Below are 70,244 nucleotides of genomic sequence, written 5' to 3' on the forward strand. Positions count from 1 at the left end.
CTGTTCTACCAGCTTCAACACGCACTACACTGGAAGAGAGTGATGAACTGGAAAGTGCTATGGAAGATATTTCTGTTCTACCAGCTTCATCACGCACTACACTGGAAGAGAGTGATGAATTGGAAAGTGCTATGGAAGATATTTCTGTTCTACCAGCTTCAACACACACTACACTGGAAGAGAGTGATAAACTGGAAATTGCTACGGAAGATATTTCTATTCTACCAGCTTCAACACGCACTACACTGGAAGAGAGTGATGAACTGGAAAGTGCTATGGAAGATATTTCTGTTCTACCAGCTTCAACACGCACTACACTGGAAGAGAGTGATGAACTGGAAAGTGCTACGGAAGATATTTCTGTTCTAACAGCTTCAACAAGCACCACACTGGAAGAGAGTGATGAAATGGAAAGTGCTACGGAAGATATTTCTGTTCTACCAGCTTCAACACGCACTACACTGGAAGAGAGTGATGAACTGGAAAGTGCTACGGAAGATATTTCTGTTCTACCAGCTTCAACACGCACTACATTGGAAGAGAGTGAAAAACTGAAATGTGCTCTGGAAGATATGCCTGCTCTAACAGCTTCAACACACACTACATTGGAAGAGAGTGAAAAACTGAAATGTGCTCTGGAACATATGCCTGCTCTAAGAGCTCCAACATGTAGTACACTGGAAGAGAGTGAGAAAAGTACTCCAGAAGCTGTATCTGTTCCACATTCAACATGCAGTACATTTGAAGAAAGTGACAAACTGGAAAACACCCCAGAAGATATGTCTGTCCAACCCATTTCACCATCCAGCAAACTGGAAAAGGAAGTGGGAAGTACTCCAGGAGATACACCTTTTCGTTCTGTCTCGGCATCCAGTAAATTGGAAGACAGTCACAATGGCGACAAGTCAGAAGTCACTGCAGAAGGTCCTCTGGCAGAAGAGGAAGCTGTGGCCATACATTCTGCACAAATTGAATCCAACGGTTCCAACAACATATCAGTTTCTACCCAGCTCCCAGCTATAGGAGACGTAACTTGCCTAAAACTGGAGTTCAAGTCCACTCAGACTCAGACAAGCGAGACCGCTAAAATGAATATGATGCATATAATAAATAAACTACATATGATTAGAGTCACACTGAAAGAAATTAATGAGATTCTCCTAGAAATATTTCCAAAAGAAAGAAGGAAAATCACACTTGCACCATTACAACACCAGCAAAAACAACAGAATTCAGGAAAACAAATGACACATTTGGAAAAAGAGATGGAATTATCATCAAACACTTCCACGGAGACTTCCAAAAAACCCGTTCCCAGTAATGCAATCCAACAGTCCGATATACCACAGCAACAGGCGAATCTGACAATTAAGTCTCCACAGAAAAATGCGCACCAAATAGAAGATTCCAAGAACATGGAACCTTCTTGTGTGAACACACCACAGCAGGTAGATACTTCTATAGTAAACGCCCCAGAGGAACTGGAAGCTTCTCTGCAGAAAGCAACCATGGTTTCTGAAGGCCCTTGAAATGAACCATCACTAAACTCTAACGTTTAGGAAGTAATTTCAAATAATCTGTAGTCCCGAGCCCAAGCATTTGGAAACATCTTCAAACATCGCAGACAAGGACTCCCGCCAGTTCCACGATACAGTCCTCCTCAACACATACTGACTAGCAACAACTGAAAGCTTTCCCCAGGAACATACAACAGAACACAGTTCCAGTAATCGAAAACCCAATTAAAAGTGCACACACTGCAACAGCCTAACTATTTGTAAAGAAGAGGGCATGTCTAAACATAGTAACCACAAATATACCAGTGAAATAGATGAGGGTAAGTTTAACAATCAATGACTTGAGATCTGTTTGAGCTGATCCATTGACATGGTTACAGTTTACTGCCCCACAGTGTATTATTGTTTCATATAAGACGGGCTTCATTACTGCCAAATACATAGATATATCGATAATTTGGAATGTTATGTCAAAATTGCATGAAGTATGTTGCTAATAATTAATCAAAAGTTGTGTAGTGAAGGCAAGTGATGTTTTCTATATTAGTTAATATTTGTTGTAACAGTTAGCTGTTTATAATACTGTATTATATTCATAATAAAATTTAATATTATGAAACAAAACAAAAATGGTAGTTCATGTTACATACAAAATTGTAACTACGTGCTTGTTCTGCAGTCGAGGATTTCGTGTATGTAAATAAATGTGAAATAAATGTTTTGTAAGAATTGCAGGCTTCCATTGAGATTTCAAGATTAATTAAATAAATGTGAAATAGCTTCATAGGAGCTGAGCGGTCTAAGGCGTGTACTGTCTTCGCTCGCTCGGAGGCCAGAATCGTGGGTTCAAACCCCCACACAAGGCATGGATGTTTGGTGAGAGTATGTGTTTATTCTGTTTTTGTGTTGTCCTGTGTTAGGTAGAGGCCTTATGATGAGCTGATCACCCGTCCAAGGAGTGCTCCCATCTAAAAATGATCTTCAAACTGAGAAATGAACCCTTTGCTCCAAAGTGGGGGCAAGAGGAGTGAAAAAGAAAGCTACAAATGGAAAAGCGAACACTGAAGCCATGATAATGAAATTACACATGGCTGAATACAATTACGTGTACATACGTTCCTGTCAGTAAGAAGTTGCAAATGAATTTGAAATTCTAAAGTTTCACCACGAAGAGATTTCGGATTGCGGTCTGAGGTTAAGATACTGCGTAGTTTCAGAGGTGGTTGCAAACGTTGAGAAGGAAACTACTAGTTCCATGTAAGATGGAGTTTCCCCGAGATCAAGTCGACATTTTGCTCCATAACTGTGGTAACCGTTTAAGAAAATATGCGATGCCAAAGGCCAGAAGACCACAGTCTCAGGGTACATGTATTCAATGTGAATATGAATGTTTTAGATATTCTATAAAATATTTTTGAGGGTGCATCATTAAAAAGTTAAGCAGATGGTTACGTCTTCATTAGAAAATTGGTTATATTTTCAACATAAGGATAGAAACCAAAATCACAGATGTCACTGGCCACACAGGGACTTCTGGTTCCTGAAGTTCCCCATTCTGACATGTTTTAGCCAAAGTATAACCTAACTCCATGAAGCAGTCATTCTTGACAAGCTGAGAGTCGCTCAGCTAAACGAGAAATCCCCCCCCTTCATAATATGAACCTGGATAGCTCAGTCGGTATAGCGGCTGCCTACGGGCTGGACGACTGAGGGGTCGGAGTTCGAGTTCCGGTAAGGAGAAGTATTTTCTCCACGTCGTCCAGACCGGCTCCGGGGCTCAACCAGCTTCCTATCCTATGGGTTCCAGGAGCTCTTTCCCAGGGTGCAAAGACATGAAGCTTACCACTCACCTCCGGCCAGTGGCGAGGTAAAAAAAAAAATTAAGTTTTAAACAGACAAGTGAGTCACCTGCCTTCCTGAATGCCATTATGCGTCTTCTAAACCATGTACTCAACTATGAAGGGCATTTTTCGTATTTCGATTCGGATAATACGAAATCAGGATTTACTGTAACCGGATAAGCGAGGGTTTGCTTTATGACACCATGCAGTCTGATAAGAGACAACCAACGTTTCGAACGAAGATATCCCCACCTACACTATAGATTAAGGCAGCATGTTGTTCCGAAACGTCGGTAATGTAACCGATCCATAAAATAAATTCTTTTTATTTTGAGCGAGAGATTTTTCTCTCCTACGAAACATCCAGACCGACTCTGTGTCCACCGATTTTCTAAACAACGGGTATTTTGGGAGTTCTTTCCACGGGCGACAGAGCTGTGAAGCTCACCATTCATTTCCATCTAGTGCTGAGGTCAAGAATTGTGGAGCTACAGCAGCTTTCCCACATACGTCATTACCTTACCATAAACAGTCCGTTCAACTCTACCCGCCCTTGAAGCGGAGCCGGGCTAGCGTAGTCTGTATAGCGAGACGCCACAGGGCTGCATGGCCGAGGGCTCGGAGTTGGAGACCCGGTAGGGTCAAGAATTTTCTCATCTCCAAGTCGTCCAGACCGGCTCTGAAGCCCAACAAGTCTCCTATCTATAAATCCTGGAGGCTCTTTCCCCTGGGGTAAATCGGCCGGGGCGTGAAGCAGACCCTACACAGAATTAAGTTTATGGATAAAACCCAATAATACTGAGTGTAATATACCACGGTCAGAACCCTTCAGAATCTACCTGAAGCCCCATTGATTATATGTGGGTTCCAACCCTGCATAACTGAAGATCAAGGTTCTACGTCTAGCCAGAGATAGACACTGACAAACTATATGGCTCTGCCATTATTGCAAAGACCCATTAACAAGCAGGTACCGCCTCAGTGTACAGCGACCAGTTAGCAATCCAGTGCAAGGACTGTAATCCTTGAGAGAGTTTTTCTGAAAGTCCACCAGTTTCTCGCACCTTCCGCAGGAGAACAGTATTCCGACTGCATCTTACTCCGCGACGTCTCAATCTTACTTACTTACATATGGAGCTGAGCCCTTCTTGAGGAGAAGCCAAATCTGCAGCTACTAAAGAATTTCCCAGCATTTATGGTACCCGTAGGTTCATTACCGTGTTAAGGCCGCACCATAGCTCAAGCGGTTAGTCGCTGGCTTCCCACCGCGGCGGCCCGGGTTCGATCCCGGTCTGGTCAAGTGGGATTTGTGGTGGACAGAGTGGCACTGGGGTGGGTATTCTCCGAGAACTTCGGTTTCCCCTGCCAATCTTCATTCCACTAAATTCTCCATCATGATCACCCAGGGCAGGCTACGATAGGCCAATCATTGGCCACCGTGCCGAGTGGACCCAGTTGGACTCCACCCCCCGCTAAGCTAAAAAATTACCGTGTTCACAAGAGCCCTCCTCTGGTCCATATCCTGAGCCAGATCAATCCAATCCACACCATCCCATCCTATATCTCTAAGATCCATTTTAATATTCTCCACCCACGTACGCCTTGGTCTTCCCAGTGGTCTCCTTCTTTCTGGCTTTCCCACCAATACCCTATATGCTTTTTTCTTCTCTCCCATTCGTGCCACGTGCCCTGCCCACCTCATCCTCCTTGACTTGATCATTCAAATTATACTCGGAGAAGAGGACGCCTCAATGCTATCGTGCCAGAACCTGGTGACTGGAATTACTGCTTCGAGCCTGAGACATGGAATTCTTGATCCCTTCATGGCTACGACGTCTGCATCCCAGATGCCCTAAATCCAACTGTTCCTAGGGACCCAGAGAAGCGTCACCTTGTTCCTAACGAAAAGGTGTCATATTGGCAGCCGACATCCCTTACCCAGCATCAGCTGTACCCTTGATAATCTCACTCACTCATTAAGAAGCTACCAACTGTGCAGCTACTCAAGAACTTTCCAGAATTTCATGGAACCCGAAGGTTCAGTAATGTGCTCACAAGAGCCCTCCAATGGTCCCTATCCGGAGTCAGATCGATCCAGTCCATACGATCCTGTTCTCTCTCTCTAGGATATATTTTAATATTATCCCCCCTTCTACGCCTTTCTCTTCACACTGGTCTCTTTCCTTTTGCCTTCCTAACCAGTATTCTATAAGCATTCCTCTTCTCCCCTATTCGCGCTACATGCCCTGCCCGTCTCACAATCCTTGACTTGATCAGTCTACTTATACTTGGAGAAGAGTGCAAGTTATGAAGCTCCTCATTATGCAGTTTTCTCCAGCCTCCTGTCGCTTCATCCCTCTTCGTTTCCAATATTCTCAGCATCCTGTTCTCAAACACTCGTCTATTTTTCTCCCTAATGTCAGAGACCAAATTTCACACCCATACAGAACCACAGGAAAAATTAATAGTTTTGTATAGTGTACCCTTGATAATGTCCCACATAAAAAACCCTATGCAATATACGAGGGGTTGGAACTTTAATAGTGGCAACGCTGCTGTAGAGACGCCATGCAAGAGACCAAATAATGTCGCTTATACCACACGTTAGTTACACACCTACCTTACCTCAGAGAAAATGGACTCTCCCTTCCCACATCACGCGCAGTCGCAGTGACGAGAAGAACAGAGCTTCGTGTTAGCTGGCGGTCTAATGTAGTGTTGTCACGATGTTTTCAAAACAGGAACAACAGAGCTGGATACAGATTGAATGTGCCAGAGGCCGTACAGCACGACAGTGTCATCAAGGTCTTCAAGAGGGTTGTGGGGAATCTGCATTGCCTTACAGAACAGTGGCAAGGTGGGTAAAAGCCTTCAACGAGGGACACCAAAAATGTGGCAGACATGCAGTGAAGAAGTTTATGCTCTTTCCACGTTACTGGAGAGTGATCGACGCCATACGATTCGTGAGCTGGCCAGAGAGACAGGATTAGCGCATACGACTGTGCTTCACATTCTGAAGGAACGCCTGGGCATGAGAAAAATTGCATCAGGATAGGTTCCGCATGATTTGACGGAAATGCAGAAATGACTACGATACGACGTTGCTCGTAAGCACTTGGAGCTCTATGAGGACGAAGGAGAGGCTTTCTTACGCCGAATCATTACGTTGGATGAGACATGGAAGAAATCGTACGAGCCACAAATGTAAAGTCAATCGAATGAATGGCGTCATTACGGGTCACCACGAAAATCAATAGTTCGTCAGAACGCCAGCAGTGTGAAAGTTATGGTGATTCTCGTGTACGACTGTGATGGTGTTATCCTAACGCATACCGTTCCCCGACAGCAGACCGTCAATGGGCAGTATTACTTTTCATTTTTGGAAAACAACCTGCGACTAGCTTTGAGAAAGAAGCGGTGACACTTTCTGCAGAACCCACCCATCATTTTGCAGGACAATGCTCGGCCGCATGCAGCGCAAGCTGTGGCTGCCTTATTCGATCGATTGGGCTGGGAAGTGCTGTACCATCCACCATACTCCCCGGACTTAAGCCCTTGTGACTTCAACTTGATTCCTAAGATGAAGGAACCACTTCGTGGCATTCGCTTCAGAACTGTTCCAGAGATTCTTCAGGCAGTAGACCGCTCCATTCCAACTATCAACACAACAGGAGCTCCTAAAGGCATCCTATGACTTCCACATCGCTGGCAACTACACTGAATGACAGTAAAACTTCGAAACATGCATCTATTTTGTATCAGTTGTAAATAGATAGTTGCCGCTATTAAAGTTCCAGCCCTCGTATGATGTTACCTGGTTCCCATAATATACTAAATTGTCCCAACGCTTAATTAATCAACCACCACGCCCTGAAGATATATTAAAGTGTGTAAGTATAGGCAAACATTTCTTGACCTCGACACCAGACGAAGGTGACGGGAAAGGGCCTCAGATACCCACCGAACAATGCTGGTTGGGTCCCAGGGCCGGTATAGACGGTGTGACACAAAGAAAATTCTTTCCTCCGCCGGGAAACGAACTCCGGCCCTTCAGCCCGTCGCTATACGCACTGAGCTATGTTACCAACCTTCCAGGACAATCATTACCAAAACAGCAGGGATTTCGGCACGCAGAATTTGTCCCATGATATGCACAAACGATCACTACAGAAAGAGCAGACGATAGACGCATTAATGACGACAACGACAGTTCATGACAATGAACCAAATTCCACAGAAATAAACATCCCATGGCTGAGTCTCAAGACGCCTCAGTACAGTTCTCCTCACAATTTTATGCAAGTTTTGAAGAAAGAAAGTTCACAGCTTCAAATGATGTATTACCTGTCGCCATTTTAGCACAGCAGATGACGTTTCGGAGGGAAGTAATATCTCCATCTTCGGGGGCCATTACTGTGTTTGCTTGTCTTAGTATTCGATTCTGAACCATCCGTACCTTTTGCCCAGACTGCAAGACGTTATATCCCACTTCAGTCACCGCTGCGAGAATCTCAGATCTAGCTTAAAACTGGTGTACAGGTACAGGGTGAGTCGGTATAGCGACCTGCAACGGGATGGTGAGCAGAGGGGTCGGAATTCGAGTTCCGGCAGGGGCGCGCATTTCCCTCTTTTCCCCGTCATCTAGAACGGTTCTGGGGCCCACCCAGCCTCCTATCCAACAGGTAACAGGGGCTCTTTCCCCGGGGGAAAAACGGCCGGGGCGTGAAGCTGACCATTAACCTCCAAGTATTGCCGACGTCAAGAATATGTGTATCCATACATACACTACTCCATGCGTCTTCATGGCCTAGTACATAATTAGTTAAGCAGAGGGACGGCTTTATCTTTTAGCTTTAGAAGTATGGGGTTTGCCACACGTACACAACTAAAACGATAAAAAGTAAGAGGCAGTGGGGGCCTGTAAGATGTCGAGGCTCCGACATTTTTTAGACAATCGACTAAGAGATGGCGGTGAGGTCGTCAGCCTTACGCGCTGGCCTCCATTTACCTCCCAGGAAGATTCCTGGCACTCATTTCTGTTAGAGGCTGAGTCGAACCCAGGGCCACAGTGCGACTGAAAGGATTAAGTAAAGTGAAAAAACAATCCAATGACCTCATCAGGAATATAAACCACGACCTTCCAGCTTGTAGCACGGTGCCTCAACCAACTAAGCTACCGTGTCACTCTTCCTGTTGAGAGTACTTTTGAGATGACTGCACTGATTGTAGCGCCCCACCACAATTGCAAAACTGACCCTCTGACTGGTATAGAATCATCATCACTTGCTGTCTATTCTCAGTGGGAGCAGAAGAAAGATCTTGTGCAGGCCTGAAGATCACAATCTGAACGGGAAATACCAGAAGAAGACGCTGAACAGCTGCACCAGAAATTCAGAGTAAGCCAAATATTTCAATTTGTGAGACTGACACTACAGGTTGTTTTCAGTATAGGAATTTAAGGGATATTCCAGGAAACTAAATTAAATAGTATGACTGATGAAAAGTACGCGCTTCTGGGATGTGACGCGGTGTCGTCCTGTAGAAGTTCATTAATATTTATGCCTGACAATCCGTCAAAATATAAATATCTACATAGCACTGCTGAATGCTTCACGCTCTTGCTTTATTCTTCGACCCTGAAGATGGGGGCGAAATATACTTCCAAAACGCAGGGTTGAATTTTAACGGACTACACGGCGTTATACGTGCATCCCAGAAGAGAAAACTCTTCATAAGTACATATGTAAGGACCTCAAATCCTTATTAATATCGTACGGCTTAAATCTATCAATGGCTGCACAGCACTGTTGGGCCTTGGCCTCCTTCTAGTTCCTTAATCTTATGCATTGCTAGTGGGGTGGGACGAAGTCCCTTGTACTGCGGCCACTTCTGGTCTACTGTATCAGCCCCAGCTGACAGGTGAGGGTGATTGTGGATCAATCGGTGGAAAGAAAATTGGTAGGGGAAACCGAAGTACTCGGAGATAACCTGCCCCAGCGCCATTTTGTCCACCACAAATCCCACTTGACCCAGACCCGGAGTCGAACCCGGGCCGCCGCGGTGGGAACCTAGCGACTAACCGCTTGATCTATGGCGCGGCCATAATCTTATACATAGTCGGTAGGACTCCTTGGACGGGTGAACAGCCCGTAGCAAGGTCTCTACCCACACAAACGTAGGATAAACGCAGACAGACATACTGGCTTCAGTGGGATTCGAACCCACGATCCCAGCGTTCAAGCGAGCGAAGACTGTTAATGCCTTAGACCCCGTGGCCACTGTTCGGCTTATGGGATAAATGGGGATACATAAAGGCAGCCACACAAATCTCCCATTAATATGAAGGTATGTAGATTCTTCATAAGAACAAACAAGATACGTTGCTTTAAGTTCTCGCAAGCATCAGGTTCCGTATCTGAATTGACGCTAGTAATGATGTTAATTTTTTACTTTCTTGGGGTGGGGTGAGAATGAGTCCACTTGTTACGTCGGCGACTAACTGGCCTATTGTACCAGCCCCGGATGATAGATGATGAATGTCGAACAGTCGGTCGAATGAGAATTGGCAGGGGAAACTGAAATACTCGGAGAAAACCTGCCCCACATGACCTGACCTCGGCTCGAATCAGAGGCGCCGCGGTGGGAAGCCGGCGACTAACCGCCTGAGCTATGGCATGGCCTACTAAGGATGATCTAGAAGTAACACAGAGAGACTAAGTACATGTTGCTGTCGCGTTATCAGAATGCGGGGCAAAATCAGGACATAAAGATAGGAAACAGATGTTTTGAAAATATGGCACGGCACAGTTCAAATATATGGGAACGCCAGTATCAAATCAAAATTCGATTCAGGAGGAAATTAAGAGGCGACTGAACTCTGGTAATGCTTGCCACCATTCAGACCAGGACATTTTGCCTTCTCGTCTGCTGTCTCAAAACATAAAAATTAGATTATGAAATGGTTAAAACACAGCTGGCCACAAACACATAGAGGACAACACCAAAGAACCCCCTTCTCGAGAACGACAAGGTGACACACATTCGGCCCCCGTCAAAAGAAATAATAAGAGGGATGACACGAACCAGCTTGGTTTACGAATTCCAATAAAATTTTAATACAGTTTAACACATTTTAAAGTATTGGAACAGCCGCTGTAGTTGTAAAAACAGCCAATTGTATGTATATATTTTAACTTTTAAAACATGTACTGTAATAGTGGCTTCTAACTGTATTGATGTAAAGGTATCCCTCTGAAGATGGTTTCTGAAGACCGAAACATGTAAGGGCATAAATAATTGAAATAAGAAAAAAAAAATCGTAACCCGTCACACTGGACGAAACTATTTCACTTTTTCATAATATTAGTGTGACGGACCACAATGAAACAAATCAAATTAATAAAAATTAGAATACACAAAGCTATAATTTTGCCTGTGGTACTATATGGGTGTGAGTGACTGAGTGGAGTGCTCTTATGAATACGGTAATAAAACTTGGGATTTCATAAATTCCTGAGAAGTTCTGAGTAGCTGCATAATTGGCGGCTTCTTAAGGAAGGATCAGCTCCATTAAGTTAGTTATTAGATTCTCTTACTTGAATTGCCGCGTGCGGACACTTCTAGTGTAACTCACTACATGAATCTGAATCCTCCTTAAGCCGCCAGTCGGGCAGCTACTAAAGAATTTACGAACATTTAATGGAACCCGAAGGTTCATTACCGTGTTCATAAGGGCATCCCACTGGTCCCTATCCTGAGCCAGATTGATCCAATATATATCGCTCCATCTTATCTCTGAAAACATTATGATTATCCACCCACCCACGTCTTGGTCTTCTTAATGGACTCTTTCCTTCTGGGTAGTCCAGCCAAATTCTATATGCATTTATCTACTCTCCATGCGTGCTATATGCCCTGTCAACCTCATCCCCCTTGATTTCATCATTCTAATTATGCTTTGCAAGGAGTACAAGTTATGAAGCTCCTCATTGTGCAGTCTTCTCCAACCTCCTGTCACTTCATCCCTCTTCGGTCCAAATATTCTCCTCAGCACCCTGTTCTCAAACACCCTCAGTCTATGTTCCCCCTTGATGTAAGAGGCCAAGATCCACCCGTACAAAACCACCGGTAAAATTATAAGGGTAAAAAAGGGCAAAGTTATCCCCGTGTTTATCCATTTAAGCACTACGCCACGAAGACGTATGGAGGATGCATGCACAGATCACGTTTTCTTCACCTCAGCACTAGTTGGAGGTGAGTGGTCAGCTTCACATCCCGGCCGTTTTCCCCCCGGTCAAAGAGCCCCAGGACCAATTTAACAGGTGGCAGGGTGCGCCCCAGACGACATGAAAGACAAAATATTTTACCCTATCGGAACTTGAACTCCGACCCCTTGGACGCCCAGCCTGTAGCCAATCGGTATATCGACTGCGCTAACACGGCTCCTTCCGATAGAATTATAGTTCTGTATACTCAAATTCACTTCAAGAATAACGGGACTCGCATGCTTTGATAACTTCTTGATCTATAGGTCGCAGGCCTGATATTAAGTTCGGGTGTAAATGTACTACCTCGTCACTACGATGATTCAAGTGTAGCGTTCTAGGGCTGTGGTCACATGTGAACGCACATATTCAGAATTTCCGGGTTTGACGATTGTTTCCATTTGTTTCTGTGAGCGCTGGACAGGCCTACTTCACTGACATGCTACAGTACAAAACATTGCCCGGATAGGAACTACATAAATGTTAGTTGGCCGATCTCATGCAAATACATTCAGATATGAGGGAACTATCGTAGTGCTCAGACACACACTTTATAGCTAAAGGTAAAGCTGTCCCTGTACATAATTAAGCACTATGCCATGAAGGCATATGGAGAAGTGGAGGTACAGCTCCACCATTCTTGACCTCGACACTAGATGGAGACGAGTTACTAGTTGCACGCCCTTGCCGCTTTATTCCCTGGGAAATACTGGTCGCTGTGGAAAAGAACCTCGGCCATGCAGCTTGTAACTCATCGCTATACCGAGTCTCAGAAAGAGGCTGTAGAGTTATCAATATAAAATTATTTAATGCTACTGTTCTGGTTGTTAGGTTTAATACATGGGACTCCAATTTTCAACAGGCATTATACAAATAAACCCACCCAGGTTTCATCTAACGCAAATCCTCGCACGATACATACTCGAGATCCGCCGTAATGTTACACCTACATTTGTCTCTCAATTCCCCATAGGTTTTCTCAACACAATTGTTTCTGCATTTTTAAGTGTTCCTTGACAGAGCCCTTAGACGTCTGAATTTCCCTATCTGATGCAGAATGTTTCTCCAGTACCCAAAAAAAGAAACGAGCGTGTTCCAGTGGACCGCCTCTTTGGTCTTTTGGTCAGAGTTCCTGGCTACAGATCCAGAGGTCCGGGTTCGATTCCCTGGGCTACCAAATTTTCTGAGAAGTAGTGGGCCTGGAATGGGGTCCACTCAGCCTTGTGAGGATAATTGAGGAGCTATTTCAAAGAAATAGCGGCTCCGGTCTAGAAAACCAAGATTAACGACCGTGGGGATTCGTTTGCTGACCATGCGACACCTTCTATACGCTAAAGTTTGCACTAACTTCGCCGAAAGCTACGGTCGCTCGTTCGGTATAGCTCGTTGCGGACTAAATCATGGGGTTCTTTTTGTGTGTTCCAGTGGAGATGGATTGTGAGACAAGAGATATGTCCGATTTTCGCCTGGTGACCCCTTGGAGCCCTGTTTCGCTGGCTACGTACAACGCTGGTGCTGCCGCCGCTAAGTGTGTCCCGAAACCAGAGCCATTCAAGCCCAAACAAGTGGAGAAAGCTGATGATAGTAGTAAGGAGGACGAAGAAGGAGAAGAGGTTAATTTTCTCGGAGTACTTTGGTTGCGGCCCTATAAAATGTTACGAGGGCGCAAACGTGTGGTGATAGGACCCGGTCATATCGTGCCTGCGCTCATACGAGTGTATCTCGACAATGACCAAGTTATTATTTTAGACGGGTCTGTGGGGGTGGTACGTGGACAAGTCGTGGTGAAGGCTGGTCAAATCCTGCCGGACAGAAAACTGATACTGGGCATGAGACCTAAGATCTCGGTGGAGGGACTGTTGGCCATTGATCAAGAAACGTTGGAGAACACTGCCCGTAACTGTGGAATAGTGAGTGTGCCCCTACAGATAGATGTCGCTCCCGGTTTGATGACTGAGGTGACTACTACATTTGGTCCATTTGTGGAAGGCGCTAGATATATGAGGATCTCGAATGATTTTGCCGTGCAGGCGAAGGGACTGTTTCAGGCACACGCGGTTAGATTGGGGCAACACAACGACTTCAGACAATCGCTTAACCACAATAACCGAAGGTTCACATCAGTTAAAGACTGACAAGAAATCTTCCAGCTATTTAAGGAAATCTTATCGTGCTAAAAATATTCTCTAGATTGTCCTTACACCAACCCAGTCGAATATAATCCACACATAATCATATCACATAACTTTTAATTGTATCCTCCAATCTACATCTTGGTCTCTAAAGGTGGCATGTTCCATTCTATACTTCTAACCAAAATTCTCTATGCAATTCTCATTTCTCCAATGTGCCATTCAACATGTCTTTCCTAACTCGTTCACAATTATAATAATATTTGATTGGATGGGCATGATTTAATTTATGTAAATACTGCAATGTCAGACAACACAAATCAAAGAAGTCATCTTTTGGGATGTCACATATGACCATGATGTGCAGTAGAGGTTCACCAGTGTTATGAAAGTAAGTACAGCATCAGTCTTCATGGTCAAAAATTGAGCCAAGCAAGGTAACTAGTAAAAAGCATGTGTTAGAATTCAGAGCACAGAATTCTTGAAAATGTATCTTATAGTGATATTGATGGCAATATATTTTAAGGACTTACACGTCTAATTTCACCATACTGTGATGTGTGCTAATCTGAACTGTTCAGCTTATATTAGCCCTTTGTTTCTTCCTGCTCTCCATAGAACAGTAAACCCTTGCTAATCTGGAGTAACTGGGAGGAGATGTAAGCCAGATTATTGAAGAAAAGTGTAGCTCTAAGAACAGAACAAATCATAACACAGATAAATGGAAAATATAATGATGTAAGTGGTGCTGATGAAAATAAATAACCAATTATCATTGTAGAGCCTTTATTTGAAAAAAAAAAATAAAAAATAAAATACATTTATTTATCAATAGAAGACTCAGAAGTTGTACTTGTTTTTGAGTGTAATAATTTAGTAGATTTTGGTTCTGACGATGGTGGATGACAAACAGAATTACTTGGTTTTTTAACTTTTTCCATCATCCGGAATTCTAGGTGAATGAGATTAGATCTTTCTAATGGGCCCAACTGAGTAGGTGTCTTCCTTTCTCACTTGACAGAAACAGATTCAGTTTCCGAAACGTCATATCCTCTATTTCCTAGAATTCTGGACGATGGAAAAAGACCAAAACCCCAGTAATTCTGTGTAATAATTCAGGTTTGAAGAAATTGTCAAGTTTTGTCTCAACAGACAAATGACTCATCTGCCTTCCTAAATGCCATCCCTTTTCAAATAGGTACTCAACTGTGAACAACATTTCTCACATTTTGATCTGGATCAGCGAGGCTTTACTGTAATCACACAGAGAATCAGCCAATGAGCGCGTTAGGGTGTCTGTGACAAAAGGGCACTTTGACCCCCTACCCCACTGTATCCCCAGCAACAAACCTGTCTAAATCATTGAAACAGCAAATGCATTGTTTCGAGAGCATTGCGGGTATATTCATTCGGCAAGCCATATGACCACAACTTTGCAACTCAAAGCAGCTGACATCTATGGTAATGCACCCGGCTGATGCTGAAAATGTACTGAGTTTGAATCTTTTATCATGGTACCAGCTACACTGATTCTGGTTATGAAATGAAGGTAAAGTTTTCCCTCTGCTCATGTCATCTTCAAGTCACCATGAAAATGTATGGGGAGTGGAGGTATAGCTCCACATATTCTTAACTTTCACATTAGATGGAATGATGTGGTCAGCTTAATGCCCTAGCTGTTTAACTCCAAAGAAAGGGCTCAAGGTACCAACTGGATAAGAGGTTAGGTCAGCCTCAGAGCTGGTTTGCACTATGAGGAGAAGAGAAATACATGTATATCTACCCCTTAAATGAATCAGACCTCAATTCATTGTTGAACCACCCCACACTGCAGCCTACCTACCATACAAACTGAGTAAGCCCAACTGTAGTTAATCTCAGTTTTACTCTCTCTCTCTACCGGGTAAATTGAGGCATAGTATCTTTAAATTGGCCAAAGCAGTCTCCTTCCCATGGCATGTCTTTCCCTACTCACAGCATAATCTGCACCATGTTCGTCTTCTTAATAATATCGCACGTTACGCCACCAATACATGATTCAAGAAGTTGGACTGAAATGAGATACACCCATATGAACGGCATATACAGGGGCTTCCACTGGCCATTGCCATCAGTCATTCCCCTCTCAACCTATTTCCATAAGGTCATTACATTTTTTCTCGGTCCTCCACATTACCTCTTTCTGAGAGGTTTCCCATTAAGCCACCGTAAATATTTCCTGCCTCCTTGTTCAGATTAAAGGTAAAGGTAAAAAGTTGTCCCTGTGCTTCATTAGTTATTTACTATGACATGAAGACATGGGGGGGGGGGGTGCAGGTTTAGGTCCTTCATTTTTTATATTGGAATTTGATGGCGGCGAGTGGTCAGCTTCACGCCTGTGCCGCTTTACCCCCAGTACTCATCGGATAGGAGACTGAGTGGGCATCAGGTTCGGTTAGGACACTGGAGAAAGAAAAATCTTTCTCCTGTCCGAAATCGAACTCAGGCCGTCCAGCCCTTAGCCCATCNTCATCTATATAAATCAATGCATGACCACTAAAATAAAATAAAGTTGCCCCAGTCACTAGGAGTCAAACAGCAAGACTGCAGGAAACAACACAGTTCGGTTTAACTGTCTGCACAACTCACAGGGGTACACCAACAACATGCATAAAAATTGAATTTTGTTTGTAGCATTTTGTAGCATATGCCTGCCTCAAAAGGTGTTAAGGCGCATCCACGTTACTCATGTTCATGCTCGTGCTCGTCAGGAGACTCATCTGGCTCTTACTTGTGCCCATAAATTTTCGTCCACACTAGATCAGTTGCTTGCCAGGCTTCGGCACATGAGGATCCATATACTTACTCGTAGTGTGTATAGGCTGTAGTCGTATTTTAATTTATTGGCTATAGTTTTTAATTTAAAAATTTTTAATTTGCTTGTCTTGTGACTTGTCATATCGTCCACATTACTTGCAAGCATAGCGAGTCACACCAGCACGAGTAATGTGGACGCGCCTTTACACAGAAATCAACCACATACAAACAGGAATGAGTAGTTTGGTGTTTCGATACCTGTGCACTGACATACTGTAGTAAGAGCAGTGAGCGGGAATCACCTTCTACATTTTGCTGTGTCGACTCAAAAATTGAGAAACCCTTTTGGACATTCAAGAAAAGTTGAGTCTTCCAAAATGTTTACTTGAAATAAATGTAATAAGTGTAGGTACTTGACCCTGAGTACTTCATTACACAGAACCTGTATTTACTACAAATTTCAATTGGTATTGCCATGACTGGCAAAGGGGGTGGCAGTAGCCAGAAGGTCTGCTTACAAACTTATGGTTTAGAACACTTACTACTATCTCTAAACTATTCAAGACATAAGAATACTTTTCTAAGGAAAAGTATTTTTAACTTTTGGTATTAATGTTTTGTGTATATCATTTTATATTTTTTTTCTTCCAAAATTCTAAGAGGGGTGATGCCTGGCTCAACCCCCTCATCTCCTGCCAGCACCCATATGTTCTTGGCAATAGTATATACTTCCAATTTTATGACACACTGAATTCACCATTGAGGGGCACACAATTCTCCAGAATCTCCAAATAACAATTTACATTAAAGAGAAATTTCAGATGTCAGCATTTAAAGATGAACGAAGATCCACCATTCTTAGATTCTTCTTCAAACCAAGAAACTTTTAAAGTAAAACCAGCATGTGTAAAAAAAGCAGAGACAGTCAGACCAGGCCAAGAATGTAAATGATCATTCATACTGTCATACTGCTTTCATACAGCACCATAATCCCCATTTAGTTATTTGGAGAGGGTGGGTTTCCCCATGCACTTAGACCTGTATTTGTCCATTGTGCTTCCCTCTATGATTTCTACCAGTCTCTATATCCTACCGGTATTGGTGCTTACCATCAGTCCCGCCCAGCCAGCAAGACCGGCTCTACTGGCTGAGAAGTATCTATAATGCTTCCCCCATCTACCAGAGGTATTAGAGACTGCTGTTGGGCGGGAAACGTCCGCAATTTTGTTCAGTGACCTCCTTTGGAGGTATGAGGTTCTTTTACGTGCTGTAAAGCTACGACACGGGACCTGGAGGACTTGTTCCCTGAATTTTTCCGCCCTTAAAAATTCGACGACTTCCGCCGGGTATTTGAACCCGACGGAGGTCGTCGAGGTCAAGAAAATATGGATCTATACATCCACTTCCCCATATGCCTTCATGTAATAGTGCTTAATTAGTTAAGCACATGGACAACTTTAGCTTTTACCTTTACATATTGCCTCAGTCTTCATGGTGGAAAAAGCAGAGCAAATACCAGTAAGAAAGGAGGTGACAACACCAGACAATGGACAAAGTACAGAAACCAGTAAGGCTGACAACCTCACTGCCATCTGTGAGGAAGTTACCATTACCAAAACAGTAGTCACAAGGACAATACTCGGTATACATTTTGGTAAGGATTCTACTACTGAACCTTCTGGCTGATTCCTCCTTTTACAGACAGCAAACATTTCAAGCTGCTCATAACAGGCCACATTAGAATTACAACCAGAGTAGTGACTGTCCAAACATGCCTTCTGATTGCATAAGGCGATAACAAAGTTGTTCATATTGGACCAAATGAACCACAGTTACCAGTTCTAAAGTATGATCCTCACATCATAAATCACTTCAATGGATTCAACCATATCCCCCCTCCAGCATTACAGAAGCATTCAAATTTTCTAGTACTACAACAGAATTGCTGTTTGGGAGCACTCAAATGCCCAAACATGGATACCATAGCAACTGTTGAGGAAAAACAATGGTACACAATATACATGTTAACACACATTTCATTCCACCAACCACAGACACCTGGGCACATATTGCACTAAACATCTTGTACATTCACTTAGTCGCATCATGTACTACGTTAATACAATATTCCACACATAAATAAAAAACTAACAATGACAGAACTCGATAAACATAGTAAGCGCAAGTTTAACGATTTGAAGCCTGGTTATTTATGTACTGCCCAATTTTAATACCAGATGTACTCGTATGTATGGGTCCTCTATGATTCTCAGAATAAACAGTAGTTATTTCCCCCAAAATATTAACCAGTTGATCGTTGTACTGGGTAATCAGTCTGTCTTCTATGATTTGGGAACTGAAATTACAATATTTACACCAATTTCTTGGTTCAAAAGGCTAATGGAATGCACTAATCAAACACATACACTCACACCTTGTTTAGTCTCTTACATGAGTAACTCATTTGCGAAGGCAACTTTGCTTCTGGCATCAATAAACAGCTCAAAACATCTACAGAGAATGTGTCTCATTGTTTTGCATAAGTATATACTGCGTTATGGCGAACATTGCGCGTATATTTACAGAACTGTATAAAATATTTTTCAGATAAATTTTTGTTTCAATTAATAGTTCAAATGATGTGTGTAGCACGTTCAGTTTAATAAAGATGCGAAATCTAAACTATTTTTTTAATGCTAGTGGGGTGGGACTAAGTCCCTTGTACTGCGGCCACTTCTGGCCTATTGTACCAGCCCCAGATAGGTTAGGGTGATTGTGGAGCAATTGGTGTAATGAAGATGGCAGAGGAAACTGAAGTACTCGGAGAAAACCTGCCCCAGCGCCACTCTGTCCACCACAAATCCCACTTGACCATACCCGGGATCGAACCCGGGCCGCCGCGGTGGGAAGCCAGCGCCTAACCGCTTGAGCTATGGCGCGGCCCTAATAAAGATGTTACTATATCAGTTGTATTTCACAAGTAGTATCGGGGGCATGGGCGCCAGCAGATGGGGGGGAGCCAAATTACGCATGTGCCCCCCCCCTAATTAAACGAATGAAAACTGTAGAAAAGAAAGAAACATACCAAGCACTAACAGCGCAAGTTGTGTGTTTTAATAGCAAAAATGGTCGTTTAATGTCCTAAATATAAGTTTCTAAGTAAATTTTCTGGCTCTTACCTCGCTCCCAGAAAAAGAATCTTAGCAATGCCCATGATTCATGGCGACGCCCATGATTCATGGCGACAATATCCGTCAATCGGTGGTAGTCCAAATTCTGTGATGCGGCAGAAATATAATACAATAAATACGGCCATGAAGAATGATTAATTTCGTTTAAAGTTAGCTCTTCATAGACATCCACAGAAACTGTCAAACTCAATCAATACAATCTAAAACATAATTATTAACTAGTAGTTAGGGCCCGAGTTCGATCCCGGGTCTGGTCAAGTGGGATCTGTGGTGGACAAAGTGGGGCTGGTACAATAGGCCAGAAGTGGCCGCAGTACAAGGGACTTAGTCCCACCCCACTAGCAATAAAAAAAAATAGGTAAAACTACTGAAATTCGTTAAAAGACATAAGTTGACCCGACAAAAATCAACGCAGAAATAGCTTATTAATGAGTAATTTTCTGTGTTATATTATGACCGGTAAATTTGGAAATTGCTGTTACACACGTGATTTTCCATCTCGTCAAATCCAGTAAACGTACAAACCACGTGGAGCAGGTGTTCCCACAGAAAGTGCCAGCACACACATACATGCACGCACGCACACAGTTTAAAGAAAGCGACACAAGAAGGGTTTACTTACCGACGCCCCCAGCGTCTATCACAAGCAGCGGTGAGTTGAATTTCGCCGATGAACTGAAGAAATGTCCACTTCTGTTGCCTCTATAAACAAGTTTATAGCACAGAACAGACTCCTTCCTCACCTTTCACGGAAACAGAAGGAGCAGCTTCGTGTTCACAAGAGCCCACACCCTCTCCCGAGATGGAACAATATTGTGCACACCCTCCATCAACTTTCTTTAAACACACAGTAGCTCTGTGAACTAGGTTACAGACGCAATGACCAAGAGAACCGGGTTCGATGCCTAGTAGGAGCAACAGACTTGTCTTCATAATGTTTATACCTGATCTAGGCTCCCACAGCCTCCTGTACAGTGGGATTTGGGTCCTGTTTCCACGGGGTAAAGCGGCAGGGGGCTTGAAGCTAACCGCTCACCCTACGACTAGATATGAGGTTAAGAACTGTGACCTATACCTCCATTCTTCCATATATCTTCATGGCGTGGTGCTTAATTAAGACTATGGTTAATTTTTTTTAACACTTTACTTCAACATTTCATTCTTCGAACTGATATCTCCACTTAGGACTTTCCGAACGAAGTATTGTGTCCAATTATAATATCTCCAGTGCGTGCTACACATACTGCCCATCTTCCCGAATTTCGTCATACGAACTGCGAAGCTCATAACAATTTCCTCGGTTCTGCTGTTGTTTCCTCCCTCTTATATCCAGAAATTCCCCTCGGTATGGTACTGTCAAACACCTTCAGTCGACGTTCTCTCATAAATACAGCAGTAAGTTACACTGCGCCAGCCGAGTACTGTACTTCACAGACTCCTTCTGTCTTGTCCAGTACGTAATAGCACGCGTTTGTAGGCTTATACTTCACACGCAACTTGCTAGGAAACGATTTATACACAGGTAAAGCTGTTACGTATGGATTATAATTAACACCAATAGAAATAACCAACTAATTTCATGGAGCTGAGCCCTCCTTAAGAAGCTGCCTGTCTCTCAACTACTCAAGAATTTCTCTACATTTTATGGAACCCGATGGTTCATTACTGTGTTCACACGAGCCCTCCAATGGTCCCTATCCTGAGTCAGATCAATCGAGTCCATACAACCCCATCCTATCTCTCTAAGATCCGTTTAAATATGATTATCCTACTTATGTCTAGGTATTCCAAGTGGTCTCTTTCATTTCTGATTCCACACAAAAAACCTATGTGTATTCTTCTTCTTTCCCATGCGTGCTATATTCCATACCCATCTCATCCTCCTTCAGTTGATTATCCTATTTACACTTGGCGAGGAGTAGAAGTTATGAAGCTCCTCAATATACAGTTTTCTCCAACCTACCATTTCAACCCTCTTCGGTCCAAATACAGAACCAATAGAAATAAATGTGTTGTTTAATAAATATTAAAGTGTTGGAGGCAGGGGTGAAAATGGCTCTTCAGGAATAGATACCCGCTCAAGCACCATTTCAAAAGCCAGGAGCACGATGAACAAGTATTATAATAGGAATTAGTGTGGAACTCTGCCCCATTATTCTCGTTACTGACAACGGCTTTAGGAAAAGCAAATAGTTTTAAAACGATAAATGTATAGGTAAAGATGTCCCTGTGCTTAATTATTATGCACTACGCCATGAAGGCGTATGGGGGAGTGGATGTATACACCCGCATTTTCTTCACCTCGACACTAGCTGGAGGTGAGTGGTCAGCTCCACATACCCTATGGATAGGGGGTTGAGAGAATTCCAAAGCCAGTCTAAACAACGCAGAGCAGAGACATTTCTTGAACCTACCGGGACTCGAACTCCGACCCCTCGGTCGTCTAGCCCGTAGCCAGTCGTTATACCGACTACACTACCACGAGAAAGCTCTGAAAACAGGTTAGGTGTCTTCCCGCGTCCGTTTCAAGCTCTGACTGGACAGCCCTGCTACAAGCACAGAAAGAAGCTGATTTCTTATCCGCGAGACATTAACGGCAGCCATCAGTGTAAGAAAGCCTCTACAGACTCAGTTTTTAACAAAGAGTCATAACATTTTACACAGACACACGCATGTACTCACTGGCGTACGACAGACAAGTCGATATGTTGAAACCTGCACTCGTGACTACGTAACAAAACACTGTGGAGTCATATTCCGAATGACACTGAACACGTCACATATTCAACAAAATGCACTTATATACACAGTAAGGATTTCTAAAACACAATATTCTAACCGATTCTAACACAAACAACTAATTCTATATACCAGCGTACAAGAGAGCGATGCAATATCGCTCTGAGAAACAGAAAATGATCCACTACGCATTAACCCGCGCAAGACACAGTCGCTTGCATATCAGCATGCTACTGTCGCCAGGTGCGTTCAGTTTTGTAACGCGAAACGAAACCACGCTGTAACCAAAACATGGTGATTTAAAAGAGTTACTGTGTGCATATTTAACATTCTAGTAACATTTAAGTACGTATTATATGAGGTCAGTCAGTTTTAAATATGTAACAACATTGTAACCAAACCACATAGTATCTACGTATGCTCTTGTCACTGAATGTTTTATTGGAAAAGTTCGTTGTGTTTCTAAAAAAAAAGTTAGGAATTGTATGCATATCGTAACAATTGCTGCCCGTTCATTTCCTTTTGTTTCCATTATCTTGAAAGGAACATAGTTTAAATTTTAATAAAACCAGTTCTGGCGAAATTTTCAGTTACTCTCTAATTAAATACAGTTCAACATATGTGTAAGGTAAGGTAAAGTTGTCCCTGTGCTTAACTAATTAAGCATCATGCCATGAACATGTATGGGGGAGTGGAGGTATAGTTCCACCATTCTCGACAGCGGCACTAGCTGGAAATGAGTGGTTAGTTTCAGGCCCTTGCCGCTTTACCCCAGGGTGAAGAGACCCCTTATCCATTCGATATGAAGCTGGGTGGGCTCCAGTTTGGACGCTATAGAAAACAGAAAAATATTATCGCTTCCAGGAATGTAACCCCGGCTTCCCGTAGCCCTTCGCTATACAGACCGAACTTTCTGTAACCTTCGTCTGAGTCCGGAAGACAATTGTTAATAACCAAATATAAATTTCGAATGTGAGTGCGTAGCCTAACAATTCCGGTTGGGTGGGGGGGGGGTCAATTCCTTGAAAACAGCAAGAATTGCAGAAAGAGAATCAAGAAGTTCTGGGTAGAACCAATCGCCTACTTTCCTTTCATACCATACGGTCTGCATATAAAACGGAAGTATTGGGGGGAGGGAAACAGACACACAGGCAAATAATAATAACAGGCAACGGCATTTGCCTGGCAACGATACAGGAAAGACATACAGGCAACAAAATACGGGCTTTAATCAGACATATGGACAGACACGAAAAGAAAAACAGAAAGAAGGAGATTTCATAAACCTTCTTTCATATTTTTTTTTTCAAAATAACGGTAGTAGGCTAATAATGATCAGTGATGTAAGGAAGGAAAAGACTGTACATGACGTGTGGTCTGGTACATATTCACCAACATTTCGGAGGGTCCTCATGGTAGACGAGCACGTAACGTGGGTTAACATGTCCAGTTATGTAAGATTTGAGGTTCTCACAACAGTGGTTATGAAGAGTTCTATCTTCTGGGATATAACGCCATGTAGTCTGTCGAAAGTCAAGCAATGTTTCGGTGGAACATGCCACGTCCATCTTCAGGGTCGTAGAATAAGTCGAGCAAGAAACCAGCATGAAAGCAGAGGATAGAATCTTTCATGTTCATCGACATGAGGGGGCGAAGAGGCTAGACGTAACGCCGTGTAGCCTCGTGGATATTTACCAACTTCTATCTTCATGGTAGAAGAGTAAGTACCATAGGAAAACTCCGATCTTCAGGTTAGGAATATTCCCGAAGATGTAGCCATCAGGTTTCTCAGGACAGTTGGCAACGATCTACCAGGCTAAACGGTGTCATATATCAGAAAATACTACCATATTCAGAGTCACAGCCACGAGAGTCTTGATACCACGTCGCCATTATCATTATGACCGTCGTACCAAGCAATTCCCATTTCCTTTCTCACTGAAGGAACGAAAAGTAAAATGAGCTACAGCAGGGCACAACTAATATTTTCATAATGCGCTCCCTGAGCTTAATATCTACCAGACTACACGGCCTCACATCAAGGTTTTCACCACCCTGCCTTACATCACTAGCCATCTTTCCACATCTCTTAACCCTCTACTGCGAAGAAGGAAACAACAAGAGTCTCCGAAACGTTGGTACTCATATACTTAAATAACACGGTCATCCCAGAAGACCACAGGTATAATACTGATTTCAGAACACCCCCTTCATATACCGTATCCCGCCCCATCCAATATAACACCCATTTTAATATTAATTTGAAAGACTAACTAGTCCTATATTGTATAAGTATATAACAGTAAATAGGTCACACATGAAGGTAAAACAGCTGTAATGGACGTAATAGGTATATTATACATATCACTAGGTAGCAGCACAGTCCAGCTTCATGACAGTCTAGGTGGCAGACGCGCATGCGCAGGTTCAGAGGCTGGTTTTAGTAGTAAGAATGACAACCGTGCTTAAGGTGTATGCCACCGAAGAGCAGCGTTCTGTTGTGCGTATTTATTTTTGGAAAAAGGACTCAATGCAAAGGATACTGATGAAATATTTCCTGCTTATGGTGGGAAGCGTTTGACGCGTAAAGCGGCTCTCGCCTGGCTGGCAAATATTTCGCTGATGACGAAGAGGTTTCAAACGGAGGTGCGGAAGTGACTGGGACAACAGTCAAAAGACTTCTATGCTGCATTGATAAAGCGATGGGACAAGTGTATCAATGTTCGTAGGGGATATGTCGAGAAATAAATTTTTTTTCTCAGGTCCGATAATCATATATTTTATGTTTTATATCGGTTTGTAACCTATTTACTGACTCCCTCGTATAAGTAAGGTAACGGTAAAGTTCTCCCTGTGCGTTATTAAGCACCACGCCATGACCTTGGGAGAAGTTGACGTCCACTCGGTCTTAACCTCTGCCCTACACAGAAGTGAATGGATAGCTTTCAGACCAAGGGAAAGAATCCTCAGTACATGACCAAGAAGCTGGTTGGCGTCAGAGCCGGTCTGGATGCGCTGGAGGAGAGGGGTAACTCTGCCCCTGTCGGGTATCGAACCGCAGTCGTCCAGTCAGTGGAAAGTCACTATACTAACCGAAATACTCGGACTTCACATATGTCTATGTATCCACTTTATCTTTCTGCACCCCGAAACGTCGCTTCTGTTAGAGTCTAGAGAACTTTGCCTTAGAGCCGGAATAGCTCCGCCGGTATAGCGACTGGCTACGGGCTGGACGACCGAGGGGTCGGAGTTCGAGTCCCGGTAAGCTCAAGAATTTTTTCTCCTTCAAGTCGTGCAGGCCGGCTCTTGCGTCTATCCAACCTCCTGTCAAAAGGGTACCGAGGGCTCTTTCCCCGGAGGTAAAGCGGCCGGGGCGTGACGCTTAACACTCACCTCCAACTACTGTAGAGGTCAATAAAATGTAGATCTATACATCCACTCTCCCATTCGCCTTCATAGCGTAGTGCTTAATTAGTTAAGCAGAGGAACAACTTTACCTTTTACCTAAATGCTTTGGAGGCACGCGGGAGCGTATTTGGTTGAGGCACTATGCTTCAAGTCGGATGGTGGGAGGTTTGATTCATGATATCATTGGATTTTACAATTGTCTTAATCCTTCCAGCAGCCCTATGGCCCTGGTGTCAACTCAGCCTCTAACACAAATGAGTATCAGGAACATTCCTGCGGGTAAAAAGCGGCCGGCCGGTGCGGAAGGCTGGCAAACTCACCGCCGTCTGTGAGCCGATTTTCTAGAAAATGTGGGAACCTCGACGTCTCACAACCGTATGGGACTCCACGGCCTGTTCCTTTACCTAAATGCCTTAAGGGTACTTCGAACATCACTAAAGCAGAACAAGGATATTATCAGGTTAGAAAGGTAAGTACAGGTACAGCTTTACACATAATTTTGGACTTGTCTCCTTGATAACAAATGACGCTGATTTGATTTTATGCACCTCCTGTATAGAAATCAGAGACTGTTTCGTGTCCGTACATATCGATTTGGCAACAGAGCCTTGTCGACTCAAATATTCGGCGTATTGCCTGCCCATTTATGCGAATTTAAATTACACGCAATTATTTTCTGTTTTCTTGGGGTGAAGCACTTTAAAGCCGTTAACAGTGGCCTCGCGGTCTAAGGCTTGAACTGCCTGCGCTTGCTCGAACGCTGGGCTCATGGGTTCGAATCCCAGTCAAGGCATGGATGTCTATGTGTGCTTTTACTCTTTATGTGTTTGTCCTGTGTGCAGGTAACGACCTTATGACAGGCTGGTCCCCCGTCCAGGGAGTCCTATCGTCTGTGTAAAACAGATTACTAAACTGAAGAAGACGCCAGGGCCCAACAAAGGGCTGTAGAGCTATTCATTGATGAATGAATGAAGCATTTTAGAACTTGGCTTCTTCAGCATTGAAGGGGGCACACCTATTCTTCTCATTCACGAGCGCCTCTTATTATTCACTCGTAATAGCATGCGTTTTCCGTTGTCTTCAAAGGGACCTTTACCCCTTCAAGAGGACGTCCTTCTTCGAGGCTGTGCCTCTTTCTTAAATATTCCTTTCTCCTTTCTCTAGGTCTTCTTCTGCTTCAAGAATACATTTTCTTCCTTCAGATGAAATTTCTTTCACTTCAAGAGGTCTTTCAATTTTATACAGCTAGATGAATGCAGACGTTTCGGGTGGAGCATTTTCTACTCCATCTTCAGGACTGGTGGTTGCGTTTTGTATTTTATCAGTAGCTGTTCATAGTTTTTAACCTACTTTCCTCATTTTTAAAAACTAAAAGTGGGCTTATGCGATCTCAATGCTGTCCGTGTATTTGTGAATCCCCCCCCCATCAACTTTTGAATGCCTGAAGCAGTTTTTATGAACCTTGGTATGTATATCAGGACACCTGAGCCAATCTCAACGGCGTACTTCATAAACCCCTCCCATCGGCCTGTGTGTCTATATGTATCCTCATATCGTTACTAGGCAACGGCTCGGTAAACATGTTCCCAAAACAAAGAATACATGCTACAATAGATGAATTGTTGGACGCGTCTGTATGTGTATTCCCTCATCCTTGATAGGTAAGAACTCGGTAAAGACGTTGCCGCGGCAACGAAGAATTCTTGGAGCAGTAGTTTTCTATGCGATCCGTATCGTATCAGAGCAAATTAGGCGATTAGTTCTTCCCAGAACTTCTTGTTTATTCGGCACTCTAAGCTCGACATCTCCATTACATCATGAAGTAATTCGTACATATAAAATTCGAGAAATACTTACTAACATTCGGTTCACTAATTTTCATTTCTTGCCTACTGCCTATAATCCTGAATCAGGCCAGCATAAATGACGTGGGCCAGATCATCTTGGCACCCAAAATGTCGTCGTTCATTCTACTGGTCACGGAACTACTGAGGGGAGTCCGCAACGTCGTCAGTACATAGGGTACATAGCGTCTTCTGGTAAGTGGACACGAATTGGAAAGGATTTGAAGGAAGCGGGTGTTGTCTACTTGCGGTACAGTAAACCCTCGTTAATCCGGATCAAGCGATAATTCGGATTAATGAAGAAAAAGGTAGCCCTAAAGACCAAAAAAAAAACTTAGAAGACGAATGCATGGAAGATTTAGTAATATAAATAGTCCTGCTGGAAATGAATAACCAAATATCACTGCAGAGCTTTTTTTAAAAATAAAAATACAGTACATTTATTTATCGATAGAAGACTGAGAAGATGTACTTGTTTTTCAACGTAATAATGCAGGTTTGAAGAAACTGTCTCAGGTGTGAAGAGACAAGTGACTCATCTGCCTTCCTGAATGCCATGTGTCTTATTAAGTATTTACTCAACTGTGAACAGCATATTTTCATATTTAGATCCGGATTAACTCGCATTAGGATTAACTGTAAACGGATTAGCGAGGATTTACTGTACTACACCGGCATTTGATTGGAGCGACTGAGGAAAATGAAGAACAACATTCACGACAGCCGATTTGTAGACGGAAATTCGAAACCAGCCCCTTTCGATCACGTGTCTATATCGTTAACTATGCAGCAATCCGTTCTGCTTATTTCATTACATTTAAACAGTAGATCTCCCTGCACCTATTTTTGTTTCTTAATGCGAGAGCTGCAGCGAGTAATGGTTTGGGGTACCTCCTAGGCCTACCCATCTGGCAACCCATTACATACCCTGTGGGACCGCTTACTCATCTACCGTTATATGCGTCTGGTAGGTAAACCCCACTCAGGTACTCACTTGCTGCGCAGTTAGAATAGAGTTTCAGTTGTGCTTCTCTGCGTACGCTTACAAGGAATGTCGGGGTAAGTGATACTAACCCTTCAAGGCCAAGTGGTTACTATATATATCATATGCCTTAACATACTAAACTGGGCATTTTTCCCACACAGTGTTTCTGTGTCTTCCGTATGGTTCTCACAATAAGCAGTGACTGTTTCCCTAAACAGCATTAGCCATTTGGCTTTGTAGTGGTGACATAATTGTTTCCTGTGAGGTACGAAATGAGCTTATATATATTAGTTTTAAGAAAGTTACTCTTCAATCTCCGTGAGATGGTGGGTTCGAATACCTCCACCGTAGCCCTACGAGTAGTAGGAGGCGACGAAAAGGGAACCTGGTGCCTGGGGGTGTAACTGGGCCATCCTGTTCCTGGGGGATATAAATACGGGGACCTGGACCTCCAGGTTGGAGGAGTCTAGAATCTGAGACACTAAACATGGTGATGGGTCCTGCAGGAATAGGACCCAAGAATGACTGCGCTGGCGAAGGCCAGCAGTAATTGTAAATGACAGACCCGTCCTCTCGTCAGATAGGGCGGCCAACGTCAACAAAACCCTGGTCTTAGGTCCCAGAAGTGGGGCTTGACATCAACACATACTGGCAGACTGACCGTCGGTCGTAATCTAACTTTGTGAATCAAAGTTTTTAAAGGGTTAATATTATGATTCATCAGTCACTGTGCATTTTAAGTGCGTCTGTCATGTGCTCTTTCCTATGTGCGCGCAAATTAGGCGCATAGTTACACATCTACATCTGTCCAAGGGCACAAACTTTACCTAAAATACCCGAAATAATTTATATGCAATTGGAATTTCTATTTATTTGTGAATTGAGGTTATCATGACTGTGCAGATATAGATAGTGGTCTTCTAGTTCATGACACCGTGCAGTCTGTAGGTAAGGTAAGGTAAAGCTGTCCCTATGATTATTAAGAACTACGCCATGAAGGCATATGGGGGAGTGAATATATAGATCCATGTATTCTTGGCCTCGGCAGTAGCTGGAGTTGAGTGGTCAACTTTACCGCCAAGGCTCCTCTGTAAGGAGTATGTCCTCCGAGATTTTGCTAACCATCTACCAGAGTGTACGGTGTCATAACCCAAAACACCTGCTTCATAAACTTGGGTTTTTAGAAATAAGCCCAAAACATAAGAGACCAAAACTGGAGGTCAACACAACGTACAGATATCATTGTAATTAGAACGTATTTCTATATGATGTATGCATAAAAAATTATGTTATTAAGTTGGGCATGCAAAGCGTAAAAATTGCAGACGCATGCAGAGATTCAGTTACAAAGACGGCGAATAAATCCAAAATCGCCTGAAGTCAAAATTTCCTTTGAAAGCCCCTTAAATCNATGTTTGTACACGACCGCCTTTGTGGCCTAGTTGTCAGAGACCCTGGCTACAGATCCAGAGGTCCCAGGTTCGATTCCCGATGCTACCAGATTTCCTGAGAAGTAGTAAGTCAGGAACGGGGTCCACTCAGCCTAATGAGGATAACTGAGGAGTTATTTCAAGGAAATAGCGGCTCCGGTCTAGAAAACCGAGATTGACGGTCGTGGGGATTCGTTGCGCTGACCACGCCACACACTTCATCTGCTAAAGTTGGAACTAACTTCGACCATAAGCGGCGGTAGCTCGGTCGGTATAGTTAGGTTGCGGACTACAGGCCACGGAGTTTTTTTATGTTTGTACATAACGTAATTATGAACACTCGCCACTCCTTAGTGGCGAGCGTATGTAGTTAGAATTGGCGTGAGTTAATTGTGTGTATCATGAGACTGTACTTACATATACATGGTAGAGTCATTAAGTTCGTTGAGTTATCGCATCATATTACAAGGTATTCACGTACACTTACCCAGATCCACATCGGCCCTCAAAATAGTTGCCATTGGCCTCTATGCAGGTCTGCCAACGTTAATATAGCTGTCGAAAACATTGCTGAAATATATTGGCAGTAAATTCCTGTACGATGCCTTGCGGCCATTCCATGAACTTACTGACTGTGGCAGTATAGTACAAACTGTCCATAGTTGATTGCCTGTCCTTAACATAGGGCCCTCTTGAAACTACTATAAACGAATATGAAGACATAGAAGCGTGTAAAACCGAAAAGAACCCATTTGAAAAATTGTTTACACCAAGTTGAAGTAATAATAATACTGCTTGTCCGTGTATGTATAATGCTTTTGTGACTGTGCTTTTTAATTAATTTAAATTTTTTTAATTCGCTTAGGGGGGGGTGGAGTCCAACTGGGTCCACTCGGCACGGCGGCCACTGATTGGCCTATTGTAGCCTGCCCCGGGTGATTATGATGATGGAGAATTTGGTGGAATGAAGATTGGCAGAGGAGACTGAAGTGGTCGGAGAAAACCCGCCCCAGCACCACTTTGTCCACCACAAATCCCACTTGACCAGACCCGGGATCGAACCCGGGCCGCCGCGGTGGGAAGCCAGCGATTAACCGCTTGAGCTATGGCGCGGCCATTTGTGACTGTGCGAGTTCACGTCCAAGTTGAACTGACACTGCATCTGCGCTCTTGCTGGTCCAAATTCTTATACCATTACATTTGTGTTTGTGTTCTGGGCCAGTTTCAAGTAATATTTCAGGCGTGCTTATAAGTGTTTAATTCGAAGTAACATTGCATTTATACTTATAAAATCCGCTTGAAATCATGGAAGATGGGTCTTGCTCAGTATTCCTGAGGATGCAGGAATACGGTTTCCAAAATTTCCCGCTGCTTTTCAAGATTATTTTCCTGTCTGTGAACACTGCATAATTGTACCTGCTTCACAGAACACTAGCTTAATGATTGAGAAACACCAAGTAAAAAGGACCCTTGTTTTGCTTACTCCTGACTCAAGGTCTGTGTTCTAAAAAAAAAAAAAAGTGGAATATAAATTATTGTCAAAATGAAATATTAAGAAAACCCTGAATGAAAGACTGATACAATGGGATGGAGAATTGAGGTGAAGTACTTATGGAAAACATTAACATATACTGTCATCTTAATAGGAAGCAACTTTACGGAGCATAAGTCATTATCTACTTAAGAAATTTCCTTCCTTTTGTGAAACCCGACATTTCATTACTGTGATATCGAGAATCTACTACTGTGCTCTAGACTGAGCCAGATGGTTCCAATCTATAGGCCCATGGCCTATTTCCTTAAGAATAATTAAATATATAAAAAAATACTTAAACTAAAAATAAATATCCATGAGAAGTAAGCAAAATGTACATGTATAGTTAACTAAATAAAAGCAAAATACACATATACAGCGCGTAGCCAGTCACTATATTGACTGAGCTTTTCCTTCGTAGGTTCTTCGACGTCAGATTAGTGATACAGATCGTGTTGTCACATTAACAAGTTTACCAGATCCTGTTTTCCAAGTAAGATGCGCGCAGATGTTTCTGTCGCAAGGTTGCCTTGCCCAGTGTAACATTTCGTAACAAAATTACTTTTTAAAGCGAGGAGTTGTTGGCCCCACGCCCAACCCAAAACCTTGAAAACCACCCCTTGTCGGCTGTCCGCGACTGCTTATTCAGTATATCTACAGCTACTTCACAACTTGTACTATTAGCAAAGAGTATAGTTATAATGTCAAGGAGTATGAGTTGGGCAGTGTATGTAGCATGCATAGAGATGAAGAGGAATGCGTACAGGATTTTCATGGGACATCCCAGACAGAAAGAGACCACTAGGAGGAGCTAGACGTAGGTGGGAGGATAACATTAAAACTGATCTTAGAGAAACAGGATGGGGTGGTGTGGGCTGGATTCATCTGGCTCGGGATAGGGAGCTGCGGTGGGCTCTTGTGAACACTGTAATGAACCTACGGGTCCCATAAAATCTTGGGAAATTCTTGAGCGACTGAGCGACTGGCGTCTTCTCGAAAAACCATTCAGTTACACGTGGTTAGTTCGTTAGTTAGGATTGCATTACCACTTCGTGATATAACCTCACAAATGATGAATACAAGGAACACTCTATATTTTTATCCGTTTTCGCTTTAAATTGTCGTGTAGTTATTTCGAGAAAATTGCGACGTTTTTTCTTATTCCTGACAGCCCCCCAGAAGAGTACAGCAGTGACGGTGCTATAACATTAGAATTGATAATTAGACCAGTAGTGTGTGGAGGTGAGTACTGAATTGAAACGGCATTTAATTTATCACTCAACACAACAATTCCGTAATAAACAAATTAGAACTACTGTATCAGCACGAATGATACATACAGAACCACAAGGAGCGAACAGTAATAGGAAAGGATGGGGTGCTATGGACAGGATTGATCTGGTTCAGAATAGGGACTAGTGGAGGGCTCTTGTGAAGAAGGTAATGAACGTTCGGGTTCCATAAATTTCTGGGAAGTTTTTGAGTAGCTGCAGAATTTACGGCTTCTCCAGATGGGCTCAGCTCCATGAAGTTAGTTTAGTTAGTTATTCATGTAATGATTGTCCAATGACGGCCGAGCAGGGTCAGCAATATAGTGGTATTGATTTGTTTGCTATAGAATTAGAACTACCATGTATAACTCACAAGTGTGCATACAATAAAGACTGAATTCAAATGACTCAGAAGTACGGTGACTGCTCGCTTTTCTGACTTAAGCAAATTGTGATCATCTGTCTACAGGACGAAGCAAGTGGAGACTGGGACGCCAACTAATTCTCCACCGAACGTATCTTCAGCACCCCAGATGCCAGAGAGATCGGTGTCTCCAGACAGGGTGCCCAACATCAAGATCTTCTGTGAGAACTTTCAGGAACTCCTCAGTAAGATGGTTTGTCCCAGCTGTGAAGAGATACTGACGTCACCCGTCCAGATCTGCGTGTCCGGCCACTCTTACTGTGGCAAATGCCTGCCTCTGTTAACCCTATGCTTGATCTGCTTCAAACCTCTGACCAAAACACAAAACCGAAACGTGATGAAGATACTGAGTTTGGCGTCATTCAACTGCCCGTGGAATCTGATCGGCTGCGTGGCCATGATGCCCCTGTCCGCTATTACAGAGCATTACAAATACTGCCATTTCATGCTGCTTACATGCCCAGCTAGTCGTGAAAAGGACACGTACTGCGCATGGCAGGGCATCAAGATGAATCTGCCTTCACATATCAAGACTCACGAACACCAACAGCTTTCAGTAGCACAACCTTTCCTCGTTGATTCGTGCCGTGTGTGGCCAGAGAAGATACTGCGTCTGTTCCTGCTTTACGAGGATGAGATATTCACGTATTACAGACTTGTGTTCGAAGATACATGGTACAGCATGGTGCACCAAGTGGGGCTAACGCGTCGGAAGTTCGAGAGCGCCTTCAAATTGGACGGCGCCAACGGCAAGGATCGCATTCGCATGACAGTACCTGTACCCGTGAGAGACGATGAGTCTGCGTGTTCACTGTTTTCTGGCAAATGTTTCAGAATCCCAGGCAATATGATCCAACATTTTATTAAGCATCAATATATAAATCTGACGATTTTCCTTAATGACGTAACGAAATCTACAAACCCCTAGAATTTTAGTTATTTTAGTGAGAAACTGCATATTTTATCATTGACGTAGGAAGGTATGTAAATTGATATTTAATTGTGCTTGTAATATCTGGATTCTGTTCACCCTCCTAGTTCTTTATAGGACAGTACTTAGATAAAACAAAAATCATGATCTGGAATTTTAGACCTTCAATGTGGTGACCCTTAAGATTCCGGTCTGCCGTAGAATCTGGTATAATTTTACCTGGGATTCGGAGGAACCAGCTTCCTACGGCTTCTACCACATTACATGGCATGTCTTCCCAGACGACAATAATCTTCGAGCCTTAACGTTTTGCAAATTGATTCTATATTCTTCTTCGGGCGGGTGGGATTTGAATAATTTATTATTCCTACAGGACCCTAGGTAGAACTGCTTTCATACCCTGATTTCGGAAAACATTAGAATAGGACAATTACTGACCTTTTGGACGTTAATCATTATACTATTTTATTTAAAAATTAGGTTTCGGAGACTGCACTCTGACTCCGAAACGTCGTTTTTAAATAAAAACAGAATGATGGATAATGTTCAAATGTCAATGAGTCTAACTTTATTAATATAACATTTTCGCAAACGCTGAAACCTTGTTAACAGAATAGGAACTCATTCATATCATTTGCATCTGAAAAAGGAAGGACTCTTTTTTCCGAAACGTCTTGGCCTTCGTCTAGCACAAAAATTTGTTATAAGACCAGAAGCCTTCACGAAGGCTTCTCGCAGTATCAGACGTGTCACTTTGTAAAAAATTATACCGACGTTTCGGCGACCATCTCTATCCCCATCGTCAGGGTCTCATGTCATAAGACCCTGATTACTCAAGTGATACGGGTGATAGCCCGAGAAGTTCTGATCGTCTTGAAACTTGAACTGCACCATAGTCAGATAATTCTGAACTTCAATTTTTAAATTGACCCTTTCACTATTATTGTTCACTCCTAGACTAGTGTTTCCATCTGTAATCACAATTTAGTACTAACGTGAAAATTAACAAAAATTTGCATGCGAACATCCAGACACAAAAGTGTCCCACAGATATGCGTCACGTTAACGGGACTAGTTTATGGGCTATACATTCATTGGAGTTCTCTCTTGTGGGATATAGTGGTGTGTAGTCCCAGATGACGTAACTCTTCAGAGTCACCGCTGTGAAGAACCTAGATCCTTTCAGCTGTTCCTAGCGGGATGCGAAGTGCGTGACGCAGAAGTTATTTGCGTATAAAAAGGTAAAGTTGTCCCTGTGCTTAACTAATTAAGCACTACGCCATGAATACATATGTGGGAGTGGATAGATCCACGTTTTCTTGACCTTGGCACTAGTTGGAAGTGAATGGTCAGCTTCACGCCCCGGCCGCTTTACCCCTGAGAAAAGGGCCCCTAGTACCCATTATACAGGAGGTTGGGTGGAACTCAGTGCCGGTCTTGACGACGTGGAGTAGAGAAAATTCTTGACCCTACCGGGACTCGAACTCCGAATCCTCGGTAGTCCAGCCTGTAGCCAGTCGCTATACCGACTGAGCTATCCCGGCTCATATTGTTTATGTATATGACCATAAAATATAGAGTTGCCTTGCAGCTGATGGTGAAAAATGTAAAAATACGGGGGCACAAGACAGGATTTATCTCAATAAATTGCTCGATTTTGTTACATTTTCTGTTTAATTACATTGGTGATTATCAGATTTCTGAACAATTTAGTTTTTACTGTGTGAAGTTGCAAGCCTCATGCCCAACCCCCAACCTGGAGGACCAGGATAACCTTCGTCTGGCTACTTCCCGTTGACCTGTCCGCCATGGGTGACCCTACCAGTAGCTACGCTACCGCCGGCATAGCTCCCACGGTCTCAGGAGCATTCGAACACCATCACCACGATAAGGTGGAGACACCATCGATGGGGCTTCAAAATTTGTGGTCGGGATAGCTCAGTCGGCACAGCGATGGGCTGCACGACTGGAGCTCAAATTCCGGCAAGGGCAAGAGATTTTTATCTTCTCCGCAACGTCCAGACTGCCTCTGAGGTCCACCCAGTTTCCTATCCAATGGGTACAGGAGGCTGTTTTCCACGAGGGTAAAGAGGCCGGGGCGTGAAGTTAAGCACTCACCTCCATCTACTGCCGAGTTTAAGAATGGTGGAGCTATACCTTCACTCCCTCATATATATTTATGGCGTAGTGTTTAACTAATTAAGCACAGGGACAACATTACACTTTTATAAAATATATAATAGAAATATTGTGTACGTAGCCAAGAAAGAATAAAATGATAATACATTATAGGATTACGTTTTAACTTGTTTATTTTTATCAAATTGTCAATATGCATGTAAATTTGTAGGGAGAAATTTTAATTTTATGTATCAAAATAAAAGAAAATAATGTATATTTTATTGTCACGATGTTATTTGTGTGTGACTATAGACGGGGTATGGATTGGTTCCCTAGTAGGGATTTCTAACAGCGGAGATTGTTCAGCTTCCCGTTCTCACGTCGTTACTGTCTGGCGTATATCCCGCAACTGAACTCTTGTCAGCTTAACTATAGCGCCATCACTTCTCAGCCCCCTTGCAGAGCTCGACTCAACTGCTAACCTTCAACTGGACTCTCACTCACGAACCAACTACTTCATTATATATTCTCGGGGCGGATCGAACAGAAAACGCCGCCTCCAACATCATTCCTATTGTTGTTACGGGCAGTTGCCTAGCGACATCCCGGATATCGTTTCAGCGAGAACATGTTTACTGAGCCCTTGCTTAGAAAACGGGTTGCATAACCTCGCTGTTCTATTGTTACGGGCGTTACCGAGCAACGGCCGCTGTTTACAGATTTAGCAAGGAGTCTATATGCTACAGTATAACAGTGTCTGGTTCATTAACTGAAGGCTAAATGTCACTAACACTTCCACTGTTGGATTCAAAAGTAAATTTATCCAAGACCCGAGCGACCCCGTGAAAGCAAACTGCGACTTATTTCAAAATAAGAATACAGTCTTCTGGGTTGTAACGTCATGTAGTTAGGAGAAAGCCCAACGTTTCGGAGGAACATATTACTTCCATCTTCAGGATCGGACAGTAAGCCAAGCAAAAAAAGCCCAGTCGAAAGAGGCGGTAGCTTACTTCAAGGTTATCAGTAAAAATAGTATGAAACAGTTTAAACGTAAGTCAGTAAGCAAATTTTCTGGCCCAGGAAAATAATAATAAAAATAATATATAACCCCCATGGAGATGAGTCCTCGAGAAGCCGCTAGTCACGCAGCTACTGAGAATTGCCCAACATTTTAAAGAACCCCAGGGTTCATTACAATGTCCAAAAGAGCCTTCCATCGGTCCCTGACACAAACAAACTCCGTGGTTTTAGTCCGCAAGCGAACTATACCGAGCGACCGCCGCTTGTCGGCGAAGTTAGTGTGAACTTTATCGGATTGAGGGTATCGTGTGGTCAGCGCAACGGATCCTCATGGCCGTAAAGTTCGGTCTTCTAGACCGGAGCCGCTATTTGCTTGAAATAGCTCCTCAATTATCCTCACGAGGCTGAGTCCACCGGTCCCTATCCTGACCCAAATCAATCCAGTCCATACCACTCCATCCTATCTAAGACTTATTTTAATATTATGGCGTGCTGCCTAAAAGCCGGATGATAGAGCATATTTCAGCGTTCGCTGCTGGTCAACGGATATCATTTCCTAGACAGCGGAATGGAATGCAGCATTGGAATACTAACAGTGAGTTTCCTCGTTTACAACGAATTGCTCGAAGCGTTGTATGACAACAGGAGAACCAAATTGTTGAGAAAGGTGTTCCATAAGCGGTCCACAAAAAGACTATTTAAGAGGGTTGAATGAACCAGACAGCTGAGTTCTGGAAGTTGCCGAGAACAGTCCAGTTTGCATTTGACCATAGAAGAATAGTCAGTAGAGTTGACTTCGACTATAGCAGAAGCAGTAATTGTGAATAATTGCACTTGTACGTGTAGAGGAGATCGGCCAATAAACTTATTCGCCAAATCCGAGACCTGCGTAAGTTTATTGAATATACTCATCACGTTACATAGGCAACACGCGACAATATTATCCGCCCACCTACATCTTGGTCTTCCTAGTAGTCTCTTTCCTTCCGACTTTCCCACAAATATACTATATGCACTTCTCTTCGTCCCAATTCGTGCTACATGCCCTGCCCATCTCATCCTCCTTGAGTTGATCATTTTAATTATACTTGGAGAAGAGTACAAGTTATGAAGCTCCTCATTATGCAGTTTTCTCCAGTCTCCTGTCACTTCATCTCTCTTCGGACAGATAGTCATTTCAACACCCTGTTCTAAAAAAACACCAACAATAATAATGCAATCTAAAATTAAGTGGAAGTTATGAAAAAATTCCAAACTCAAGAAAGTGCTCAATTCTCATTTTCCTCGGCGCCGTACTAATGCTATGGGCATCGTGTTGCGGGACACCTGTGTAGTCTCCAGACTGACAGCGTCGCTAGATAACCAACTAAATCAGTTGCATTTTAAAGCTGACGCTACGGTTAACTGCTCATCTAATTCTGGCGGCCATTCTGTTGTCGTCACTGGTTACGTCATGTGCGCTATTTGACAGGCTGGGTACAAGACACACCTACAGGGATTGGCTCCCATCTGCCGAGGCGGGGCACAACCAGGAATAATTACCGAAAGGGCCGAACTTCAGTGTCTCACGTGACACATCCTGTCTAAACATTAATGGCTGCAGTGAGAAATTAAAACATTAAAGTTAACTCATTAAGTAACTAATATCAGGGAACTGTGCACTTCCTGAGAAGCCACTCGTCATTCAGTTTATCGAGAGTTTCCCAACATTTTATGGAACCCGAAAGTTCATTACCGTGTTCACAAGAGCCCTCCATTGGTCCCTATCCTGAGCCAGATCAATCCAGTCCATAGCACCCGGTCCTATCTCTCTATGAGCTACTTTAATTTATCCTCACACCTATGTCTAGGTCCTCCTAGTGGTTTCTTTCCTTCTGGCTTCCCCACCAAGATTCTATATGAATTCCGCTTCTCCCTATTTGTGCTACATGTCTTGCTCATCTCACCCTCCTTGACTTGGTCATTCTAATTATACTCGGAGAAGAATACAAGTTTTGAAGTTCCTCATTATGCAGTTTTCTCCAACATTTAATATCCCTTCGGGCCAAATATTCTCCTCAGCACCCTGTTCTCTAACACCCGCAAGTCTATGTAGTCCCTAAATGTCAGAGACAAAGTTTCACACCCATACAAAACCAAAGGCAAAATGATGGCTTTGCATATTCATATTTTTACGTTTTTAGACAGCAGATGAGTAGAGTAAATGTTCTGGAGTGAGGGATAGCAAGCATTTTAATTCGCTAGAAGGTTAGTGTAGCGACAACATTCGGAACTTGTGTACATTATGTTATTTTGTATACCCACCATCCTGAGTTTAATTTTCCTGGGGAGTAAAGCGCGGTCGGCGCGTAAGGCTGACAACCTTACCGCCATCTGTGAGCTGACTGTCTAGATAATGTGGGACCCTCAACGTCTTACAACCATATGGGCCTCCATGGCCTGTTACAGGGATAACTTACCGTCCTGCGTTTTTCCGACACGGTGTTTATTCTGCTAGAAACGTATAAATTGGGAAGTAGACCTTTACGAAAATGTGGGATAGCTCAGTCGGTACAGTGACGGGCTGGACGGCCGAGGTTCGATTCCAGGCAGAGCCAAAAAGTCTTCTTTTCTTCACAGCGTCCACATCGACCCTGGGAACCACCCAGCTTCCTATCCTATGGGTACCGGAAGCACTTTCCGTGGGGGCAAAGCAGCAGGGGCGTGTAGCTGACCACTCACCTGTATCTAGTGCCGAGGTCAGAACCGATGGAGTGGACCTCCACTCCCGTATATGTTTTCATTGCGTAGTGCTTAATTACGCAGTGGGACAGTTTTATCTTTTTTTGGGCATTAGCATCTCCTTCGCATATTCGAAAAGATATATTTTCTATTGACATTTTTTTTTGTTATTATTTTTGCCAATTTACAATCTGCTTAACCGTAAAGGAAATAACACGTAAATGTGATATATCTTCTCATGTCTTGAAGGCGGTAACTGCCCAGCGGCAGTTCTCATCCATTTAATTTCTTAAGTCTTCTGGCCACTTTTTCGTCAATCTTCTTGCATTAGCGTGTGGGCTCGATAGCTCATTGATTAGCTGGTTCTCATGGCCTGTAATTGGGCTATTTGCAATTTGAAGTACTGAAGCTGATTTCTCATTGGTCAGTATGTTTCCGTGAACTTTGTCCTCGAATGGGATCTCTTAAGGACTGCGTTTACAGAAAATCTCTCATTCTGAAAGGCGGACGCAGCTCTCGACAGACGATGGATCCTCACACCGACGGATGTCTCACTAAATCATACTTGGCCAATGTCGACGCATCGTATTGACTGTTCCCTTCCTTGCCAGTAGTCGTCTCGAGTGGTCTGTAGTCCGCAAGCGAACTATACCGAGCGAGTAACCACCGCTTGTAGGCGAAGTTAGTAACAAATTTTGCGGGTATAGGGTGTCACGTGGTCAGCGCAACGGATCCCTACGTCCGTTAATCTCAATTTTCTAGGCTGGAACCGCTGTTTCCTTGAAATAGCTCCTCAAGTGTTCTCACGAGGCTGAGTGCACCCCGTTCCAGACCCACTACTTCTTAGAAAATCTGGTAACGGGAATCGAACCCGGGACCTCTGGAACTGCAGCCAGGATCTTTGACCACTAGACCACAGAGGCGGTCCACTAGATTATATAGGCATAAATCAAATTCTGTTTGTTCTCCTGTTGCGGACAACATGGAAATGTGGCGGAAGAGACAGCACGAGATTCTCATTGACCTTTCGTACAGATGTTGTGGCACAAGGCACCTTAACCTTCAGCAGCGTTTTATTGTGTGAGAGCTAGGCTCTGTGTTAAGGCCGCGCTATAGCTCAAGCGGTTAGTCGCTGGCTTCCCGATCCCGGGTCTGGTCAAGTAGGATTTGTGGTGGACAAAGTGGCGCTGGGGCAGGTTTTCTCCGAGTACTTCGGTTTCCCCTGCCAATCTTCATTCCACCAATTGCTCCACAATCACTCTCACCTATCATCTGGGGCTGGTACAACAGGCCAGAAGTGGCCGCAGTACAAGGGACTTAGTCCCACCCCATTAGCAATAAAAAAGATATGTTCAGTGTTTGGGTGTCAACATTCTGTATAATAACACGACTGTTATAGGCCTATTACATTCACGACTGATTCTTAACAACGAACTGCGTTTTTAACCGTGTCTATACTGAATATGCTTATCTTATTTAAAATGTATTAACTAACATGATGGAGCTGAGCGCTTCTAGAGAAGTCGCCATTTTTTGCAGCTATTCAAGAACTTCCCAGCATTTTATGGAAGCCGATAGTTCATTACTGTGTTCCCAAGAGCCCTTCTCTGGTCCCTATTCTGCGCCAGATCAATCCACTCCACACCACTCCATCCCATATCTCTAAGATTCATTTTAATATTATCCACCCACCCATGTCTTAGTCTTCCTAGTGGTCTCTTTCCTTCTGGCTTTCCCACTAGTATTCTACATGCATTCCTCTTCGCTTCATTCGTGCTATATGCACTGTCCATCTCATCTTCCTTGACCTGCTGAAGAGTGTAAGCTATGAAGTTTCTCATTATGCAGTTTTCCCCAATCTCCCGTCATTTCTATTAAAACGTACTGTAAAAAAAGTAAAGCTATTCCTGTAACAGGCCGTGAAAGCCCGTAGGTCCCACAATTTCTAGACAATCGGCTCACAGATGACGGTTAGGTTGTCAGCCTTACACGTCAGCAGGCCGTCCTTTACCCCTCCAGGATGATTCCTGGTACTCATTTCTGTTGGAGGTTGAGTTGACCCCAGGACCATAGTGCGGTTGGAAAGATTAAGTCAATTGAAAAATCCAATGACTTCATCAGGATTCGAACCCACGACCTTCTTGCGTGTAGAATAGCGCCTCAACCACCTACGCTACTGCGTGCCCCCTCTAAAACGTATTGTGTTCTTAAAACTTATAACGCCATGTTTCAAAATTAATGAAAAATAATGTCATCAGAATTGAAAAAATTCCGATATTTCATACCAAACAGGTTCGGTTTCAGCGTGATTTATGTCATTCCTCGTGTCGGAAATATTCAGGAACTACACAGTTACACAACACAAGTGGACTGATGCATGCAATCCTACACCGAATTCTAACGTGTCAGAATGCAATTTGGAAAACACTGCCTTCATGCATTCTACAGAGTCACAAGTCAAACCCTTTTCTAGAAATTCCGCATGTTGGAGAACCTCTCAAAACTGAAGACTGCTGCTACGTTAACAGTACAACAACGGGGTCCCCTTCACACACACACACACAAAAAATAAAATTAAGCACCTAATCTGTACACTCATAAATACAAAACTACATGCGAGTGACACACGAGTAAACACATGACAATTAGTAATAGCATGTACGAGGAACCCCTCAGGGCGCATCGGTCCACGAGCTCAACGACACCTATTTTTGGTTTCAGCTTAATTTAAAGACTATTTTTAGAAATAACTTATGAACTGAACATATAATTCGACGATTTATTTTACTGAAAGACTTATTAACATTTATAATGACTTTTGAACCAATTTTAAGTCTCAATATATCAATAAATTTACTAAGAGTAAAAAAAATTTCATAGAATAATAGGCTCTAATTACATTAATTTTAGACAACACCCGCGCATCGCTAGGGGTTTACGTATATTATTTTACATTATTCAAAGGTGTATTTGCTTTATTAATAATAATAATAATAATAATAACAGACTGTATAATATGAACCCGTATTAATGCAACGAAATTCAAGTTCTTACCTTTTCTCGTAAGTCGCCTGATGATGAACTAGAAGATGTCGAAACATGTAGCATTCACCTTTGAACAATAAACAGATAATAGAAATACGAAAGTATCTATTTTGTCTTCATCTTGAAGACAGTTTTTGTGTTGTGCTGATAGCGCAATTTACAAGATTCTCTGAGAACTGGCTAATCGCTGCGAGACGGAAGTGGGGTGCTGTCACGGTGAGATCCCTGGAAGGGCGCGGAACAGAGACAGGAGGGGCTCCCAGGTCTGGTCACGGAACGGAGGCACAGCGTCAAGGGGTGGAAGAAGACGTTGGACGGAGTGACGGCAGAAAGTTTCGGGGAACTTATCGCCTCAATCTTCAGGTCGAAGAATAAACTAAGCAACAAGCAAAATCAAATGGCTGCTATAGTACATTACAATAATCAGTAAGTTCGTGGACTGGCGGCAAAACGTCTTTGCAGTGCACTACAGCGGGTAGGTTGACGCACGATATGATGCCCTGTCAATTCATCTCTCGTCACAGCAAGAGGCAGTTCTGTGTAATCAGAACTATGACCTCTATTGTGAACTGCAGTTAAATGCGAGTGCATTAAGAAAATTAAATTTTAAAACATATATAAACTGATGAATATATCTAATTATGTAAGATAAAATTGTGAGCCGGGATAGCTCAGTCTGTACGACTCAGTCAGAAGGGCTACGGACTGGAAAGCCGGGGTTCGATTCGCAGCAGAAGCAAGAGATTCTTCACTAGTCCTCAATATCCAGACCGGCTCTGACGCCCATCAAGTCTCCTATCCAAAGCTTTTTTTTCCCCTTGGCACTACAGCCCCAGTGGGCCTAGGCCTACCTCCATGAACTTCTGCGTTCACTTCGGTTTTTCTACATCTTACACATTTGGTAGGACTCCTTGGGCGGGTGATCAGCTCGTCGCAAGGCCTTTACCTGTACACAAACACAGAAAAGCGCACACACACAACCTAAACATCCATGCCCTGAGTGGGATTCGAACCCACGATCCCGGTTTCCAAGCGAGCGAAGACAGTACATGCCTTAGGCCCTATCCAACGAGTACCGGGGAATAAGCGGCTGGGGCCTACAGCTGAGCACTCACCTCCATCTAGTCATGAGATCAAGAATGTTGGAGCTATGCATCCAATCCGCCATATGTCCCCATGGCGTGACGCATAATTATTTAAGTACAGGGACATCATTAACTTTACCTTTTTTTATTGCTAGTGGGGTGGGACTAAGTCCCTTGTACGGCGGCCACTTCTGGCCTATTGTACCAGCCCCAGATGATAGGTGAGGGTGACTGTGGAGCAATTGGTGGAATGAAGATTGGCAGGGGAAACCGAAGTACTCGGAGAAAACCTGACCCAGTGCCACTTTGTCCACCACAAATCCCACTTGACTCGAACCCGGGATCGAATCCGGGTCGCCGCGGTGGGAAGCCAGCGACTAACCGCTTGAACTATGGCGCGGCCAACTTTACCTTTATTACAGTTATACTTTTTACTTCTACAGTGGAGAGCTGTATTTGTCCAATCCATCAAGCCTTCCAGCTTCTGTCACATGTTACATGTGTATTACAACAGAAAACACTTTCCGTAAACGACAACAGATATTTCATAACTCTGGACAATGTCATTAAAAAAAAGTTACCGTATTTACGCATGTATAGGCCGCACATTTTTTGCCAAAAATTCAAGAGGAAAACTGGGGTGCGGCTTATATTCGAAATATTCGAAATCACACTTCATTTAAAAAAAAATGATATTCATAATTAGCAATAAAGGATGTTCTACTCCTGAAATAATATTCCAAGAAAATTATTTTTTCAATAATTTCTGTCTGAAAATTGTGCTGCGGCCTATACATGCGTAAATACGGTATTCATGTAGTAGATGAGAGTACTGCATTTCAGTCGCAGGAAAAGTTTCGGTGAGCTGTGTTGGACCGATATGAACCACGACAGAACTCACCCTATCATATTTTGTGTTCTTTGTGCTACAAAACACGGCCATCAGATGGCTCTTTGCGAATACGCAGAATTCAAAAGTAGCTGACAGTAGCCGAGGTGGGACACTTGCTGGGCTTGCTGTAGTACTGTGCTTGCTGCCGAAGGTATCTTACCGTTGAAGACAGACAAATCGGGTAGGTCTTTGTGTCAAATGACCCAAACTAAGCCATAATAACATAAAGTTGATTTCTAGAAATTTTCTGTGTTACTTCTACAGAACGTTAGAGTAGGCTATTGTGTGTTTACGCTATAAACAACGATTTTAAATAGTAATAGTTGTAATTTAGTGATGTATTGTGTGTGTGAACTATGTATTATATGTTCCATCGACTCAATTCAATTTTTACAGGAATTGTGTCGACCGACAAATGGTTTGAATATTTTTATCCTGTGCGTCTTGTTGTGTACAAAGTGATCTATATTAGAGTCAATTTTACCGACCACACAACATATTCTTATTATTATTATTACACTACATGTTTCGACCTCAAGAGGTCATCCTCAGGTGTACGAACACAGCTGTATAATTACACGCAATGACATTCGTCTTCTCACTTATTCGATCCTGTATATTTTTCAGGCCCACGTTCAATAATATATCAAGCTCCTCTCACAAAACACAAGTTAAAATATTATTCTAAATGTCAAAAGTTAAAATTTAAAATTTGTGAATCGAATTTCAATTCAGATCACTAGTTATGCTTTCACTTTCACTTGTTATTAAGTCACTTCCTACTTATGCTCATCACTGCGTCAAGTTCACTTTAACTAGTTTAACTTATTATTAGTTAAAAGTTCATGAATTAAAGTTCAAATTTATTATATTTATTGCACTTGTCACTTTTTGGAGGTCTCGCTGTTCTTCCGCGTCCTCTAATGTTGCTGGATCTGTTACGATCTTTGTCGTGATGTAATAATAATAAACATATGTTGTGTGGTCGGTAAAATTGACTCTAATATTGATTAAATACACAACAGGATGCAAGAAACAATTAAACAAAGTGATCTAGATTATTGTCGGGGACCCACGACATATAATTTTCAAACCGGAACATTACTAGAACTGCTTACGGAACCTGTTTAGCATTCTGCAGTACTGATTGTATGAGTAATAATACTTTTTGAGTTATATTTTAACGTTACATAAGAAGTTCTAATTTTTCCTTTGAAAATTATTTGCCACGAAAACCCCGACAATAATTTAGAAACACCCTGCAGATTCAGAATGTTTTATGCCGCCACACGTTGATTCTGTTAATAAACGTCTGAAGGTAACATCAATAGATCAATCACTTTATTATATTGAACACTATATGTTTCGGTCGTGGTTAACTATCATCAGGTTTGTACATATGTTTACAAAAGCTTTATGTGTACACATTTTGTAATTTTATAATTCCAATACTCCTTTACAATATTCCTTGAGAAACATTCAACTATTCAAGGAAAATGGAAATATTTTGATTGTATATTCAACAATATAGCGCAATATATTTACACATCTGAGGCAGATCAACCACGACCGAAACATGTAAAGCTCAATATAATAAACTGATTAATTTTTGATATATTTAATTGAATCTCTTATTTTATATATAACAAAATTAACTTGTGTGACGACATAAAACACCTGCTAAAACTATTTGCATGCGTGCGTTTATTTATCCGTCCATTCAGTCTCATGACAGCAATTTATGCATGCAGCATATAAGAATCATAAACTTGAAGCTATGGCAAAGGGAAGTGTAAAGTGTAGACGTATTTTTATGGAGCCAATTCCTATAAGGTATATAGGTGCCCCATTGAACAAAGAGACTAAGGCCCTTGTACTGCGGCCACTTCTGGCCTACTGTATCAGCCCCAGATGATAGGTGAGGGTGATTGTGGAGCAATTGGTAGAATGAAGATTGGCAGGGGAAACCGAAGTACTCGGAGAAAAACTGCCCCAGCGCCAATTTGTCCACCACAAATCCCACTTGCCCAGACCCGGGATCGAACTCGGGCCGCCGCAGTGGGAAGTGAGCGACTAACCGCTTGAGCTAAGGCGCGACCTTGAACAAAGAAACAACTAGATCTTATCATCATATCACTTCCCGTTGGAGATGGCTCTCCAATGTTTACATTAAAGAATTCAGAACTACATAAAAATAAGCGGCTCCAAGCAGTTAGGATATTTGGAAAATTTATGACTCTAACGCTGAAGTAATTTATGATAGTTATAGGGCAAAAAATGTTAACGTACGTAGCTACGTGTTGCATACGGGACATCGCACGAACAATGTTATCAGTAGTTAAACTAAATTTCGTATATTCTTCGATTTACGTGAAACTTTGGGCAGTAGGTCATTTCTAACATTTATTTCCAAACTTTATTTTCGTTTATGGGCCAATTACAACTTTATTAAAGATGTACTGGCCACCTCCAAAAAAAACCGAAGCTTTCATGGTGACGTGTATGTTCGGAAATGAACGTCACAGGATACGTTTTCATCATTTTCGACTCCTTTAAACAGGGACCCACACTACGAAAAGTTTGTCCGCAATTTCGTTTCCTCCTGTATATAACTGGAGCTGCAATAGTGCAGTCGGTATAGCGACTGCCTACAGCTGGATGGACGAGGGGTCGGAGTTCGAGTCCCAGTACGGGAAGGATTTTGCTTTTCTCCACGTCGTCCAGACCGGCTCTGGGGACCACCCAACATCCTATCCAATGGATACGGGGCTCTTTCCCTGGGGGGTAAAGCGGTTGGGGGCGTGAAGCTGACCACTCATCTTCAGCTAGTGCCGAGGTTAAGAAACGTGGATCTCTACATACCACTCCCCACTCCCCTTCATGTCTTCCTGTCGTAGTGCGCAATTAGTTAAGCACAGGGACAGCTTTACCTTTTTAAGTACACATTTACTGTACACCCTTGCTCATTACAGTAAATATGGGGGGGATAGGACATCCGGATTAGTGAAGCAAAAAGTAGTCATGAAAGAAAAAGAACTAGAACTCAAATAAATTGAAAATCTGTGCCGCGCCATAGCTCAAGCGGTTAGTCTTTGGATTCCCATCGCGGCGGCCCGGGTTCGATCCCGGGTCTGCTCAAGTGGGATTTTTGGTGGACAAACTGGCGCTGGGGCGGGTTTTCTCCCAGTACTTCGGTTTCCCCTGCCAATCTTCATTCCACCAATTGCTCCACAATCACCCTCACCTATCATCTGGGGCTGGTACAATAGGCCAGAAGTGGCCGCAGTACAAGGGACTTAGTCCCACCCCACTAGCAATAAAGAAAAAGAATGGAAAATTTAATGACATAAATAGTGCTGACAAAAATAGAGCCTTTATGTAAAAACTATAAAAAGACAATACATTTATGCATCGATAGAAGACTGAGAAGATGTATTTGTTTTTGAACGTAATAACGCAGGTTTGAAGAAACTGTCTCAAGTTTTGTCTCAAGAGACAAGTGACTCATCTGCCTTCCTGAATGCCATGTGTCTTATTAAGTATTTACTCAACTGTGAACAGCATATTTCATATTTCGATCCGGATTAACTATAAGCGGATTAGTGAGGGTTTACTGTACATACACCGGAGTAAATATTTCAGAAATATTAACTCGCTCGCTTAAATTATCACTGAACAGAGAAACGTATTAATATGTACTTCATTAAAAATGTTAATGTTACGTAACATTGCTTTAATAGGAATACCCGACTGGAATACTGGAGTATTGTACAATATTCTGATAGAGGTTGGGATACCCATAAAACTAGTTAAGCTGATTAAAATGCGTTTTAACGAAACGTATAGTAAAGTCCGTGTAGGTAAACATTTGTCTGATAAATTTCCTATCCAGAATGGTCTAAAACAAGGATATGCTTTATCACCACTCCTCACTCCTTTTCAACTTTCCTTTAGAATATGCAATTAGGAAGGTCCACGGAAAGCAGGTGGGACCGAAATTAAATGGGACATATCAGCTATTTGTCTATGCCGATGACGTGAATCTACTGGGTGATAATGTAGATACAATAAAGAAAAGCACACAAACTTTAATTGACGCAAGTAAAGATGTTGGTCTAGAAGTAAACATAGAGAAAACTAAGTACATGTTACTGTCTCGTTACTAAAATGCAGGGCAAAATCATGACATGAAGATAGGAAACAGATGTTTTGAAAATGTGGCACAGTTCAGATATTTGGGAGCAACGATAACAGATCGAAACCTGATTCAGGAGAAATTAAGAGGCGATTGAAGTCGGGTAATGCTTGCTACCATTCAGTCCTGAACCTTTTGTCTTCTCGTCTGTTGTCCAAAAACATAAAAATTAGAATATACAACACTATAATTTTGCCTGTGGTTCTGTATGGGTGTGAAACTTGGTCTCTGACATTAAGGGAGGAACATATACTGAGGGTGTTTGATAACAGGGTGTTGAGGAGAATATTTGGACCAAAGAGAGATGAAGTGACAGTAGGTTGGAGAAAACTGCATAATGAGGAGCTTCATAACTTGTACTCTTCTCCAAGTATAATTAGAATGATCAAGTCAAGGAGGATGAGGTGGGCAGGGCATGTAGCACGAATGGGGGAGACAAGGAATGCGTATAGGATATTGGTGGGAAGGCCAGAAGGAAAGAGACCACAGGGAAGACCAAGGCGTAGGTGGGTGGACAATATTATTATGGATCATAGATAGGATGGGATGGGATGGATTCATCTGGCTCAGGATAGGGACCAGTGGAGGGCTCTTGTGAACACGGTAATGAACCTTCGAGTTCCATAAAATTCTGGGAATTCTTGAGTAGCTGCAGTATTGGCAGCTCCTCCAGAAGGGCTCAGCCCTATGAGTAAGTAAGTAACTACACATAACATCTATATGATCATACTTAGATGGGCGCCATAATGTACAACTATCGCTATTTCATACCTGAAATGTCTACTATATTTAAATACATTTTATTAACACGGATCAATTTCAGTCGAAAAGAACTTAATAATGACGTGAACTTTACAATTGAACTCGCTCTAGTGCCAAGGTAGAGAATGTTGGAGCTATACTTCCACTCCTCCATAAGTATTCATGGCGTTGTGCTTAACTAATTAAGTACTGGGGAACTTGACCTTTACTTTTACTTTGCCTTATCGGAAGCAATAGCAGAGTTTCGGATAATTACATTCAGTGACAATGTATAATGAATTTTAAAAATTTTATAGGTCATTATGGTAAAGGTAATGTTGTATGAAGAGATATTTGAAGGCCAACCACCGTCAAGCGAACAAGCTACGCAGTCAGGGCCGCCATCTGCAACAGGGATGCTGGAGGAAAATGAGGGACAATCTTCCATTAAGACTGCCACCAGCGCCACAGATGCCACAAGCACTACCACCAGCGCCGCAGATGCCACAAGCACTACCACCATGACCAAGATTGTCACGGCTTCTCCCATTAACACCACCGCTGCCCCGACTACTGCCATTAAGACTGCCACCAGCGCCACAGATGCCACAAGCACTACCACCAGCGCCGCAGATGCCACAAGCACTACCACCATGACCAAGATTGTCACGGCTTCTCCCATTAACACCACCGCTGCCGCGGCTTCTGCCATTAAGACTGCCACCAGCGCCACAGATGCCACCACCACTGCCACAAGGACCAAGATTGTCACGGCTTCTCCTATTAACACCACCGCTGCCGCGGCTTCTGCCATTAAGACTGCCACCAGCGCCACAGATGCCACCACCACTGCCACAAGGACCAAGATTGTCACGGCTTCTCCTATTAACACCACCGCTGCCGCGGCTTCTGCCATTAAGACTGCCACCAGCGCCACAGATGCCACCACCACTGCCACAAGGACCAAGATTGTCACGGCTTCTCCTATTAACACCACCGCTGCCGCGGCTTCTGCCATTAAGACTGCCACCAGCGCCACAGATGCCACCACCACTGCCACAAGGACCAAGATTGTCACGGCTTCTCCTATTAACACCACCGCTGCCGCGGCTTCTGCCATTAAGACTGCCACCAGCGCCACAGATGCCACAAGCACTGCCACCAGGACCAAGATTGTCACGGCTTCTCCTATTAACACCACCGCTGCCGCGGCTTTTGCCCTTAAGACTGCCACCAGCGCCACAGATGCCACAAGCACTGCCACAAGGACCAAGATTGTCACGGCTTCTCCCATTAACACCACCGCTGCCTCGGCTTCTGCCATTATGACTTCCACGAGTGCCACAGATGCCACAAGCACTGCCACCAGGACCAAGATTGTCACGGCTGCTCCCAGTAACACCACCGCTGCCACGGCTTCTGCCATTAAGACTGCCACCAGCGCCACAGATGCCACAAGCACTGCCACCAGGACCAAGATTGTCGCGGCTTCTCCCATTAACACCACCGCTGCCACGGCTTCTGCCATTAAGAGGGCCACCAGCGCCGTAGATGCCACAAGGACTGCCACCAGGACCAAGATTGTCAGGGCTTCTCCCATTAACACCACAGCTGCCACGGCTTCTGCCATTAAGACTGCCACCAGTGCCACAGATGCCACAAGCACTGCCACCAGTGCCACAGATGCCACAAGCACTGCCACCAGGACCAAGATTGTCACGGCTTCTGCCATTAACACCAGCGCAGGCACTTTTCCTTCCATTAGCAGTACCACGAGCGAAACTCCAGCCGTTAGCACTGCCGCTACTAGCGCAAATTGTGTTTCCTCTTTAAACATATTTGCCAACGCGTCAACTGTTTCCATTTCCAATTTGTCTATCACTCTCACGGCCAATGCCGCAACTGCTACTGCCACCACCAGTACGAGTACCGCACCGACATTCACCCTCACTGCCACGGCCACGGCTTCCACTCCCGTTACCTCGTTCGAGGCCGGTATTGTCTACAACGCTGGTAGTTGTCCATCCACATTCGTTGTGACTCCCACAGCCTCTGATCCTGCCAATGCCATGACAAAGGAAGGAAGTGAACTCACGGAGAGCTGTGTGTCAAGTTAATCACCAAAATATTCTTGGAATTGGGCTCGGCTTGTATGGGCCTTACCCCCCTCTTTGGTTTGACCGGAAGTACAACCAGTACACTACCTGCAGACTGTGTTTTATTAAACAGACATAAATGTTAGACACTGAAATGAACATTTACATGTTTGTGACTATGATTTTAATAAGCTTCATATAATGCGAGTTCCATTTTTGTGTAATGCATCTCTTAAGCGAAAATTTTATGCTAATTACTTTAATAATAATGATAATTTATACTATTGATGCTATAATGACGACACTGGTTGATTATTAACAATGACAATTCATACTATTGATGCTATAATGACACTGGTTGATTATTATTAACAAAGCCGACATGCATAAATATGGTTAATGCTTGAGGGAAAAATTATATTCCTAGAAGTATCTGTATTTCCACGAAGTATTTTGTCATAAAAATTTTCACATGCATAGAATGTCACATAAAAGTGTTCGTACCGAGTTATAATATGTTAATAAAGCATGTGTGAAAATATAACTGTCATTCGAAACTTCCTTACTGTTGGTTTGCTCAACATAGCTCAAGAGTTTGAAGTACGCTCGGCAGCAAAAGTTATTCTATCATTCATCACACCATCCCAAACTTAAACTAAACTAAAATTTGTAAGTTTTGAGGTTTTCACGGAGATGACTATGAAGACTTTCTTCATAGTCATCGCCGTGAAAACCTCAAAACTTACCTAGTGTTCCTCTATGGAGGGCTACTCATCGATACATTCGTAGACTCGAGACGCTGCGTACCAAGAAGTCCAAGCTACTGTGCACCCTTCACTTTCTCCTTAGATGCAGAGACCATGGCATCATACCTCGTTTCCTTCAGTTCCAACACCACATAACCTCTGACGCTGCCAAAAGGATCTACATTAATACTACCCTGGAGATGGAGGCGACATGTTCCTCCGAAACGTCGGTTAAAACAAAGAATACACGGCGTCAGATCCCAGAAGACGACTTTCTTCATAAACTAAAATTGTCAGTATTTATATCCCCAAAACTAGACGCAATGGTTATGTTAGAATGGGTTGCATTCTTAAGAAGTTTTAATTTTGTCTAGCTCCATGGAGCCGTTTTCTTTTTTGAGAAGCCGACAGTTGCCAAGCAACTCAAGAAGATCCCAGGGTTTTATGAAACCCGAATCCCCATTATGGTGTCCAAAAACCCCGCTATTTTCCTCTATTCCTAGCCAAATGAATCAAGTCCATACTACCCCATCTTATAACACCAAGATCCACTTTAATATCATCCTCCATTCTGCGTGTACGTTTTCTAGTAGTCTTTCTCAATCTTGCTTTCTCATAGAAGCCCTGTACGCATCCCTTTTCTCTCCTTTGCGTGCTACATTCCCTATACAACTCAACCTCCCTCATTTGTTCGTCATAAAATGAAATTTATAAAATTCTTCATTATTTAATTTTCGAGAGCCTCGTATTATTTAATCACTCTTCTTGGCTCCAGATATGCTCCTCAGCACCCTGTTCTCAAACATTCTCAGTCTATGTTGCTCCCTTAATGTCAGCGACCAAGTTCCACACCCATACAGAACCACAGGCAATATTATGGTTTTGTATATCTTAATTTTCGCATTTATAAACTGCATATTGTGAGACCTGGCTGGTCCCAAATGAGGTAAGAAGGAAAATTTAAACCTTTATTAATAGATGCATATTAAGAATCTGGTGGCCTAGAACAATTTCCAGTAGACAGCTGTGAAAGTTGTGGCCAAACAGTTGTAAACATGGAGATAAGTAAAGTAAAGCTATCCCTGTAACAGGCCGTGGAGGCCCATAGGGTTGTGAGATGTCGAGGTTCCCACATCTTCTGGGAAATCGGCTCATAGATGGCGGCAAGATTGTCAGCACTAAGCGCCGGCCGCCCTTTACCCCAAGAATACTCATTTCTGTTAGAGCCTTAATCGACCCCAGGGCCGTAGTGCTGCTGGAAGGATTAAGTAAACTGAAAAATAAAATAAAAAATAATAGTGTTAGGGAACCGAAAATTTAGATTGGCCACACGATGAGGAAGGTGATGAACATCCTCAAGGAAAGAGAAGAAGGGGGAGACCAAGAAACAAATAGAGGAGATCCAATTTGAGAGGAGCCGAAAGCAGTTGCAGTGAGCTGAGGTATTTAGCGGGCGATCGGGAGAAATAGAATGAAGTTTGTAGGCACCTTATGGTCCTGATGGAACTGTATCACTTATTATAAATAGTAGATGAGAAGACTACGGTAGCAAAGCACTGCCCTTGTACCACACAACTAACAGTAATACTATCGGACCATCACTTGTGATAACGAGGAGGTAAGATTATTGTGAATCGGAGACAAGAGTTCGAAAGACTGGCTCTTTCATCACATTTCTTCTGGCCAGAATTATTTTGTTTTGTAAACATAACCTGTACTTACTTATTCATGGAGCTGAGCCCTCCTGGAGGAGCCGCCAATTCTCCAGCTACTCAACAATTTCCCAGCATTTTATGGAACCCGAAGGTTCATCACCGTGTTCACAAGAGCCCCCCACTGATCCCTGTCCTGAGCAAGATCTATCAAATCCATACCATCCCATCCTATCTCCCTAAGATCCATTTTAATATTGTCCACCCACCTACGCCTTGGTCTTCCCTGTGGTCTCCTTCCTTCCGACTTTCCCACCAATATCCTATACACATTCGTGCTACATGACCTGCCCACCTCATCCTCCTTGACTTGATCATTCTAATTATACTTGGAGAAGAGTACAAGTTATGAAGCTCCTCATTATGCAGTTTTCTCCAACCTCCTGTCGCTTCATCCCTCTTCGGTCCAAATATTCTCCTCAACACCCTGTTCTCAAACACCCTCAGTCTGTGTTCCTCCCTTAATATCAGAGACCAAGTTTCACACCCATACAGAACCACAGGCATAATAATAGTTTTGTAATTCTAATTTTGTATTCGTTCTTAGAATGCGTCTTTAATTGTATACCAGACGGGACGGGGGCATTGCTTTCGGCGCTTCATTCCACAGCCCGACTTCGTGTGTTGTTGAGAATCAGAAGATATAACTGTGCCCTGTGCAGCCCGGAAGCGACAGAAGAGCAATTGTATTCCCCGTTCCTCTCAGAACTGTTTCGAAACCATAAATCCTGGCATATCGCTAGCCACAATACTTTTAGAAGAATCGAGTGGCGAGGGTTGCAGTCCGGGTCTTGTTGTTGCTGCTGCAGCGAAAGCAGTGTTACCTACTCCCGAAAGTAAAATAGCCCTTTTCTATTTTTAGTTACTTGGGGAGGGGTGGAGTTTGAGTCCACTTGGTACATCAGCCGCTAATTCGCCTATTGAACCAGCCTCGAATGATAGAAGATGATGAATGTGACGCAGTCGGTGGAATGACAATTGGCAGGGGAAACCGAAGCACTCGGAGAAAACTTGTCTCTATGCCACTTTGTCCACCACAGATCCCACATGACCTGACCTTAGTTCAAACTCGGGCCGCCGCGGTGTGAAGCCGGCGACTAACCGTCTGAGCTATGGTGTAGTGATTATTTAATTAAGCAGAGGTAGAACTTTTTTAAGAGCCGGAAAGGGACGGATTAATGCCTAGCGGCATCAAAATGAAAATATTTCTTTTCAAAAACTGTACTCTCAGCAGACTGTCGAAATACGTGACTCGTTGGCCTTTATCGCTGCTTATTACAGACAAATTCGTGCCACTTCAGTCATTTTTCTTCGTATTCCTTAAATTACTCATCCTACTGAGCAAAATAACATGCTTTAAGTAGTTTGTAGATGAAGACTTCTATCGTCAACATGATGTTTCGGAGGAATATGTCGCCTCCAATTTCAGGCTCGAAGAATAAGTCAAGCAATAAACAAACGTGAAGATGGATCTACTTCTCATTTACTGGTTTCTTGCTTGGTCTAGTCTTCGACCCTAAAGATGGAGGCGATATAGTACTCCGAAACGTCGGTAGACTTTCAACGGACTACAGGGCGTTATACCCCAGAAGACATAATTCTTCATAACCAGCGCTGTAAGAACCTCACATCCTACACCTATCTATCTATCTACCTATGGCTCTAGCCCTTGTGCACCTTGGCCGCTTTTTCAGTTTCTTTATATATACACAATCGTTAGGACCCCTTTGACGGGGATCAGCCAATCACAAGGCCGCCACATACACACAGGACAACATAAACACAGAATTAAGGCACACAGGGCTGGGAATGGGATTCGAATCCACGATCCCAGTATTCGAGCGTGCGAAGACGGTTCATGCCTTAGATTGCGCGGCTACGGTGATCGGCAAATCCTACATACAAAGATTTATTTCATCTAGACCAAGACGTAGGTGGGTGGACAATATTAAAATGGATCGTAGAGAGATGGGGTGGTATGGATTGGATTGATCTGGTTCAGGATAGGGACCAGTGGAGGGCTCTTGTGAACACGGTAATGAACGTTCGGGTTCCATAAAATGATGGGAACTTCTTGAGTAGCTGCAGATTTGGCTTCTCCTCAAAAAGGGCCCAGCTCCATAACTAAGTAAGATCTCTCTTTTACTTGAACCGCGTCCTTCGTGATGACGTGTTTGTAAGGAAACTGGTAATGCCCCTGTTGAGGTGCAGGCAAATTAAGGATGGTTGGCGTTGAAACGATAAGAGCTACAATGCAACCCCCTACCACAGTTGGTGTTTGTACTGCAGAATACAGAATACAGAATGCAGCCTAGCACTGGCACAGTGAGCATTTCAATCAGCAGGATCAGTTGTGCATTTGCTGGCAAGAGGAAGAGTCGTGGTGCTTAGTAAACTGCAACAGGGTACGTCTATCTGTAAAGTAACGTTAAGCTGACTTTCGACAAGAATTCGCCGTGTTATTGGCTTATCAGTCCGAATATAAAGGTAGATCTTTTTTCTCTCATTCTAATAGGGCTTCTTAGGGAAAAGGGGTGGCCTTACTTTGGGCCCTTAAGAAAAAACATGATACGATGAGTTCTAATTGTTAATTCTAATATATTTGTGAGAATATCTAAGACTTATATTTTAAAATACTAAATTTTGAATTTTCAGATCACAGTGGCCACGGGGTCTAAGGCATGAACTATGTTCGCTCGCTTAAATACTGGAATTATGGTTTCGAATCCCACTCGGGACATGGATGTCTATCCGCGTTTATTCTGGACTTGAGTTGTTTGCGACAGGGCTGATCCCCCGTCCAAAGAATCCTACCGACTGTCTATAAGATCCATAAGCGTCAGTGAGCTTATTTTGGACGTGCTGTTTCTCAATAGTACAGTTTCTGTTTCTGTCGGTATCCCAGAAGATATAAATATTCACAACAACCGCTGTGAAAACCTCAAATCCTACCGAAATTTCAGTCTGATGACAGAGATCTATACTAAGCAGTGTACAAAATTGTGAAACTGGGAAATATGCAGAAGGAATGCAACTGTAGAATATGTAGGAAGTGATGTTCTCAACAAAGATGGCCGTTGCGATATCCCCTTTTGGGGTTGTAACTGCTTGTAGTTGCTGAAAGCCTGCGTATAATTTATCGGTTTCATGCTTGGTCCACTCTTCTACGCTGATGACGAGGCGATCTTGTTTGTATCTCGGAAACGTTGGTGTTTTCTCAGAATTGCAAGGTAGTCACACCGGTGGTTATGGATAGTAACATCTGGGACATAACGCCGTGTAGCCCTTTGAGTCAATCGACGTTTCGGAGAAACATTTCGTTTCCATATTCAGGGCCGAAGAATAAGTCAAGCACAAGAAACCAGAGTGAAAGCAGGTGGCAATTTTTCGACCTTGAAGATGGAAGCGACATGTCCCTCCGAAACGTCGGTTGACATTCAACGGGCTACATGGCGTTGCATCATAGAAGACAGAACTCTTTGATCATAATTTATTCTTCAGCCTATTTGACTTTTACAGTATAGTAATCGCGTAAAAGGCAACAGACGTTCAGGCGGAACACGTCGCATCAGTCTACAGGGTTGAGAATTAATCCAAGCAAGAAACTAATATTAAGCACGCAGCAGCGGTTGATTTTCACCAGACTATACGGCGTTACATTTCAGAAGACAGAACTTATGACCACCGGTGTGAGAACCCCAAATTCATTTACACCACACAGTAAGAACATTTTCTGATTGCCGAGAATCATGAGGAGGCAAAAATTAGTGGCACAATCGATGAAGGAATTCCCTATAGAAAAGCATAGCTATCCCTGTAACAGGCCACTGAGGCCCATAGGGTCTAGACCAGCCGTGTCAAACATGCGGACCCCATAGCCACAAAGTGCGGCCACTCAACTTTTAGAGCTAATTGATATTAAAATCAATATTAAAATTTTAGTAGAAATATTTTTGTAAAGACAATTTTCCAACAGACCAGAAGACAAGAAGTCTCACGCAGACATAAATTAGCAGGCCGCAGGAAAAGTGATTCTGAGAATTGCAGAAGGGTTTGTCCAACTAACGGTTTGTAAAGTTCGTGAAGGACAAACTACTGTAATTCAGAAGGTTAATGCACTAAAATCCGCACAGCCTCACCACCCCAAGTATTTCCAAGAATCGCTTTTGGAGGCGTAGTAAGAATGCAAGCAGGGTGGCAACAGACAGACGAGTGCAAGGCATTTCTACCTTCAAAACTAGCTTGCAACCCCAAGCCATTGTCAGTCATTCAGGGGGTTCAGGGGCAAGAGATTAGCCTCCGTTCCACCACGTTACAGATCGGCTCTGGGGCCCATCCAGCCACATATCCAATGGGTTCTGGGGTTCTTTCTCCCCAAGGATAAGGTAGCCGGGACGTGAAACTGACCAGTCACCGCCATCTAGTGCCCAGGTAAAGATTGGTAGAGCTGTATCTCCACTCCACATACGTCTTCATGGTGTAGTGCATAATTAATCACAGGAACAGTTTACCATTATACCTCCTTGTACTACACTGTATTTCCTATGGGCTTCGATAGAACAAACGGGCTTCACAAAAAGTGGGCATTGCCATTTGTAAACAGACTGTACTTCTTGGGTCACGGCCTCGTACCATGAACAAGAGAAGGAAGAAAATGTACCTGTCGCAGGCATATTTAAACTGTTTCTCTTATTTAAATGCAATTTCCTTTAGGAAAGGAATTAAAATTCATATCCAGATTTCACTGTGGACTATAGCAAAGTTCGCCCGAAACGTCTATTCAAATAAAGATTACTTATAGCAGGAGTGAAATATTTGTACCGGCACATATCAAGACGCTACGCAAATCGCTGTTGTAAACAGAGTAGTTTTCTGAAAGCACTAACAAAATTTCACTACGATCAAGTCAGTCCCTTAAATATTTACAGAATTCAGTAAGGTTTTGCGTTGCTTTTTTTTAATAATTAATCTTTAACGACAGTCTTTTCAGTCAAAAAGCATGAATAGAAAGGCCACTTAAGTGACCTAACCTTAAATGGAAGGATAATATTAAAATGACTATTTTTTACTATGTAACCCTGTGTAGTCAAGTGCAAGTCACCTGAGGTTTCGGAAGAATATACCGTCTCCACATTCAGGCTCTGCTGGTTACCTGCAGCGTGATATGTGCCTCCGAAACGTCGGTTACTTTCCCCAGAAGACCACCACTATGATAACCTCAGCTTCTTGACAGAGAAAACTAAGGTGCGGCAGTGTGAACTGCTTATTCGTGTTTCAGTGCGTAACCCCACCACCGTTACGCCCATATTGATAATTACCTTAATAACACAAGTATCTGGTGTAACATGAATGAGATAATTTAGTTTACTACCTAATAACTAGACGTAAACTTTATAATGGCCGGTCACGGTAGCCGAGCGGTCTAAAGCATGCACTGTCTTCGCTCGCTCAGAAGCCGGATCGTGGGTTCGAATCCCACTCAGGGCATGGATGTTTGTGTGCGTTTTTCTGTGTTTGTNATTACTTACTCATGGAGCTGAGCACATCTCGAGGAACCACCAATTCTGCAGGTACTCAAGAATTTCCCAGCATTTTATGGAACCCGAAGGTTCATTACCGTATTCACAAGAGCCCTTCACTGGTCCCTATCCTGAGCCAGATCACACCAATCCATACATCCAATGCTATCTCTCTAAGTTCTATTTTAATATTGTCCACCCACCTACGCCTTGATCTACCCAGTGAGCTCTTTCCTTCTGGCTTTCCCACCAATATCCTATATGCATTTCTCATCTCCCCCATTCGTGCTACATGACCTGCCCACCTCATCCTCCTTGACTTGATCATTCTAATTATACTTGGAGACGAGTACAAGTTATGAAGCTCCTCATTATGCAGTTTTCTCCAACCTCCTGTCACTTCATCTCTCTTCGATTCAAATATTCTTCTTAGCATCCTGTTCTCAAACACTCTCACTCTAAGTTCCTCCCTTAATGTCAGAGACCAAGATTCACACCCATACAGAACTACAGGCAATATTCTAATTACAGAGTTAGTAGAGAGTCCGTCGAGAGTAACAATTTGTAGGTCACTTTTTTAATATTAAAAAAGTGACCTACAAATTGTAGGCAGAAGTGATATTAAAAAAGTGACCTACAAACTGTAGGCAGAAGTGATATTAAAAAAGTGACCTACAAATTGTTACACTCGACGGACTCTCTACTAACTCTGTGATTGATAGTGTAACGGACCAAAAATGAAACAACTCAAAATATTCTAATTTTTACGTTTTTTGACAGCAGGCAAGAAGACAAAATGTTGTGGACTGAATGGTAACAAGCATTACCAGAATTCAGTCTCCTCTTAATTTCCTCCTGAATCAGGTTTTGATTTGTTATAGTCATACCCAAATATCTGAACTGTGCCACATTTTCAAAGGATGCCAACTATCTTTAAGTCAAGATTTTGCCCTGCATTCTCCTGACGAGACAGCAACATATACTTAGTTTTCTCTGTGTTTACTTCTAGACCAACCTCCTTTCTTGTGTAAATTAAAGTTTGTATGTTTTTCTTTTTTGTATCTACATTTTCACCCAGTAGATTCACATCATCGGCATAGGCCAACAGCTGATGTGTCCCGTTTAATTTCAGTCCCACCTGGTTTCCCTGGACTTTCCTAATGGCATATTTTAAGGCAAAGTTGAAAAGGAGTGGCGATAAAACATCTCCGTGTTTTAGACTATTCTGGATAGGAAATTTATCAGACAAATGTTTACTTACACGGACTTTACGATATGTGTCGTTTAAACACATTTTAATCAGCCTAACTACTTTCATGGGTATCCCAAATTCTATCAGAATATTGCACAATACTTCATAACTGAATCACAGGTTTTCTTGAAGTATATGAATAGCTGATGTACTGTCTCATTGTATTCCAACTTTTCCCTCCAATACCTGACAAATGCAAAAGATCTGATCTGTAGTTGATCTGTTATCTCGAAACCCACACTGATGATCCCCAATAATTTCATCTATATACTGACTTAACCTTGAAAGAAGAATATTGGATAAAATTTTGTATGAAGTTGATAGCAGTGATATCCCCCGATAATTACTACAGTCACCCTTATTGTGAACTGGTACAATAATAGACTCCTTCCACTGATCGGGCCTTTTTTCCTTATACCAAGTACAAGTAATTAGCCTGTGGATCTTAGAACGTAATATTTCGCCTCCAGCTTGAATAAGATCTGCCAGAATTTGATCACAACCTGGAGATTTATACCTTTCCAATTTTGCAATAGCACTTTTAACCTCAAGAAGGGCTAGGATCAGGTACTAACGGTTCACCTATTTGGATTAGTCTAACGTCACTGACCCTATGTACATCCATTAACTGAGAGAAGTAGTTCCTCCACCTATTCAAAATGTCGTGGGAATTTGCAAGCAGATCACCATTCTCATCCTTCACTAAGTTACTGCTAGGCTGGTAAACCCTCTTAAAGTCATTTATTCCTCTATACAGGTCTCTAATGTTCTTGTTCTTACCATTCATTGCAAGCTAGTCAATTTTGTGTTTCATATATTCCCTCTTTTTGTCACCGAAATGCCTGCTGGTTTCACGTCTTATATATTTTGTCACGTTATCCCCATTTATTTCGCTTGGATCCTGTAACCATTGCAGTTCGGCTTGTCTCCTTTGGTCTAATAATTCTGAGTATCCTTATCGAACCATGGCTTATGCTTCTTCAGTTCATAATAACTAGACTCTTCTTGTCAGAAATGTTTATATTCTCTCAAATAGTTTTCCAAGTTTATTGACATCCACCTCAGTGTCCAAGTTTTCCAAAGCCGCAAACCTATTTGAGATTTCAACACGATACTGCTCTTTACCCTCTACCTCATTTAATTTCTTGAGATTGAACCTCTCCATATGAACTGTTGACGCTATATAACAAGGTTGCCAGACCACCTTGTTCCTAACCCGTGTGTGAAGCGGGGTTGATTATATCCACCGTGACCCTGCGAGTCTTAGGAGGCGACGAAAAGGGAAGTCTCAAATCTGAGACAGTAAAATATGGTCGTGAGTCCCAAGGGACTCGGACCCGGAAAGGCTGCGCTGGCAAGTGCCGGCAGCATATACGAAGAACAGACCCGTCCTCTCGTCAGAGAGGGCGCCCCACAAAAACAAGACCGTAACTGTCAAACAGTAATAAATATTTGGCTATAAGACCCAGAAGACTTATTGAGTGTTCGTTAGTCGCAGTGTGACTTTTGACTGTGATCCTGTTTTTGAGGAATATAAATACGGGGACCTGGTCTTCCATGTTGGGAGAGTCTCAAATCTGAGAGAGTAAAATGTGGTCACGAGTCCCGCGGGACCCGAAAAATAACTGTGTACTCAAATAATGAAAATCAAATTCTATACGACATGCAATATTGCAAACCCGATAATGTGATTTAATTGAAATATTGGTGAGTTTCATCTATGAAATCGTTCGGACTACTGGATTGAAAATTAAAAAAAAAAAAATTGAATTCTGTATCGGAAGTTATTTATCCAAAAGATTTATAGGTACATTTTATATATAGACAACGACCGGAACCCGCGGAGATTCAACTACACGTCGGGCTCTGGGCAAGCGGTAACCGAGTTTACGCCTCCCGCCACCCAGAGAGACAGGTCCATAACATATAACCTCGAGTTTCACGAAAAAGATTCGTTTTTGCTTCAAGTAAATAGAATAATCATATTGAATTAGTAATTTCTGGAGCTGCTGTTTCTTTTTGGGAAGGGGTGTTTTGCAAATCAATTCAGCTTACGGACAGTGCAGATTAAAGTGGCTCCCTGTTACTTAATTTCCACTGTACTTAAATATCAAATCCGGAATATGCATAACTCAAAACCTTTCCCCCCTTGTAAAACTTTGTTCACACATATCCCAAGCACTTTGACATGAGAGGCGACTACACATTCTGAATCTGTCTGTACTCGTATGTCTATCGCCCTACAACCCTTGTGGACCTGGCCGCTTTCCCGTTTTCTTAATCAATACACAGTCGGTAGGACTCCTTGGACGGAGAATCAGCCCGTCGCAAGGCAGCTACCTACTCACAGGACAGCACAAACACAGAATAAACGAATACACAGACATCAGTGCCTCTAGATGTATTCGAAGCCACGATACCAGGGTTCCAGCGGGAGAAGACAGTTCATGCCTTTGCGGCCTTTGCGATCGGTAGACTCTTTATAGTCTACGTATATTTTTTTAAAACGAGGAAGATGAGACACACACAACGACATAAGCGCTTAAATAACCGATGGTGTTCTGGTGTACCATAAAATACAATTCCATTAGCTTAATCACAGTTAACCTGCCCGAAAAATACATATGGACCCCCCATCATATCTACCTTTTAGCTACTCAAGAATTTCCCAGCACTTTATGGAGCCCGAAGGTTCATTACCGTGTTCACAAGAGCCATCCACTGATCCCTATCCTGAGGTAGATAGATCCAATCCATACCATCCCATCCTATCTCTCTAAGAACTATTCTAAGTCTGCCTACCTACACCTTGGTCTTCCCAGTGGTCTCTTTCCTTCTAGAATTCCCACCAATATCCTCTATGCATTCCTCTTCTCACCATTCGTGCTACATGCCCTTCCCACATCATCCTCCTTGACATGATCATTCTAATTATACTTGGAGAAGAGTACAAGTTATGAAGCGCCTCATTGCGCAGTTTTCTCCAACCTCCTGTCACTTCATTTCTCTTCGGTCCAAACATTTTGTTCAACACCCTGTTCTCAAACAGCCTCAGTCTATGTTCCTCCCTTAATGTCAGAGACCAAGTTTCACACCCATACAGAACCGCAGGAAAAATTATACCGCAATAAACATTCGGGGTATATAAAATGTCTGGAAATTCTGGAGTAGCTGAGCGATTGGCTATCGGCTTCAGAAGAAAGGTTCACCTCCATGGGATATTTTTATTATTATTAGAATGGGATGAGACTGAGTCCACTTGTACGTCGGCAATTAATTAGCCTACTGTACCAGCCCCGGATGATAGATGAGAACTGAGCATCTGTTGAAATGAGAATTGGTATGGGAAACCGAAAGTCCTTCATTAGCGCCACTATATCCACTACAAATCCCACACGCCACGGCCTGGGCCACTGCGGACGGAAGTCAAGCCATCCATGAAATTAGTTTACATGATATATCTATACACAGGAGCGTTCCGTATATAATGCCTCATATTTTTTTTAATGAAAGCTACAACAGATACAGAAAGCATAATAACACAGTTAAATAGAGCAAGATTTTATATCACTGCATAATGAGGGTTCAATTTCCTGCAGGTAATATCACGGCACCGTCGTACCTTCTAAAGTCTACCTGAAGTCAGCAGAAAATCATAATAGCAACCGCTTCTGACGTGATGGAAAATAACGGACTGAAAATGGGGCAGTATACTGAGCCACAGGTGTCCAATGGAACGTCACAATTTGAGGAGCTGAAAACTCCGGACGAAAGGAAAAAGACTCCAAAGAAGGAGAATAATGAAGGGGCCGTAGTACCGGAGCTGTTGGATCCGCCCCACAAGAAACAGAAACCTGAGAACATCAGTCAAGTTTCCGCGAAGGTTACCACCTCTCGCATTGCAACATCCCCTTGCCACTTCAAGTATCTCTGCCGAGGCCAGAGGTACTTCAAATCGCCATTTTAGGACTGGCGTCACGTTAGGATCCAAGCCTGGAACTGTCACAGTTCAAGTTACTAATGATTTAAAATTCTGTTGATACAAAGCCACTTCTATTTCAATTGCCACTGAAACTTCTTATAACACTACCACTGATTTCCAGTATTGCAATGTACACTGAAACTTCCCCTACCACTTCCACTCAGTATTGCAATGTATACTGAACCTTCCCCTGCCACTTCCATTCATTTCCAATACTGCAATGCACACTGAAACTTCCCTTGCCACTTCAATTTATTTCCAATACTGCAATGCACACTGAAACTTCCCCTGCCACTTCCATTCATTTCCAGTATTGCAATGTACACTGAAACTTCCCCTGCCACTTCCACTCATTTCCAGTATTGCAATGCACACTGAAACTTCCCCTGCCACTTCCATTCATTTCCAATATCGCAATGTATGCTGAAACTTCCCTGCCACTTCCATTTATTTCCAGTATTGAAATAAACACTGAAACTTCCCCTGCCACTTCCATTCATTTCCAATATCGCATTGCACACTGAAACTTCCCCTGCCACAACTGAAATGAACTCCTTCACGTTTGAGAGATGATAGTTTAGCAGCCGTAATACAAAACTTTCATGTAATGTTGTGTACTGCTTATGAACATTGTTTTTAATAATATGACATTAAATTTCAAATATTGTGTTTTTGATAACTGTATTATGATTGACAATTCATTTAATTAAAGTCAGTGTTTAAGGTTATAATATGTTTTTAAATACATTTGTATTCTCATGAATAACTGTTGGAAGATGTATCAGTTTGTTCTGTTAGTAGCACCTGAAGAATATAAATTCCTTACAGTTGATCTGGGTCAGGCGATTAATTCAACTGAAAGGGGTAGGGATAGCCCTACCCCTTTCAGTTGAATTAATCGCCTGACCACGACACATAAACCACCACAAAATCGACTTAAAATTGCCTTATTCTCTCCGGATGCGCGCAATGATAGTACCAGCTTCGCTACGGGCACGCTGTAACGTAGTTGGCTGAGGCACTATGCTACAAACCGGAAGATCGCGGGTTCGATTCCTGATGAAGTCATTGGATTTTTCAGTTGACCTAATCCCCCCTGCCGCACTCTGGCCCTGCGGTCGACTCGGGCAGACAGAATGAGTACCAGAAGCATTTTTTGGGTAAAGGGTGGCGGGCTGGAGCGTAAGGCCGACAACCTCACCGCTGTCTGTGAACCGATTGTCTAGAAAATGTGACAGCCCGACGTCTCACAACGTTATGGGCTTCCACGGCCTCTTACAGGGATAGCTTTATCTATTCCTATTGTAGGACCTGAGGTTCTCACAGTTAGTGTTATTCTGCATTCATGTCCCCGAAGACAGGACCATTTGTCTGCTATTACAGGGGATGGACAAAAATATGGAAACACCCAACAAAAAACACATCACCGTGACTAATATGGTGTAGGAGAACCTCTGGCTTGCAGAACTGCCTGCAGTCTCCTTGGAATGGATAAATAGAGGTCCTGTATGATTTTCAAGGGAATCTTGTACCATTCTTCCTGAAAAACGTAGTAAGTTCTGTTATCGATGATGGAGGTCGATAGCGCGCACGCAGATTACTCTCTAAAACAGACCACAAAGGCTCAATAATATTGATATCTGGCGATTGTGGGGGCCATGGCAGACGTGACACTTCATCTTTGTTCTCAGAAAACCAGTCCTGGACGATGTGAGCTATGTGAACACGGGCACTGTCGTCTTGGTAAATGGCACCATCACTGGGGAACAAAGTTTGCACCATGGGATGAACCTGGTCGCCAAAAATGGTCACATAGTCGCTGGCAGTGACGTGACCTTGCAGGATAATGATGGGTCTGACAGAATACCACGATATGGCTGCCCATGCCATGTTTCACTCTTGGCAGCAAACAATCTGGATCGTAAGCTTGGGATGGCGTTCTCCAGACGTAAACTCGGCCAGAAGTCGGAAACAGTGTGAAGATGGACTCATCCGACCAAATGACCGTCTTCCATTGCTCCATAATCCAGGTTTTATGACTTCGGCACCACACTGTCCTCTTAGTGGCATTTTGATCACTGATAAGTGGCTTTGGAATTGCAGCTCGTCCAGAAATACCCTCCTTGTGGAGTTCCCTTCGTACTGTTTTGGTGCTGACAGGGTTTGTGAGCGTGACATTCAGTTCAGCAGTCACTTTTGCAGCTGTAGTCTTCTTATTTTTCGTCACAATCCTACGCAATTTTCGTCTGTCTCGATCACTCAACACACATTTCCGTCCACGTTGGTGTTTATCGGATGCGGTTTCTTCAGTCCTCCTGTATGCGGTCATAATCTTGGATACTGCGCCTCGCGAAACATAAAAACCTCTGCTACCTTGGTTACGGAAGCACCCACCATATGGGCCCCAACAATTTACCCGCGTTCGAATTCTGTTAGCTCTGACGTGACTTGTAGGTTGTTAAATAAACCAATTGACAATCTGAACTCCGTCTTCAGTAGGCAAAACACGTTACAATATGTATGTCCCTCACTTGCCCAAAGACCTCCTTCTTTGCTAGTCTCTCTTACGGCTGACTCTTCTGCAGCTTTAAACAAGCACTGCCTGTGAACCTTCAGAGCCGGAAATTATTTTGACCCCCCCCTCCCGGATCCAACATCTCTCCCATTTCTCATTCTCTGTCTCAGTGGATCTCAGTTTCTTCTCTCATTGTTGCACCGTATTAGAATCATGACCATTGCAATGTCGCCACCAACAAACTGCTACTAACATTCGTACCAATTCATGCTTCCAGGAATTTGATTGGTTTTCTTGATTCCTCATTTAGTTAGGTGTCCCTCTGAAGATGGTCTCTGAAGACCGAAACATGTAATTTCATGAATAACTGAAATAAGAAAATCTTAACCAGTTACACTGGGCGGAACTATTTAACTTTCTTATGCTTCCAGATTTCTATTTATTATTTCGCTTTATACCGGTCACGGTATCCTAGCGGTCTTGAGCAAGTACTGTCTTCGCTCGCTCGGAAGCCGGGTTCTTGGATTCTAATCCCAAATAGGGCATGGATGTTTGGTGTGTGTATGTGTTCATTCTGTGTTGGTGTAGTCCTGTGATTAAGTAGAGGCCTTGTGACGAGCTGATCACCCGTTCAAGGAGAACTTACGTCTGTAAAAAATGATCAAAGAAACTGAGAAATCAGCCATATGCTCCAAAGTGTGGGCAAGAGTAGAGGAACAAATTACGCATTATCTAGTTTTTATAGTATGTTCTGTTGTACATAATAATAATAATAATAATAATAATAATAATAATAATCCATTTTCTTATCAATGGATACCGGGAGATTTTACCACGGGAGTAAAGTGGCCGGATCGGCAAGGTAACTGCTCGCCTCCATCTAGTGTCGAAGACAAGAATTGTGGAACTGTACCTCCACTCCCCACAGTCCCTGTGTCTCCGCCTTCAGCAGTTTCTATAGGATTAGAGGAACTATCGATAAGAGAGTACAAACATCAGCAATATATCGAGAACACCGGACAGTTCTGTAAACTCATATAAGCTCACACTATTCTTGCTTCAATTTCCAGAGTCCTCAGCTATTTTTGGGACAAGCTGGTGAGGGCTGGAAATCTATATACGATGGCGACCCTGACAAAGGAGCTTCTGAAGGAACTCGAATGTCCTGTGTGCTTGGAGTATTTTCGACAGCCTATAATACTGTGTACGAACGGTCACAGCGTGTGCGGGAAGTGCACAGCACAACTGGAGAAATGTCCACTCTGCAGATCAGACTTCTTGCAAGCGAGAAACCGAACACTGGAGACTGTAACAAGCAAACTTAAAGTTGCATGCAGGAACCGTGAATTTGGTTGCAACGCTGCGTTTACGTTGGTTAATATCACGGAACATGAATCGAAATGCCAATGGCGACCTTACAAATGCCCAATGCAGAACTGTACTTCAGAATGTCGCTTAACTGACTTGAGAAAACACCTGATTAATGTTCATAGAGCATATCTAAATGCAGAAACTCAGAATAGCATAACCTCACTGACAAACTTTGGAAGAGAACCTACTTCTAACTGGTGTAGACCAATATTATTTTGTGATGAAGTATTTGTTCACGTGTGTACAGTCAGAGACAGTACGCTTTACACATGTGTGTTACACGTTGGGCCCGAGGAGAAGACCACTAAGTTCACTTACTGCATACAAATTATGGGGCGGAAGGGCACGTTTGCGGTACGTAACTATACATGCGGTATGGACCAAATTATTAGCTGTGGTATCTGCACCAGGTTCGATTATCAGTTCGCCAAAAAGTGTGCCGGACACAAAAACATATTGAAAATGAATGTACATTTAGGTCTGCGAGGTTAAAACATAAGATGCACTTTTTCTTTACTGGCGAAACAGCCCTGTGTGTCGCTCTTGGTCTCACCCATGGTTTTGTAACATTACATTTTCCCGGTATACCGTCGTTAGTCCCACGCTCAACAGCCAACCTAGAGGATCAGGGACTGTACTTCATTTGGCGACACTACCAGGAGCTTACGACTCCGCCAGTATAACTCTCCGGATCATTTGGACGAGCAAATCTCCCAAATACGTTAAGGCAGCAGTCCTCGAGTGGACAGGATACGCTGCATAAAGATAATTGAAACTGCGTTAATTTGGTAAATTATATAATTATGAAAATGTATTTTATTAATTATTTAAATATTATTACTATAATTATTTTATTAACTTAAAAATTATTAAATACTCGTATTTCTTTTTAAATAAAGCATTTATCAAAAATTAAAAAAAGAG

General features: G+C 42.9%; 3 protein-coding genes across 7 annotated transcripts; all 3 read left to right on the top strand.

Annotated features, from left to right (window-relative positions):
• Window positions 1-8,630: 8,630 nt before the first annotated feature.
• LOC111873309 lies at window positions 8,631-14,529 on the top strand. The gene is made up of 2 exons (XM_023867917.2): window positions 8,631-8,754; window positions 13,048-14,529. Coding segments are annotated over exons 1-2 (711 nt in total). The 5' UTR covers window positions 8,631-8,753; the 3' UTR covers window positions 13,758-14,529.
• Window positions 14,530-28,725: 14,196 nt separating this feature from the next.
• Window positions 28,726-35,597, top strand: LOC111873307 (E3 ubiquitin-protein ligase SIAH1B). 2 transcript variants are annotated; one of them, XM_023867914.2, is made up of 2 exons: window positions 28,726-28,791; window positions 33,422-35,597. In XM_023867914.2, the coding sequence occupies exons 1-2, from the start codon at window positions 28,784-28,786 to the stop codon at window positions 34,302-34,304; spliced, it is 891 nt and encodes a 296-aa protein (XP_023723682.1). In that variant the 5' UTR covers window positions 28,726-28,783; the 3' UTR covers window positions 34,305-35,597. The 2 variants fall into 2 exon arrangements, with proteins under 2 accessions (XP_023723682.1, XP_023723683.1); XM_023867915.2 differs by lacking the exon at window positions 28,726-28,791 and adding an exon at window positions 28,899-28,982.
• Window positions 35,598-45,267: 9,670 nt separating this feature from the next.
• Window positions 45,268-52,773, top strand: LOC111873301 (serine-rich adhesin for platelets-like). Of its 4 annotated transcripts, none has more exons than XM_033755045.1 (3): window positions 45,268-45,372; window positions 50,445-51,780; window positions 51,811-52,773. In XM_033755045.1, exons 2-3 carry the CDS (start codon window positions 50,451-50,453, stop codon window positions 52,242-52,244), a joined length of 1,764 nt encoding a protein of 587 aa, XP_033610936.1. In that variant the 5' UTR covers window positions 45,268-45,372; window positions 50,445-50,450; the 3' UTR covers window positions 52,245-52,773. The 4 variants fall into 4 exon arrangements, with proteins under 4 accessions (XP_033610936.1, XP_033610938.1, XP_033610937.1 ...); XM_033755047.1 differs by having other exon boundaries at window positions 50,445-51,610; window positions 51,743-52,773; XM_033755046.1 differs by having other exon boundaries at window positions 50,445-50,598; window positions 50,731-52,773.
• The last annotated feature ends 17,471 nt before the right edge of the window (window positions 52,774-70,244 follow it).

This window comes from Cryptotermes secundus, unplaced genomic scaffold, assembly GCF_002891405.2.
Source record: "Cryptotermes secundus unplaced genomic scaffold, Csec_1.0 scaffold189, whole genome shotgun sequence".
NCBI lineage: Eukaryota > Metazoa > Arthropoda > Insecta > Blattodea > Kalotermitidae > Cryptotermes > Cryptotermes secundus.

Bases quoted from the DNA above. Each gene is read 5' to 3' on its own strand.
- LOC111873301 (XM_033755044.1), top strand. From the start codon at position 50,451: ATGGTAAAGGTAATGTTGTATGAAGAGATATTTGAAGGCCAACCACCG.